The 72089-nt window shown below is 35.7% G+C and overlaps 2 protein-coding genes and 1 long non-coding RNA gene across 4 annotated transcripts; 1 reads left to right on the forward strand and 2 right to left on the reverse strand.

The window, feature by feature from the left end:
• Positions 1-7337: 7337 nt before the first annotated feature.
• LOC124895824 lies at positions 7338-8380 on the reverse strand. Its single transcript, XM_047406235.1, has 3 exons — positions 8231-8380; positions 7686-8063; positions 7338-7604 (listed from the first exon to the last, which is right to left on the reverse strand). The coding sequence occupies exons 1-3, from the start codon at positions 8378-8380 to the stop codon at positions 7338-7340; spliced, it is 795 nt and encodes a 264-aa protein (XP_047262191.1).
• An 11881-nt stretch (positions 8381-20261) lies between these two features.
• LOC124895836 lies at positions 20262-25060 on the reverse strand. Of its 2 annotated transcripts, none has more exons than XR_007051899.1 (3): positions 24435-25060; positions 22000-22100; positions 20262-20703 (listed from the first exon to the last, which is right to left on the reverse strand). It is a non-coding gene; the product is annotated as an uncharacterized LOC124895836 (long non-coding RNA). The 2 variants fall into 2 exon arrangements; XR_007051900.1 differs by having other exon boundaries at positions 22000-22092; positions 24435-25029.
• Positions 25061-56293: 31233 nt separating this feature from the next.
• On the forward strand, positions 56294-58560 carry LOC124895825. The gene is made up of 3 exons (XM_047406236.1): positions 56294-56649; positions 56794-56908; positions 58495-58560. The coding sequence occupies exons 1-3, from the start codon at positions 56294-56296 to the stop codon at positions 58558-58560; spliced, it is 537 nt and encodes a 178-aa protein (XP_047262192.1).
• Positions 58561-72089: the final 13529 nt, after the last annotated feature.

Raw genomic sequence — 72089 nt, forward strand, 5'->3', positions numbered from 1 at the left:
CCTTCCGAACTCATTCGGACTTTGTTTTTCGCAAACAAACTATGTAACCCCACTAAATTCAACATTTCAAACGCATTGGTGAAGTTGTATTTTTCATACGAGGTCATTTTGATCACTTGAGGGTCCCACACCCCTATATTTTGATATTTGACTTTTCGACTAATTAGTTGAAATGAGCTCGGGTGCTATGGGATCTGAACCAAGGGTCTATCTATCCTAAAATCGATCTTACATAGATGTTGGCACAGTCAATATTTGCATGCAAAATTATTTTACTGAAATTTCGTTCGGCGGCCATTTGGAATCGACGAAGACTTCAAATTGGAAAAGTGGTTATAAAAATCAAACAAACCGTCAGGTAACCGAACTATCAATTCCAGCAAGTCACTAATGACTTGGATGGCTATGGAGGAGCTCTATCAGCAAAATAAGCAAGAATACGGCTAATGACCTGAAGGGTCATTACACAAACTCCAAGTTCCCACTTCCCTTGGGTCTCCTATGACATGAGGGAGATCAAGTACAAAGCACTTCATCAGAGGAAATGTTTTAGCTATGGCGATTGCTTGTGCAAGTGCCACCTCCAACCTCCATCAATGACGTCAAGTCTTCAAAAACATGTTTACACTTGTTAATAAGCACGTCTACAATCAATCTTGAGTCACTAGCCATTGCATTATTGAAACTATCACCCACTCTTGGTTCCTCCATATAATATTCCAACAAAGATTTTCCATGAACAGTATATGAAAAAGTAGTGGATAAATCATTTTGGAACCAATTACTTAACTCAAACCTTGCTAAACCATGGTTAATGAAGAAGCGGATCATGGATGATCAGAAAATATGACCTCATACTTAAGAGATTGTCTTTCACTAGAAGACGACTAGCCAGGGGTAAGAGAATAGTATTCTTTTTGGTTTAGAAAGCCAAATTGAACTGAAGAGCACATTAGAATTGGCAGGAAGGCAGCTTTTGAAGGATTGAGGGGAAGGGCTGCTACGAGATCGGAAAGACACATGGGCTTACCGTATTTGCGGAGAATATCAGGAATTCATAGTTGAATTGCACATTTTACGGCGGAAGAGCTTATGAAATTTAACATATGATTCCAAGTTTGAGCTGGAGAAGATCAGTGGAGGAACAATTCTCGTTCATTGACATTTTTGTGTTACCTTGTCTTGATTATTTGGCATCTAAAGCCACCATTGCTATATATAGAATGAATTAACGTATAACCATAATAATTGTTTTGCTATAATTTAGTCAATTATTATATGTTAGCAGATACCAAATGTTTATATTTCAAAATCTTGTTAGTAAACACTTACTATAATTATTTTTTAAAGAGACTAATTTTATACCTCGAAATCCCTATACTTTCTTGATGTAGTATAATATCTTTTCGACCACTTTGCAAAAAAAAATGTTTTCTTACTAGTGCATTTGCGACGTATTTGTGATAGGTTTGGAGAAGATATTTTCTCCAGCCATAATATATTCAGCTCAAATACGATAAAGATTTGATCTCCTTCTATTTGATTTTTGATTGGTTCCACAAGTTTACTGAAAACCAAGTAATTGCTTTCTTATCACATGGTTGGAAAAGTTTCCAGCGAATGATCTTGCCTAAAATCTGTAGTCCATTCCTAATGAATCACTAAGCATTTGAAAGCCATTGGTTATCATGTTTTCAGACATTAAGCTACATGAACAGTTCAAGCTATTTTAATTAGTACTAAAAAAAATTGTCAATAAGGTATTTCCTGAAACATGTTTTGCCACCTTATCTAAGCCTCCTAAAATGACCTTTCAACTAAAACCTTATAAAATATGAAAATAATATCCGTCCCCTTGTCCATTTGATTGGATACGTCTTTAAGTTATGGTAGATGTTTTCTACTCAATATCTCTGACTATAATTACATTACAATCTACAAAAGGTCCTACTTTGTTGAGCTACATGATAAGACCATAGCTATTAGGGGAGTGGGCTAGTCCATAGTATTTATGTATATATTTTTGTATGATGGCCCGTACGGTGTATAAGGCCCAATGTTCGGTTTTATTACTTCATTTCGGGTCATGTATATATATTATTTGACCCACATTATGTGGAACACAGATTCATAATTGAAGAGATCAGTTACAAGCATTAGATATTTTCCTCTCTTCTTTCTTCTCGAAGATTCATTTCTCACCGAAGTTTTGCTCCGAATCTGGTATATTCTTGCTTCTAACATGGTATGAAAGCTTAGATCCTTGTAGATATGCTCCTTGGCTTTCTTCCGATCCCACCCTTGTGGTTTATCGTTGAGATTTTTGTGAGTTTTCCGATCCGGCCAACTTCGGTAACCTCTGGTTTACCTTAAAGGTTTTGGTTTCATCCGATTTTTGGTGTTTTCTGTGCGTTGCTACAATGGGTTAGTCGAAATCTTCATGGATTTACCACCACTGTCTCTCGGTGCTTCCGTTGACGTTTTGCTTGGATTTTGTGTTTTTTTCGCGGTTTTGTTGGCATTCAAGACCATCTCATTCCAGTTGCCTTGGGCATGCTCCTTTTTCTAAAATGAAGTGCATTCCTAGTGCTTTATCCTTTTCAAATTTCTTTTGGCGAGAAAATGATTTTGACCTTCTTAAAACTATTTCAAAAGATTTGAAAAGTTTTTGAAATAATTTTAAGAAAATTCACAGTCGCCACTTGATTTTTTTAGAAAAATCAAGTAAACTTAAAAGAGTTTCAAAGGTCCAAAAACAGAAATAAACTTTAGAAACTAGAGATTATGAGTAAGGGTTCAATTAAGGCCCTAAGAAGGTTTTTAAGGCACTTAGGAGCGTCCGTTTAAAACGGTTTACCAAAACAACTAACTTGACTAACTAAACGTGACTAATGTTCCCAAAGACATGATTTCATAAAAAAATGTAAAAATTATTTATTTAAACGTTTAAAAAATACATTTATTTATTCTAAGGAAAAACATTTCACTTGAATTAAGCTAAGTTGTGATTCTTCGAATTTAAGAGAAAAATGATTTTGCTTTCGTGGAGAAAGAAAAGATTACAAAATTATCAATCAAATTGATAAATTAATTGGTTAATTGCATTGCAATTATGACCAAATCAATTTCAATTATGGTTAATTCAATAAATTGACTAAATTGAATCGAAATTCGAAATGAATTTACAACCAACTTAGTCCCGAGCTTCTTAAACAAACAAACAAATATATTTTCTTAAATAAATTATTTTGAGACTAAATTGTGGTTAAATAAAATCTTTAACTATTTGAATCAATTTTCGAAATAATGCTTGATTAAAATCTATTTTTTGTAAATTGATTATTTAAGTAACGAAATTATACAATCTCGTATATATGGATACGAAAATGTAATCGCTACTTAAAATGACAAAGTCACCTAGATAGATACTTGATTTTTTTTATCCGAAAAATAAATATTGTAATTTTATTTAAAAGCAAAGACACTCAGGATTAAACTTAGTTGTGGAGGGCAAAAATTAGGTGTCAATAACTGCCCCCTCCTTTTGGGTAGGGTGCATGCAAGTAACCCTGGGCAAAGGGAGTTTGACGTTTCTAATTTTGTCCGACCACAAATTCATTTCTGAAAGAGGTTGGTTTTCGCAAGAGTTTTTAGAGAGTTATGGTCGGGCCTCGGTATTGGGTTTCCTACAAATCTCAGGTTACATGAGAATTCAGGTCACTTGTAGTTCATAAAGCTTGATTTTAAAGAACGATTTTCAAAGAAATCACGAGCTATTTCAAGTTTCAAATTTTGGTAAAATCAAAAAGCTATGGAATAAGAGGATTGGGGGGAGTTTGGATGCAATCGAGTTTTTCACATGGTGCTCCGCCTACATATCCTTATGATTCAGGAAATCAGAATGCTTGTAGTTCGACTCAATCGGTGGAAAAGATAGTCTTTTGTTTTAGACGATCTTTGGCTCAGGATGAGTGATAATTTATTTAAGCTTATGAAAAAGAAGCTTGTAACCTCTTAACTATGAATGTGAGATCCTGCATATCCATAGGAAAGAATTTACCTAAACATAATTTCCAAAACTCTGAGTGCGTTATCACTCGAACTTAAAGGAAAGAGAGGGTTACTTCCGGTATGAGTTTAGAAGTATCCTAAAAGTGAAACTAAAACTAGAATATCTCAAAATATCCCACATGCCTTAGAATAGGGGTGTGGTTTGATGATGGTGGAAGTCATTCTTTAGCTTGCGTCCAAAGAATTTGAAATTCCTCTTTGGACTATGTCCCAGTTCGCTGCTAAGAAAAAATTCCACATTGTACTGCATTATTTTTTGGAGTCATCCACACCTGTGGTTTCGAATTGAGAATTTCATCCTTTTGGATGATCTCGTCCAAACCTAAATTGGTGTAAACCTATTTGAACACTGGATGCTGAGATAGTCGAATCTGTTCTGAAAATATTATGTCACTTTGAAAGAGGTGACATTCCAACATGCACCAACAAAAAGAAAATGATTAATCTTGAATGTAACATGCCACTTTGAACGGATTGATGATCCCACGTGTCTCGTTGAAGGATGGACGGCCTATTTAAAACAAAACATGCCACTTTTAAACGAAGTGATGGTCCAATATGTCTCATTGAAGGGCAGACGACCCATTTTGAATATAACATGCCACTTTGAACGGAGTGACGGTCCAACGTGTCTCATTGAAGGACGGACGACCCATTTAAAATGTAACATTCCACTTTGAACGGAGTGATGATCCAACATGTCTTATTGAAGGACAGACGACCCATTTTGAATATAATATGCCACTTTGAACAGAGTGACGATCTAACGTGTCTCATTGAAGCGCGGACGACCCATTTAAAATGTAATATGCCACTTCAAATGGAGTGACATTCCAACATGTCTCATTGAAGGGCAAACGACCCATTCAAAATATAATATGCCACTTTGAATGGAGTGACGGTCCATTGTGTCTCATTGAAGGACAGACGACCCATTTAAAATGTAACATCCCACTTGGAATGGATTGACGGTCCAACATGTCTCATTGAAGGACGGATGACCCATTCTGAATATAACTTAACACTTTGAATGGGGTGACGGCCCAACGTGTCTCATTGAAAGGCGAACGACCTATCTTTAATGTAATGTGCCACTTGAATGGGGGTGATGACCCAATGTGTCTCATTGAAAGAAGGACGACCAATATTGAATATAACTTGTCACTTTGAATAGGGTGACGATCCAAATATTTCTTCTTAAAGGGTGAAAACCTAAATATAAGATGTGTTCTTTTGAAAGGGTGGATGGACCAAATAAGATATGATTCGTTAAACTGCATCCTTTGAATCAAGAGTCCTTTGAAGGGTTTGTGCATGTCCTGAGCTTCTAGTTTAGATCCTTAAACTTTGAGAGGATACTTTGCATTTTTTTGAGAGGTGATTCTGCATAACGTCACCTGTACAACTTGAACAACACTCATTAGTAATACAATAATTTGTTATGAGTGTAGCAAATGGGTAAAGTTTAAAGATAAAGAAGAAGTTGTTTGACTCATGATGATTTATAGATAGTAGTTCGAATAATATCTCCACATCTTCGTTGTTATGTCTGATCATTTTCCTATAAAATCAAAGAAAGTGTTATCGATCATAACAAAGTAATAGAAACATAAATCAAGAGAAAAATGAGGGAAAAAAGTTGTCTGAATTATTATGGCAAGGTCACAGTGGGTCTGATAATGCCCTGTGCCATGCTTAATGTTGTCAACTTTGTGACTGCACTATTTCTTCATCCAAAGAAAAATTCCTAGTTTTTGAGAGACTGACTGTGTTGGTATTGTCTTGCTCTCCTAATGCACTTTGTTGATCATAGATTTGCAAACTTTTCTGATCTTGCAATACCACTTCTGTAAAATTTGTGAGGTTCCTCCTTAAAAATTCTGTCATGGTCTATAACATGACTCCCAAACTTTCTTATAACTTATGTAGTATGGAATTTTTGAGATCTTCTCAAAATTCTACCCTAGTACAAAATGCAAAACACTTGAATTGTTTCTGATATAGAGTACTTTAAGTATAGAGAACTTCAAAAGTTATGCTCCAATTTCAGCTTCAGCAACATCTGATTTTTAACTTTGTAGAAGGTGTCAAGTTTTGTGACATCTTTTGAGACCTTCTAAAAAATTCCTGCCCCAGTTACATACTTCAATGTCATCTTCATTTAACTTGGGAAAAGACCCTTTGATGAATTTTTGATATCTTTCTAAAAAATTTGCCATAATTTCTCTAAAAAAATTTTAAAAAATATGATCGATCCAGTGTGGCGCCTACGTTTTTCATTTAGGTAGGAAATTTAGTTTCAATATAAAACAGAAAGATAAATCTTTCAAGGGGTTGACCGAAGCCGACATAGGCCGCCTACGTATCCCTTTCTTAGGAATTCTGGTCAAACATAGTTCATACAAATAAAAGGGATATTTGATACTTTTGATAATGTGACCGAAGCCAATATAGGCCGCCCACATATTCCACAAGAGAAATTTAATCAAACATATTTCATTACAGCTAAAAGGGTGCAATTACAAGGAAATCAAATCATAAAGTGTGATTACAAGGAAATAAAGAAACTGGATACAATTACAAGGAAATGAAATGAGTAAGTACGATTACAAGAAAAGAAAACAATAACTTCCAAATGCAGGATAGAAGGACGCCAAAAGTACGCCTTTTGCTTGATGGTGTCAACGACTACTTCTTGTGATTGGGCAATGGATTGTTGTTAACAATAGCTGGAGCTTCTTTAAGAGTTATCACCTTGTTGTCAATGAAATCTTGAATTTTGTGCTTAAGAGTGATAAATTTTTCTGTATCATTTCTAACAGCTCCAGAGTGGTAAGAACATCGTTTGTTTGGACCATACCAATTAGCAGAGGTGTTCACAGGCTTTGCTTTCACCAGATGAAGTAGTTTTGCGTCTTTCAACCTTTCAAAAAGCTGAGTAAGAGATTCTGCTAGCGGCGTGAACATTCTGGGAGGTTTTCTTTTAGGATTGGCACGAGGAGCATTATTTTAATAGTTTTGTGGTGGAGCTTGAGCATGATATGTCTCTTGTGCATTGAAGACCGATAGTGAGCATGTCAAGTATTTGGTTGATATCGAGGAGGCTTCTTGTAATTGGAAGAATTTTCTTGAGTCATTACTCCCATTACTTCCTTCTCTTTTTCCTTTCCATTTTCGAAAGAGACAGTCTGGAAGCCTTTGTGAGTGGACTGCAGCTCTATCAAATTTATTATCCTTCCTCTCTTGAGGCCATCTTCAATCATTTCTCAAGTCTTGACAATTTCAATAAATGTTTTTCCAGCCATTGTTATCATGCGGTCAAAATATTCGAGATTTAGTGCATGGATGAAGTAACTGATCATCTCAGTTTCTTCCATTGGGGGATGTACCCTAGTCGCTTTTTCTCTCCAGTGTATGGAATATTCATAAAAATTCTCATTTGACCTCTGTCTTAGCTTTGTGATAGAGATTCTATCAGGAATAATGTCGACATGAAACTTGTAGTGATCCACAAAAGCATTTGCCAGGTCATCCTAAGTGCGCCAATTAGTCACATCTTACTTGGCATAACATTTTAGAGCCTTTCCACTCAAACTTTGACTAAATAGTTTGACCCGTATTCCTTCATTCTTGCCCACACCAATTAACTTTTCACAATAAGTTTTCAAGTGAAAGAAAGAATTTTCGAACCCATCAAATTTTTCAAACTTTGGGATCTTATAACCAGGAGGCAACTCAATCTCGGGAAATGCACACAAATCTTCATACCTCACACTTTGGTTATTCCCAAGCCCCCGAAGACTCCTTATTGCATCTTCTAAGTCCTTGAGCTTTCTATTCACTGTATCATCAGTGTACATTCTTAGATCATTCTCCATTTTAACATAATGATTAGCATCTATGTGGTATAACCCTTGAGTTTGTGTTACCGGTGGGGTGGTAGCATAGGTGTACACTGGTGGAGCACAGTGTGGCAAGGGTGTGTTCTGAACCTTTGGACGATCAAATGTGTACACAAAAGTGCATTCTGAGAAACATAAGCAAAATGACCTTTCTGATCAACTTCTTCTGACGTTAGAAGCATAGATCCCTTTTGTCGAGCATCAGGAGGCAGAGTCATATTTGGAGGAGTCTAATAAGGTGTTTTTCTTTGCATCACCATGAGCCTTAGCTCGGCAGTTTGTTGCTCCAAACCGGCAATGAGCTCTGGGGTTATTTCCCTTCCTATCGAGACACTCATGTCCATTGCCACAGAAAAGGTGGTAACTGACTCAGAAGAAGTATTTGTGTTAATCAGACTAGGATCCATAGTTGAATGAGTCCTTCGATTATCCCAAGAAAGAGCTAATGAATCTATAGTTGCTTTCCTAACCTTAGACCGTGTAAAATACTGATATTCTGGCAGCAATTACTTTGCCTTTGTGTAACAAGCAAGTTTTGAGTATCAACACAAATCAGTCTCTCTCTAAAAGGAAAGAAAAACACTCAAAAACTAAAAAGTTAGTTCATGATAGTGATGATTGACCAAAGTAATATACGAAACAAATGACATATAGTTGATTTGAAATAGACTAAGTTCAGAATTTGAAGAATATGACACTTGAGAAACTATCCGAATGATTAGAACTTTGATCATTTAACGGATCTTGAATTTGATGGGAAAAATAAGACTTTGAACAAGATGAACTAAGTGATTTAAATAAACATACAAAAAGGCTTATTTGAAAGCTTTAAAGACAACATAGTCTTTTTATTAATAGAATGTCTGGATAGTTTTGACTATAATTAAATACGGGAAAAGCGAATTGTGAGGACAACGTGATCAATGTGAATTAGATAATAACCTAATGAAATTGAAAATGATTGGGTAAATTGGAAGGAATTCTATCAATGAACTTCTAAAGGTATTTTGGTAGGTTCCGATTTTAAGTCTTATATGCTTATTAACGCTCTAGTACTTCGAAATAGGAATAATGGACTAGTATCGTTTCAAGCCAAACATATGTTCTTTAAACACACACATATACAAACATAGACAAAGCAAAACAATAAAACACTTTAGTACATAAACAATTATTACATGTCCTAGCATGTGTGGGATCTTTCAAGCCAAAGGTAAGCCTAGCATTAAATATCAATTGAGATTCTGATAAATTGATTCAAGCTTTAATTAATGACATTACTTGAGTTTGGAGTTAGATTTCCAAACTCAATTTTCTTAAATTTTGACTTGGATTAATTTATCATTATCTCTGCACATAATATGATGATCGTCTTTGGGTCGTGAACCCATTTGACATAAGGGTGTTTCCTAAATTTGTGGGATGACACATTGGGTCAAACCACCTAAGGCTTATACATGCATGGCCTAAATCAAGGGTGGCAACGTTCTCTCTTAAGTTTGTTAAGATTTGGGGAGACACGGACTTGGATTTCTTATATGAGAAGGCACGTGGTCCCACGACAGTAAAACTCCCGCTTACTCCATATATGTACCGACTCTCTAAAATGGGTGATTTGAAAGAATTTTGGGAAAGTACAATATACAATCTGTGTGTACAATGTGTGGGAGTGTCAGTTTTTCAAAGTGGAGGAAATATGAATGGAATGTCAGTTTATATGAAATTTAAACAAATAAACACATAATAATAATCCACAACAAGTTAGAAAGTTTCTTTTTGGTTAGAACCTAGATAAATTTTCAGCGGAGTCACCATTTTTGTTTTATCCTTTTCAGATTTCTTTTGGCGAGAAAATGATTTTGACCTTCTTAAAACTATTATAAAATATTTGAATTAATTTTAAGAAAATTCACAAAGTCGCCACTTGATTTGTATAGAAAAATCAAGAAAACTTAAAAGAGTTTCAAAAGTCCAAAAACAGAAATAAACCTTTGAAACTAGAGATTCTGAATAAGGGTTCAATTAACACCCTAAGAAGGTTTTTAAGGCACTTAGGAGTGTCCGTTTAAAATGGTTTACCATAAGAACTAACTTGACTAACTAAATGTGACTAACTTTCGCAAAGACTTGATTTCATAGAAAAATATAAAAATTATTTATTTAAACGTTTAAAAAGACATTTTTTTATTCTAAGGAAAAATATTTCACTTGAATTGAGCTAAGTTGTGATTCTTCGAATTTAAGAGAAAAATGATTTTGCTTTTGTGGAGAAAGAAAAGATTATGAAATTATTTTCTTATTATTAATTATTATAGAAAAAATCGATTATGTAGAGATAAAATATTAAGAGAATATTTGATTAAAAGTGCTTTGCTAATCTTTTGAAAAAGGTTGATTTTCAAAATAAATTAGTTTCTTAGATTTTGGAGAAAATTTCTTTAATCTAAAATAAACCATTAATTATATGAACAAAACAAACAAAATACTTAATCTTTAAAAGATGTTTTAAGGGGAAAATTGAAGGAATTAATTTAATCCATTTTAGATGATATAAATTAAGTGAAAAAAATTAAAAAAAATTAAAAATTTATGACGTAAATAAAGAAAACTAAGATAAAAAGGAAAAATTACATATACACAAATTAACTATTAGTTATTACAAAATATCCCTATTTTGAAAAGTAATTACAAATATCTCATATTAATTACACAAATTCCTTCCTTTTAAACTTTTCTCTCTTTTCCTTCTCATACATCCCAAACCACCATATTTTCCTCCAACATTGTACTCCATATTTTTCGCCTAAAACCTTGCTAACATGATTTGGGGGTTTTAATTTTTTTTTCAATTATCAAGCATTAACTGATCTAATTAACTTTATCACTTTCTTCATTTAAATAAAAAATTATTTCGATTTTTTTCTCAAATCTCCCCCTCTTCTTTCTCACCCCCCCCCCCCCCCCCCCCCCCCCCCCCCCCCCGAATTACCAGACGTACACCAAAGAAATGAGACAACGTCCTCCCACCAAAGAAAGGAGACAACGTCCTCCTAAACCAGGAAATTGCACGGTATCGATCATATAGTTTATGTGTATATCTTGTACAAATCTCCAGTACACAACTTTCTTCATACTTGAATATATAAAAAGAGATCGTGTGAACATAATTTCTTGTGTATATGTCGAACACAAGTAATTACTGTGTATATTTATTTTTCAATATTTATTGTGTATATCCTGTACAAATCTCCAGTAGTTTATTGCTGTGTCAAATTATTATGATTTATGGGCTTGTTTTCGCATGATTTAAGGAAAGCATTATACATTAGAAAGGTAAATTTTTTATACTAATTTATTTATTTCAGTAAATAGTTTCTTGTACGTTAATATATTTTTATAATATTTTACACGTATGTAATATATTTTTATAATATTTTACACGTTTCTTATACGTTAATATTTTTTATAATACATTATATTGATATATTTTGATATACATTGGGTACATTATATTTTACAATTATAACCTTAGACGTATGTTATAATATGTATAGTATTACATTATACATTTAGAAAGTTTATGTTTTACATTTGTTTTATTGATAACATTATACATAGATATACTATGTATAAGGTTGCATTACATATTTAGAAATCTTATGTTTTACATTAATTTTCATGATAACATTATACATAAATATACAAAGTATAAGGTGGACACATACATATTTAACTATTGTATAAGGTTTTTTTTTTTGTTTTTGACAGTCTGCTGTAAAACGAAAGAATACAAATGTTTTTGGCTTTTTTTTTTCAAATTGAATTTCAAATCGCAATTTCAAAAAAAAAAAAAATTATGGTGATGTTTGAATATTTTTGAATTTGAATTACAGTTACTATTTTTAAGCCTCCACAAAATTAGTGCATTAATTACAGCTCTTAATTAGGAAAGAGAATATTGGTTTCTAATTTTATTTTCATAATTTTAGGCATAGCAGTTTCATCATACATTACAGATACGTATGAGGTACAACGACATGTATAAGTATTTTTTCAAATCTGGGAGAGAGAAAGTCAATCCGGGATCTTATGTAATTAGTTCCATTAAGGATGGGATTTATGTTGCTTATCCAAAATAAAATGACAACACTATAGGGGTTTATCTAGGTTAATTGATTAAAAAGTTAGTCAACACAAATAGCTACAAAAATAATATAAGAATTAAAATTGGACCCTAAGTTAGCCCATCAATAAAGTTGTCCAGCTTTTGGGCCATCCTATATGGACTTTTGGTCCATTTCTGCAGTGTATACCCAGCTGTATACTGACTGTATATCACAGTCCTTCACCCTTGCGTTTTTGTGTATATTTCAACGTATATACTGTATATCAACGTAGAAATCAGCATATTCCCTCTCCATATTTCATTTCACACTGTATGATGGTATGCAGCTACGACTTTCAGTGTATACACATTGTATATCAGCATATACCAGCCTGTATATGTGTGCTATCCTGTGTATATCAGTCCAAATTTGGACTTCAATGAGGCTCGACTCGACGGACATCAAAAGCGAAGGAATGGGGAGTCGGATCGGACATGTTCAAGATGGATTCATGCAAAAGATAGAAAAGGTAAAGATTAGGTACGTATTTATATATGAAATAAAATTTAACTTGAAATGATTTCCAATGGTTCAATGAATTTTCCAGGAAAAGGAAAAAAAAAGTGCAAGAATGCATGCATACATCCAAACATTTTTAGAAAAGAAAAGCCAAAATTCTGAATTTTTAACACTTTTTCACACAAATAAAAATAGTAACACCCAAGAGCATGAAGAGATAGTTGGGAAGACATTATTATTACTATTATTTATTATTATTATTATTTCTAACGAAAGAAGGAAAGCGACCAACAAAGTGATGGTTCGCCTAATACTTAAAACTATACATTCAAACTAGTAGAAATGAAGTCATAGATTAAACTATTTGAAGGCGGTTCAATATTTGATCCAAAATAGGGAGGTACTTGATTTTAAACCCACAAAGGAATATAAGTCCTAACTTGATATACACAACAAATAGTCATTGCAAAAAATGAAATAAAATCTCAATTTATTACCACACATGGCCAAAAAGGACGGACTATACTATAGATTCAACTAGCTGTCAAACAAGTTGGCTTTTAACCCTTTACGATAAATCAGTTAAATAAATAACCTCACGTGTCCAGACATCAATCAGAATTCAAAAAAAAAAAAAACAAAGCATTAAAAGGCTCAAGTTTGATTTGTTCCAGCAACTAATTAAAATTTCAAGAGGTTGGATATAAAAAAAAAAAAACATACTTAAGTTATAGAGTCCATATGAAAAAAAGAGGGATGGAGAAAGAAAAATCACAACTAAATAACAAGTATACTCAACTATGCCAAATTGTTGTAATGACAAAACCTTTCACCGCCTTTGTCGAGCTTCACATCATCTTTGCAAAGAACTGTGTTTTCGGTTAATTTGATTGCAAACATTCACTAACTAATCAATAGTCTTCATGCTTTCCGAATGTGTGACCGTTTGAGTGAAAAGTTGATAAATATGAATTCACTTTCCCAAGTGTTACGTGTGAATAAATATTCTAGATATGAGCCAAAGAAAATGACCCTCACACATAACAGAGGAATTCGATCAAAATGATGCAAACATCAACTTAAGCAAACAGCCTTCAGAAACTTTGGAGGACGAAGGAAGCAATCAGAAATAAATCTTTAACCTTTTAATCTAATTTGTAACAGCAAGGAGAATACCAAAACCCAGAGAAAAATGCTCAACATTAAAAAGGAAAGAAAACTACTCTTATGCTAATCGTTAGATTTGACTACAAACAACAAAGCAATAATCGATAGGAAAGGAACCTAGACACTACCAACAACTGGAAGTAGAAACAACATCATAAACAAACATGGGATCCAAAAATAATTCAAGAAACAAAATTTAAGCACTACAAATACCAAACAAAAACAGAAAAGAAACGAAGTTTAAGCACTACAAATACCAAATGAAAACAGGAACTCATGAAAAATAAAAGAAAACAAGAAAGACCTATTTCGGAGCAGCTCACTGGGACGACGAGCTTTGACGACAAACTTCCAGCCGAGTTTAAATTTTGACCTTTCGGAGTTTAATTTTTTGTCGGAATGGAGTTTTTTCTTAGTTTGTTTCTTGTAGAATTTTTGGTTCCGTAAGACTAGAAGCATACGCCTCCCGAATCTTCAAATTTTTCCCCAGAAATCCTCTACCCCCTTGCCTTCTTCCCCTCAATCCCTATTTATAGTGGAAGACACTGATTTTTCTATTTAAAAATAGAGAAGACATATCTCTAAAATTCGAATTCCGAACTGGCCCTTCTAATTTGGATTGGATTTTGGATTTTGGATTTTGTAACACACAATCTTGAGCAAGAAAGTCAAAAAGATGGCTCCTAGGCCTGCAAAATTTAAAGATAAGATGAAAAGATAGAGTTTTTTATGATTTTTGGATCTTTGTTGGTTGAGTTTCAGTGTTGGGTCGGGTATCAGTCATTGTTGGCCAAAGTTGGGTCTGCCGATGGTATCGAGTTGATTTATGGGTCGGAGCGGTTGGTGATTTTGTCATTATTTGTTGGGTGGTCGTCGATGTTGATGTTGACATCGCTATTGTGTGTTGTTGTTGAATACATTGGGACCACATGTAATTTCATCCAAACTCCACACTAGTATGATATTGTCCGCTTTGGGTCAAGTCCTCACGGATTTGTTTTTGGGCACCTCCCAAAAGGCCTCATACTAGTGGAGTTGGGTGAGACTCTTAAATATTGGACATGTATCCTCTATTTCTCCGATGTGGGATTGATTTTATTCCCAATAATCCTCCCCTCAAACCAAGACCACAACACTCGTGACCTCTCTTTCAGTGATAATCCATTTGATCTGGCTAGCCATCTTTTACCGCCACTACCAACCAGTGGGACACGCCGCTTGACCACTACTTGTCAAGAAGACTTTCGACACAAGGCATCAACCATAAATCTCAGCTACTGGGTCACTTCATATGATCTGCCAAATATCTTGTACCGCCGTTATCACCAAATGGGACACGCTGCCTGACCACCACTCCCTAGAAAGACTTTCAACACAAGGCACCACCAACAGATCTCCAATCTTGTCATCACACTAGGAATTTCTCACCAACCGCAGTCCACTACTCCGACACACCCAAACCTGGGCTCTAATACTACTTGTTGGGTCCGCGTGTAACTCCGCACTAGTATGATTTGTCCGCTTTGAGCCAAGCCCTCACAGATTTATTTTTGGGCACACCCCAAAAAGCCTCATACTAATAGAGTTGCATAGAGTTGCATGAAACTTTAAATATTGTACATGTTTCCTCTATTTCTCCGATGTAGGGTTGATTTGCTTCCCAACAATCCTCCCCCCAAACCAAGACCACACCACTTATGACCTCTCCTTCAGCGATAATCAATTTAATCGCACTAACTATCTAATATCACCATAACCAACTAGTGGGACACGCCGCTTGACCACTACTTGTCAAGAAGACTTTCGACATAAGGCATCAACAGTAGATCTCAACTACTAGGTCACTTCATATGATCTGCCAAACATCTTGTACCACCATTATCACCCAATAGGACACACTGCTTGACTACCACTCGTCAGGAAGACTTTTGATACAAGGCACCACCTGCAGATCTCCAGTCTTGTTGTTACACTGATAACTTCTCACCAAATACAGTCCACTACTCTGATACACCCGGTCCACTACTTCGACATACCCGAACCTGGGCTTTGATACCATTTGCTGGGACAACGTGTAACTTCACCCAAACTCCGTACTAGTATGATAATATCCGCTATGGGCCTAGCCCTCATGAATTTATTTTTGGGCACATCCCAAAAGGCCTCATACTAGTGGAGTTGGGTGAGACTCTTAAATATTGGACATGTATCCTCTATTTCTCCGATGTGGGATTGATTTGCTTCCTAATAGAATATTGTCCTTGAATGGGTTTTTTCCGTGGTTGTGTTGTTATCGTGTATTGCTGTTGATGTTACTCGTTTGTGGTAATGGAATAAAGAGGAAAGATGAGGATTTGGGTCGAGTTGTATGGAATGGGCTGGGGTAATTCTATAAAATAAAAAGGGGTTCTTGGGCCATTTAAAATATAGCCAAATGGTAGGATTAAATTATTTATTGAATAGCCAATATTTTAGATCCTTAGTCAATTAATTTAAATTTCAACCAAATTGATAAATTAATTGGTTAATTACATTGCAATTATGACCAAATCAATTTCAATTATGGTTAATTCAATAAATTGACTAAATTGAATCGAAATTCGAAATGATTTTACATCGAACTTAGTCCCGAGCTTCTTAAAAAACCAAACAAATAAATTTTCTTAAATAAATTATTTTGAGACTAAATTGTGGTTAAATAAAATCTCTAACTATTTGAATCAATTTTCAAAATAATGCTTGGTTAAAATCTATTTTTTGTAAATTGATTATTTAAGTAATGAAATTATACAATCTCGTATGTATGAATATGCAAAATATAATCGCTACTTGAAATGACAAAGTCACCTAGATAAATAATTGATTTTTTTATCTGAAAATTAAATATTATAATTTTATTTAAAATCAAAGACACTCAGGATTAAACTTAATCATGGAGGGAAAAATTAGGTATCAATACCTAGTCTTACTGGCAGTCTCTTCAACTAGCAGTCTTTCACCTACTCTATTTGTCCCTTAGCTAGACAACCTCATTTACCTTTTATTGATAACACTTTCTCTTTATCTTCCCCTTTTGAGTTGATCTATATTGATACTTGGGGGCCTTATCACTCCACTACTTATGATGGTTTTCGTTATATCCTCACCATTGTTGATGACTATTCCCGTGCTACCTGAACACATCTAATGGGTTCCAAAATTAATGCATTTGATCTTCTTAAGGCTTTTCTCACTTTGGTGGAAACTCAGTTCAATGCTTATGTTAAGGTAGTTCGTAGTGATAATGCTTTAGAACTTGGATCTTCTTTGTCTGGTTCTCAGTTCTTTTCCTCCAAAGGCATCATTCACCAAACTTCTTGTCTCTACACTCCTCAACAAAATGGAGTTGTTGAGAGAAAGCATAAATTTCTCTTAGAAACTGCTAGGGCTTTGCTTTTTCAGTCCCATCTTCCTATTAGGTTTTGGGGGGATTGTCTTTTAACAGCCACTTACCTTTTTAATCGGTTTCGTTCCCCTACTTTGCATCACAAGAGCCCTTTTGAATTACTTCATCATAAATCACCCTCCTATTCCCACCTCAAGGCTTTTGGGTGCTTGTGTTACTCAACTATCCCTATTCTTTATAGAAATAAATTATCCCCTTCTAATTCTTTGTGTTTTTGTTGGATATCTTTTTGCTAAAAGGGGTTACAAGCTTTATAACTTTCTCTCCAAGACTTGTTTCATTTCTAGGGATGTTGCCTTTTATGAAACCACCTTTCCTTTACATTCACTCTCTTCCCATACCCTACTTTCTTATCTATTTCATATTTCTTTCTTTGATGACCCTGCTTCTCCTCCAACTGCTTCTGTCTCTACACATGAGTCTACTGTATCCCCTGCTTTAGTACCCCTTATTCCAGCTTTTGTTCCCCCTTCTAGAAAGTCTTCTAGGGTGTCCCATCCTCCTGTTAAATCTTCAAGATTATATGTGTCATTCTTTCTTTCTTCCTTACTCCACCTATTCTCCTTCTTGGGCTTCTTTACATGGTTAACTATCTATTTGTAAGCCTCACAGTTACTCTCAGAAAGCTGTATTTCCTTAGTGGCAAGATACAATGAGACAAGAGTTTTATGCTTTGGAGTCCACTAATACTTGGTCTGTTGCCCCACTTCCCTATAGAAAGAAACCTATTGGTTGTAAGTGGGTTTACAAGATCAAGTATAGGGCTGATGATTCTTTGGAAAGATATAAGGCTCGATTAGTGGTCCAGGGGGTACTCAGGTTGAAGGTGTTGATTTTTATGAAATATTTTCCCAATGATCAAAATTTCCACTATCAAGACCCTTGTGACTGTGGCTATTAAGCATCGTTGGTCTCTCTTTCAACTTGATGTTAACAACGCTTTTCTCCATGGGGATTTGGATGAAGAAGTTTACATGAAACGGCCTCCTGGACTTACTGTTTTTGATTCTTCTTTTTCTATGATTTGCAAAATCAATAAATCATTATATGGGCTTCGGCAAGCCTCTCGTTAATGGTACGCCAAGTTGACTCATGCCCTTCAATTGAGGGGTTATGCCCATTTTCTTAATGATTACTCTCTCTTCACTAAAGGTTCGGGGGATTCTCTTGTCATCTTAGCTGTCTATGTTGATGATATTATTTTGACTGGCACTGATCTCAAAGAAATTACTGATCTCAAGTTGTTCCTCCATGAATAATTTAAGATAAAAAAAAAAAATTAGGTTTGTTGCATTATTTCCTTGGTATTGAAGTATTATATTGTGACACTGGTGTTCTCTTGCATCAAAGTGAATTTGTTCATGATCTGCTTATTGATTATCATTGTGATGTTTCATCTCCTGTGGTTTACCCTTTGGAACTAAATTGTAAGTTGTCTGTTGACATGGGTGATCCTTTGGAGCAGCCTAAGGTTTACCGTAGCCTGGATGGCAAGTTGAATTTTTTAACTCATACTCGGTCGGACCTCTTTTTTGTTCTCCAATATTTGAGTCAGTATTTGTAGTGCCCTTGTGTGCCTCACATGCAGGCTGCCTTACATCTTTTATGTTACCTGAAGGGTTCCCCTGGGTTTGGTTTATTTTTTAATAATTCTACTGACTTCTCTTTACAAGTTTTTTGTGACAGTGATTGGGTTTCTTGCCCGAATAGTCATCGTTTTGTCACTGGGTTTTGCATTTTAATTAGAGGCAGTTTGATTATCTGGAAGTCCAAAAAAATCCAGTGGTGTCCCTTTCATCTGCTGAATCTGAGTATCGCTCGTTGAATAAGGCTATGGGTGAACTCACTTGGCTTTTCCATCTCCTTTCTGACTTTGGTCTGCACTCTTCTCTACCAGTTCTAGTGTTTTGTGACAGCAAGTCTGCTATTCATATCGCCAAGAATACTATATTCCATGAGTGAACGAAGCACATCGAGTTGGATTGCCACTTTGTCCGGGCTAAACTAGGTGTTGTCTTGATCACTTTGCATCACACTCCGAGTGCTTCTCAAATGGTTGACATTTTCACGAAGGCCTTACTTGGTGCTGCTCATCACTTTCATCTTTGTAAGTTGGGAGTTATCTCACCCTCCAACTTGAGGGGGTGTTAAGCTACATGATAATATCATAGCTATTGGTGGAGTGGGCTAGTCCATTGTATTTGTGTATATATTTTTGTATGATGCCCATATGGTGTATAAGGCTCAATATCTTATTTATTATCTGGTTTTATTACTTTATTTCAGGTCATGTATATATATTATGTAACCCGCATTATGTGGAACACAGATTCATAATTGAAGAGATCAGTTACAAGCATTAGATATTTTCCTCTCTCTTCTTTCTTCTTAAAGCTTCATTTCTCACATAAGTTTTGCTCTGAATATGGTATATTCTTATTTCTAATATACTTTAATATATGATAGAATTAAAAATGAGGTTAAATCTGTGTAGGAGCTAATACATCACCAGCCGTAATTTTGATCCTCAAATCAAGTAATTAGATTAGTCACTTACAATGAGAAAACTAAAATGATTTTCTTTAACTATTAAAGTTTGTTTCTATTCATGGTGTTGGTAAAAGGGATAGATTAAAAAGTCTTAATGTAATGATCATTGAACAATTGGGGAAAGTGTATCAGTTTATAAAAATAAGGAAAGTGAAAGGGATAAGATGTGTTGTACAACTATAAATAAAGTCACATGTGTGGTGGGTGAGCTCTTAAGGGAATAGGCCAGTTAACGGGTCAGAGAATAAAAATGGCCCAATTGTAGAATCAGGCCCAATTCGTAGATATGAGTCCAATAGTTGAGGAGTCTATAAAGTCACCTATTAAGAGCGTGAAACGTATGCAAATTCTGGTAAATTCAGTTACAATTCCCTAACTACTTTTCCCTTCTTCGATCCTCTTCTTCTCCTTACCTAAATCATTTTTCTTCTTTCTTTCTTATGTTCAAGTTCACCAATGGAGTTAGTTAGTGATCAATGTTGTAATAGTATTTCTACACGATTAATAAAAGAACTCCTGTTTCTATTATTGTTTTGTTATCAAATTTTATTTTCAATTCTTAATACATAATAAAGTGGTATCAGAGCCTTTTCTTGGCACCATAACTATAACCGAAACTCATGCAAAATCTATGGAGGAAAGTGTCAAAAAATTGGAGAATCAATTTCAAAACTACATGACAGAAACTAATAAAAAATTGGAGTCAAATATCTCAAAAATGGACGAATTGCATTGCAAATTGAATATGATGATGGAGAAATTCTTCGCGAACAAGGATGGCATTCTGGGTAGTGGAACAGTAGAGAGGCATCCTTCAAAAACTTTGGGTAGTAGAGTTCGAATGATGGATTCCCAGGATAATTCTAATGGAAGGTCGTACAACCACTTCACGAGGTCCAAGGTAGAATGTCCTTACTCTGAGGAGGGTGAACCTCAGTCGTGGCTGCAAAAATGTGAAAGGTATTTCAGATATCACCACATAGTTGATGCTAAAAAAAATTAGAAACTGTCGTGCTGCATTTGAATGGGAGGGCCGAGTCTTGGTTTTTATCTTACCAGTTGAGTAAGGGTATAGTCAGGTGGAAGAATTATGTAGAGAAAATCTGTAAAAGCTTTAATGATTCTTATAATAGCAATCTTAACCTACTGGGGAAAACTAAGCGAGTAGAACAAAAAGGGACATTGACGGAGTATTTAGAAAAACTTGAAGATTTGAAGGCTTGGGTTTTTATCAAATATCCCACCATCTCTATAGATTTTTTGTTGTGATTTTTCATTAAAGGATTGAAAGAAGAAATTAGACATATTGTGAAAATATTAAACCCATACATTTTTAGTCAAGTTATAAAGAAGTCTAGACACAAGGAAGAGTGTTTAGATGCCATGAATAAGAGGAGTAGAATAACTATCAGGAAACAGTCAAGCCACTATAATACAGGCACTGGTGTTACAGGTCAAAATCTTCTAGTTATATGCCAATAGAGGGCAATTATAACTCAACATTATCAGGGTCCAAGTTGTTCGAGGCTAGAAAAGCAAGAAGGGAGTATTATAGGTGTGGGAAGAAGTATTTCATAGGGCATCAGTGTAAAGATAAGCAATTAAATACTCTAAGTGGAATCACTGGACAAGAAGAGAAACTTGAAGATTCAGTAGAAAAAGTTATGAGAGACCTTCAGATATTCAAGAAGTGATTCTGGATGAATCTATCAGTTTACATGCACTATCAGGTACTATTGCTTCAACCACTATCAAGTTGAAGGGGTGGTATAGGAAGCAGGGTCTTATAATTTTGGTAGACAGTGGTAGTACCCACAGTTTTATTGATGGTAGCAATGCTAAGCAACTTGGGTGTGTAGTACAAAAAAACTTTCCTATGAGGACGACTGTATCAAATAAGAGTCATTTGATGAGTTACCATTCTTCCCCTTACTTCAAATGAAAGATACATGGAGTAGATTTTGAATTTAAAGTTAGATTACTGGAGATTGGTGGATGCGATAAGGTATTGGGGGTAGACAGGATGAGGTAATATAATCCAATCTTATTTGATTTCATTGCTTGTAAATTGCAGGTTAGTATGAAGGGAAAAGGGTAGAATTAAATGGATATTCTGAAGAAAGAAAGTTACAGTCCTTGTCAACATCTGGGGTCAACAAGTTGCTGAAGAAGGGTTAACTTTTATGGGCTCACATGTTCACACTGGAAGCTATTGCAGTTGAGTCTAAGACAGTCATACCTGATGAGATCAATAGAGTCTTACAAGACTTTCTAGAGTTTTTCTCTAAACCAAAATCCTTGCCACCAAATAGAGGTCATGACCACTCCATCCCTATCAAACTTGATGTAAATCCAGTCAGTATTAGACCCTACAGGTATAATTATTTTCAAAAACATAAAATAGAGAAACAGGTTAACGAAATGTTACATAATGGTATCATACAACCCAGCCATTCCCCTTTCTCATCCCTAGTTTTATTGGTTAAAAAAATGGTACTTGGAGGTTTTGCATTGATTATAGGAAACTTAGTAAGATGACAATCAAGGATAAATTCCTTATACCATTAGTGGATGATTTAATGGATGAACTGAGTGGCTCTTGTATTTACTTTAAGATCGATCTTAGAGCAGGGTACCACCAAATAAGGATGACGGAAACTGATGTCTATAAAACTGCATTTAGGACATTATAAGTTCAAAGTAATGCCCTTTAGCTTGACTAATGCCCCTGCCACTTTTCAAGGGATTATGAACTATGTTTTTCAACCCTATTTAAGGAAATTTGTGTTGGTTTTATTTGATGATATATTAGTGTATAGTTCATCTGTACAAATGCATGCTTTACATTTAAGGAAAGTGATAGAAATATTGCAAAAAGAACAGTTGTATGCAAAAATGTCTAAATGTTATTTTGGACAAAACAAGGTGGAATACTTGGGTCATATAATCTCAGGTCAAGGTGTAGCCACAAACCCCACAAAGATTGAGGCCATGGTCACTTGGCCTGTTCCTAAGTCTATTAAGGAACTAAGGGGTTTCCTAGGACTCACAAGTTATTATAGGAGGTTTGTCTAGTCCTATGGCATAATTAGCAAGCCATTAACTAATTTTCTCAAGAAGAATTTATTTAAGAGGACTAAGGAGGCAGAATTAACATTTCAACAGATGAAACATACTATATCCACTGTACCAGTACTTGCCATGGTTGATTTTACAAAGCCCTTTATTGTAGAAACTGATGCTTGTTCTACTGGCATGAGGGTTGTCTTAATGCAGAAAGGCAGACCTATTGCTTATTTCAGCAAAGATTTAGCTCTCAAACACAGGGGTCTATCCACATATAAGAAAAATATATGTCTGTTTTATCTGCTGTAGACAAATGGAGGCATTACCTTTAAGGAGGACATTTTATAGTGATAACAGATTATCAAAGCCTAAAATACCTATTGGAGCAAAAGGTTACCACTGCTTTACAACAAAAAGGTCTTACTAAGCTTTTAGGTTTGGATTATGAGGTATAATACAAGAAAGGGGTCGAGAATAAGGTGGTTGATACTCTTTCTAAGAGGGAAGGGGAAGATTCTACTCTCATGGCCTTGTCTACCACTCAGACTACTTGGTTATAGGAAGTAGAAGACAATTATTCAGCTGATCCTATTGCATCTCAGTTATTTATCACATTAATTATCTCTCCTACCAGTATTCCTGACTATTCCTTATCCCAACGTATCATCAGGTTCAAGAATAAAATCTACATTAGGAGAAATATTACTTTGAGATAGAAGATTTTGGAGGCCTTGCATCAGTCTTCCTTAGGAGGTCACTCAGGTCAACAAGCTACTTACAGAAAAGTCACTTCTATATTTTATTATCCTAATTTAAAATTGGAAGTGTGTAAGTGGGTTAGTGAATGTGATGTTTGCCAACTGGTGAAGAATAACAGACCCGCCACTATGGGTTGTTACAACCCCTGCCTATTCCTCAACAGGCTTGGCAAGACATTTATCTAGATTTTATGGAAGGACTACCTTGTTCCCACAGTAAAAATATAGTTTTGGTGGTCATCAATTGATTTACTAAGTATGGACATTTTTTAGCAATCAAACATCCTTTTACTGCCCAAGATATGGCTGACTTATTCATGCGGGAGATACACAGATTACATGGTCTTAGGAAGACCATTGTCTTGGATCGGGACACTTGTTTCACTGGTCATTTTTGGCAGCACCTTTTTAAGACACTGGGGACTAAAGACACTGGGGACTAAACTTACTATGATTATAACCTATCATCCTCAAATGGATGGCCAAATTGAACAACTGAATCATTGTATGGAGGCTTACTTACATGCTATGGTCTTTGGATATCCTAAATCCTGGGTGAAGTGGCTTCATTTGGCAGAACTAAGGTACAACACTAATTACCATACTTCTCTTAAAACCACTCATTTTCAAGCCTTATACGACTACCCCCTCCCCCCTTCCTCCCCCCACTCAATTACCCGTAGGGTCTTTGCCCCTTTATAACCACGACCCTGCCAAAGTAAGTGTAGCTCAATGACAATAGGTGATTCAAAAATTTTGATATAACTTGACACAAGCACAAGCACGTATGAAGTTCTATGCAAACCATTTCAGAACTAAAAGATCTTTAGAAGTGGGAGATCTAGCTTACCTAAAATTACAGCCTTATTGTCAATCTCCAATTGATGTGCACAAGAATATCAATTTGTGCGCGCATTACTTTTGGCCTCAAAAGGTGTTATAGAGGGTCGGCGAAGTAGCTTATCGCCGTGAACTACCGCCAGGTTCACAGCTACATTCGGTTTTTCATATTTCCTAGTTAAAGTGATCAGTTGGTCCAGTTATATCTCCTCAATCTCAACCTCCGGCATGTGATGACTCCGAACACGTTTTGATTCAACCCATTACTATCTTAAGTAGAAAAATAGTTAAGGTTAAAGATGGTGTTGGTAAGAAAGTTTTAATTGAATGGGCAAACCTTGGCGTGGACAACGCTACTTGGAATGACTGGGGATATATCAAGCATCGATTTCCCAAATTTTTTGCTGCACAATAACATTGAGGACAAGGTCATTCATCGTAGGGAAAGAGATTATAATGTTCACTGATTAATTGGGGAAAGTGTATCAGTTTATGGAAATTAGAAAAGTAAAAGGGATAAGATGAATATGTTGTACAACTGTAGATAATGTCACCTGTATGGTAGGTGATCTCTTAATGAAATAGGCCAGTCAACAGGTTGGACAATAAAAATGGCCCAATTGTAGAATCAGGCCTAATTCGTAGATCTGAGTCCAATAGTTGAGGAGTCTATAAAGACACCAATTAAGAGCGTGAAATGTATGCAAATTCTGGTAAATTCAGTTACAATTCCCTAACTACTTCTCCCTTCTTCTTTGATCCTCTTCTTCTCCTCACCTAAATCATCTCTTCTCTTTTTATCAGGTTCAAGTTCACCAATGGAGTTATTTAGTGATCAATGTTGTAATAGTATTTCTATATATTGATTAATAAAAGAACTCCTGTTTCTATCATTGTTTTGTTATCAAATTTCATTTTCAATTCTTAATACATAACACTTAATGAGGATAACAGATGGCCCTTGAAATTCCAATACCAACAGAACTAAAGATTAATTTTAAGATTCCTAAACCCAAACCTATTAACATTTTTTTTTATTGTTAGAATACTAAAGTTTCTTACTGATTAGAGAATCTTACGATCTTACGTCTTATTTTACTGGAGATTCTTTTAACCTATTCTTCATAGTATTACTTTCTCTATTGACCATCTAGAAGCAGCAAATTACATGAGATGACCCCAACAGTGGGTGACTATATTTTTTTATCCTTCATAATTTTTTTTTAGAAATTAGCCTTTCTTTCTTTTTATGAATAGGACAAGTACCTTTTTCCCCTCTAACTTCAAATGTTTTTATACTTTTCATGTTCATTTGTCTCGCAAATTCTATTTCTTTTCTTCCTTTTTTTCTTTTCACTTTTTTTATTCTTCTTTTTTTTTAATTTATTTTTCTCATCCTTTATTTTCTTTTTTTCTTATCTTATTTTTCTCAAACATTATTTATTTTTCATTTTCTTTTTAAAAAAAAATTTACATGTATCAACCTTTATTTTTTTCTTTTCTCATTCTATTTTTTTTATTTTTCTCAAACTTTATTTTATTTTTTCCAACCCATATTTTTCTCTTCTCTTTTTTTTGTCTCGATCTTTATTTTTTTCCTCTTTCTTTTCTTCTCTTTTATCTTTTTGCTCGACTCTTATTATTCTTTGCTAATGAAAAGAAAGTTGAATAATTCACAAAGAGTATCTTCTTTCTTTGATATTGAAGTAAACTTAAGGGCGTGAAAGCTCTTAGGTTAAGTCTTGCCTCTAAGACAAGAGTTATAGAACATCTCATAATGTAAACCCCCGAGTCTGCACCCCAAATGCCACACGATGCTTACGACCCCAAAGGACCACAAGCTAACCTATGATTGAAATCTGTTGTGAGCACTGAGTAATAATACTGTAATAAATATGGAAAAATAGGCTGAAATACCATAAGGTTCAAAACCTAATATATTGATAAAGGATACCAACTGTAATAATAATTTGTACAACTGAATACTGTTTGAAAGTCTAGTTTGAAAGCCTCTATCTATCTGAATATGGAGTTGATGGAACAAGTCCCCAGCTAATTTAGACTACTGAAATTAATTGAATACTGAAATAATGAAATGATATGATAACTTTATCCTTGAATTATAAGGACTCACCACTAGGTCTGTTGCTAATAGTATGGGCTGCTAAGTTCGGTCAGGATCCCATGTGCCTGAACCTATAATATAAAACATCATAGCACAAAAGAAAAGGTATGCATTAGTACTTTGAATGTACTGGTATGATAATTGAGGGCTGATATACAAAGGTTCATATGCATGAACAATAACTAACTGAATAGCATGAATACAACTGAATGAGAGTACATGTATAACGAAAATTGATGAAATACTATTTATGCAATAATGTGCACATATCTACATACTCTATGTTTGAGATCATAGTAACACTGGATTTTGAGTTTTGATAACTGAACGACTAATACCCGAGTTTATGGATAACTATATTACTGATAGATGAGTGACTGTTTTTGATAGTCCTAATTCTGTAGAACTGAATTGAGTTATATATTGAGCTGGGTGACTGTGTCTGATAGTCCTGATTTTGTAAAACTGAACTAAGTTCTATACTGAAACTGAAACGAAAACTGTGAAAGGTAATCATATAATCGACATGCCCCTCTCTAAACTGATTGGGGTCCAATCTCTAACCCCATCTGGAAGGGTTTCAGTATTGTGCCACAAGTAAAAACAAGTGCTGAGTCACCCTCATCTAGAAGGTGCTCTGAACAAGTATGGTGGTACCCTAACTGGCAGGTAAAATACCCCCCTCAACCCTTAACTGGCAGGTTGATGTCTCAACCTACGCTGGCTACGTAGTTCTAAAATACCAGAAGTGCTTCTAAGTATCACACCCTCTCTGGCAGGTGATTCCCCAACCTTGGATTCACTCGGTGATGAATCCTACTCCCAACTGAATAGACACTAAACTAATTTCTAAACTGTTCTAGGCTAGACTGTACTGTTACTGATCGTGTTAACTAATTGAACTGGAATGAGTTCACTGAGTAGCGTAACTGATTGAGGGTTCTGAGTTTTATTTGCTGATTGGATATACTGAGTTTTGTACTGACTAAATGCTACTGTACATAACATTACTGAGACTATTCTGAAGCTACTACAGTTCTAGGTAAACAACTAGATTGTCAGGTATTAGATACCTCAGGACTCGATAACATGAAAAGTAAAGCATAGCATGATCTTGAAAAGCATTACAATGTTCATAACTCATTCATAGAGATATTTTAAAAAACACTTGTAAGATATAAGCTTGTACATATGCTAGCATTTCATGATTTTCCCATTTAATCCACACGATCAATTTATCAAACACTTGGAGAACATAATCTATGCACATAATACTAATCAACATGTAGGCATCATGATTTCCAATCCCAACTTAAAAATTCAAGGGCTTTAACATGATTCACATAATACTACACATATGTCCACTAAATTTACATGAATCTTGTAATAAATCATGAATTATAAATCCAATTTATATCATAATCATGAATACATTCAAGCCCAACATGGAATTCATGAATTCAATAAACTTGAAGTTTTAAAAGAGGTTCTTGAACTCCAAGGGTGGAAGAAAACCCTTGGATGAACTCTAACATCCTTGGTTGTTAATTCTCTAAAAGTTGTGGAGAATTTCTTGAAGCTTGAATTGGAAGCCCTAGGGTTTTGTTTCTTGAGTAATTTTGAGAATAATAAGTGTTTTAGCCCTAAAAATGACTTAATCTCGTGTTTTTGGGGCTGAATATGGGTGGAAAATGACCCAATTACTCCTCTATACATGGGCTTTTAATGAAAAAATGTGTCCAGTAATGCACAGATCGGCATGCCGCATTAATGAAATCAATGCAATGACCAACGCGCCGCATCGAGTTTGCTTTGGTTCACTAGAATTGCATTGAAAATTGGGAGAAAATTATCTGTCGACACGATGGGTGACGTGACGCTTTGAGATCGCATCGACCCACTATTTTGGTCACCTGAACATGGTTTAAATGAATCTTAAAAAATTTAAAACTCACCTGAAGTGACCTACTGACATTCCTAATCATGAATAAATCTATAAATCAGTACTTTAAGGTCATAAGGGTCATGAAATAGGATCTCTAATTTACGAAGGCTAAAATACTTCTAAGTATAAACACTTAGCTGAAATTTCTAAGTCTGGGACCTCTTTTCAAGCTTTAATGGACTAAGTTAAGCTTAGAATTTGGCGGGGTCTTACACATAAGTTTAGATATAATGTGGTAGTATCAACTCTTGCCCACAATGCGTAACTTGTTGTTTGAAAATCCTTGGACTAATTTTTCCTTTAAGGTAAGAGTTATAGAGCATCTCATAAATGAAGAAACAATGTGATAGTGTCAACTCTTGCTCATAAGGCGCAACTTGTTGTTTAAAACTTCTTGGACCGAGTTTTGCCTCTAAGAAAAGAGTTATAGAATAAAATCAAGACACAGTGTGGTAGTGTCAACTCTTTCCCATAGAGTGTAACTTCTTATTTTAAATTCTCTGTGTTAATTCTTACCTCTAAGGCAAGAGCTGTAGAACACTTCATAAATTAAGACACAATGTAATAGTGACAATTGTTGCCCGTGGGGCATAATATGTTCTTTTGGCGGGCTAATTCTTTCCTCTAAGATAAGAATTATATAACATCTCATAAATTAAGATATAATATAGTAATACCAACTCTTGTCCATGGGGCATAACTTATTATTTAAAAGTCTTTGGGCTAAGTCTTTCCTCTAATACAAGAGTATAGAGTATCTCATAAATCAAGACACAATATGATAGCCTCAACTCTTGCCCATAAGCATAACTTATTGTTTGAAAGCCCTTGTGCTAAGTCTTGGCTCTAAAGTAAATGTTTTAGAGCATCTCATAAATCAAAATACAATCTGGTTGTATCAATTCTTATCCATGGGGCATAAATTGTTGTTTGAAAGTCTATTGGCTAAGTCTTTCTTTTAAGGGGAAAGAGTTATAGTCATTTCACAAATCAAAATACAATGTGGTAGCATCAACCATGGGGTGTAACTTTTTGTTTGAAAGCCTTTGGTCTAAGTCTTGCCTCTAAGTCAAGAGTTATAGAGTATCTCATAAATTAAGACACAATGTGGTAGCTTCAACTATTGCCCACAGCATAAATTATTGTTTGAAGATCGTTAGCGTAAGTCTTTCCTCTAGGCAAGAGTTATAGCGCATCTCAGAAATCAAAACACAATGTGGTGGTGCCAGTTCTTGCTTATGGCAGCGTAACTTTTTATTTCAAAGCCCTTGGTCTAAGTCCTGCCTCTAAAACAAGAGTTGTAGAACATATCATAATCAATACACAATATGGTAGTGTCAACTTTTGTCCATGGGGCATAACTTGTTGTTTGATGGTCCTGTGGCAAAATCTTTCCTCTAAGGCAAAAATTATAAAGCATCTCATAAATCAAAACACAATGTGGTAGTATCAACTCTTTTCCATAGGAGAAAAATTATTGTTTGAAAGTCCTAGGGCTAAGTCTTGCCTATAAGACAATAATTATTGAACATATCATAAATCAAATCACAATTTGGTGGTGTCAACTCTTGCCCATGAAACGTAACTTGTTGTTTGAAAGTCCTTGGGTTAAGTCATACCTCTAACACAAGATTTATAAAATATCTCATAAATTAAAATAAAATATGGTATAATGTTAATTTTTTTTCACGGGGCATAACTTGTTTTTGGAAGGAATTAAAGAAAACAAAATAAAAATAATAAAAGTTGAAGAAAAAATATTTGTAAAAGAAGAATCAAAGAAAAAAAATATAAAAGAAAAAGATAGAAGTTTAGAGGAGAAAAGAAAAAAACTAAAAGAAAATAGGTTGAGAAAAAAGAAAAAAAAACAAAACAAAAATTAAGGTAGAGAAAGACAAAAGAGAAAAGAAAAAATAAAAATCAAACAAAAATAAAAAATAAAAAAATAAATAGAAGTTGAGAAGAGGGAAAAATAGTAAAGGTTGTATTTTTTTTAAGAAGAAAAAAAGAGGAAAGAAAAAATAAAATCAAAGTAAAAAATAAATAAAAAATTAGAAACTGAAAGATAAATAAGCGTATGTGGTTGTTTAAAGTTATTTGAGGTATAAATGGGAAAATAGGTAAAAGTCCTACACACAAAAAAAAAAAGGAAAAATTAATTTTATAGGATTTTTTTATGAGGGACAAAAAGCAAAGTCACCTACTATAGAGGCTATTTATGTAGTTTACCCGTGTAGAAGTAAGTGTTTGTTTTCCTTCAATTAGTCAATCAACAATATGTCTTGAATTGGTCCAATGTATAGATTGGATTTTGATCTGTAGATTCAGCCCAAAAGACATAACATTATTAAGGCCCAACAAAGCATCAGGGCTAATGCCACAATACCAATGAAAATGAAACTAACAGAATTTGTAATAATGATTTGCTTACATAGGCCATCTATGATCAAGATTTTGAGGATTAGATAAAAAAAAAAGGAATTTAAGTTGAATTTAGATGACTCTTGTTAATAAAGCTAGGGGTGTGAATCGGCCAATTCGGTTCAGCTTTGGACATTATCGGTTTGGTTAATTGATTTTTGATTTGCAAACACACTAAACGAATAACCAAATTAATAAAATATTTGTTATAGATTTCCAATTTATCGATTTTTGATCCTTCATGATTCGATTTTTAGTTTAACCCATAAGAAGATGCTCCTCTTATTTTATTTTTTTTGCTTTCTTTTCTTGTTTACATTTATACATATATATATATATATACACACACACACACACATGCATACACTACCTCCATTCATAAAAGTCTACAAAAATTAGAAGTAGAAGCAAATTCAGATACATTATTATTAAAATAAATTTATTTTTAATTTGGTTAAGTAGCAAACTTAAATGCAGTATCAATGATAGCAATCTCTCAAAAAGAAAAATAATGTCGGTATATAATTTACACTAATGTGTAGAGTCTCATTAAACCAACGACTTTAAAAAGAAAAAAACAACACTAAAATAATTATAAAAAATAGGATATGTATTTAATATCTAAAGCCACTGTTATATAACTAAGGATAAAAGTATAATTTTTATATATTCGTATTGGTTATCGGTTCAACCATTAACTAAAATCTTAAAATAAAAAATCAAACCGATAGCCCAATAAAAACACTACAAAATCATTATAAATCGTTAATCCAATAATTAGATACCGATAAATTAATAATATTTTTTTCAATTTGATTTATCAATTAAATTAATTTTTGCACACCCCTAAATAAATCGCATGAGAGAAATACATCTTCACACATTTGTGACTTGACTAAAGAACTACTATAATGATAGTATAAATTGTTATTTCGTTTGTACTTCGGGTACACAGAATCTGTACATTACAACACCAACTTCAACTTGAGTTCAAGTATAAACAAGAACACAATGAAGTATATCAAATACCCTTAACACAATATCAAAATGACCTTTTCAAGAGGTGTATTATATTTTTCAAAAATTAAGATGAAATAAAAAATAGCCAAGTCGTTCGAATTCACAAATTTTTCTTAAGGAGATAATCCCCCTCACTATGCCCAAGATTGTGAAATTTTTTCTCCCTGGATAAAATGGCTAACAGGCCAATAGTAGCGGTACCTCAAACGGTTGGAATATCTTCGAACTCACAGAACATTTTAAGTGATCACACAAAATATTTTTGACACAAGAAGAGAAATTTAAATCTGAAAATTTCATACTAAACCTGTGGAAGAAACCAGGTTTATATAGCCATAACATGCCTCTTCTAAAAAGAGTCAATGGTTCACTCCAAAGGTTACACCTTTGCTGTAAGTTCATGTCTGTTCATCAAAGATTGCATCTTTTCCTGAATAGTCATCTCATTTCATGAATCAGTGTGTCACTTCATTGAAGGATTACATCCTTCTGAAGCATTATTTTGAACCATTGCAACCTTCTGTAGCCTCAGTTCAGAACAATGTATCATTTCTTAAGCACTAGTTCGAAAATAATGCATCAGTTTACTTGAAACAGTGCAACAGTTACAGCATGTATATATAAATGGAGGTCCGAAACTGCAGAAAAAATTTGACTACATTTTTTCTTGGCATTCTTCGGAATTCAAATAAAGTTTGTCCAAAAATATAGATCTCATTGATCGATCATTTTCTAAATCCAAATCCAAATCTGAAGCCAAAGCTGAGCCGAGCGAGCGACGATGACGACGGTGTGAGGCATATATTATTTCTTGCCTCACTTGTCTTGTGGAGTAAGTGTTCTTGATTATAAACACTTTCAAGTTCTCTTCTTCCACCAATGTGGCAGAAAGAGTAAACTTTCTAATTTGGGAGTACACTTTCCATTTTAGTGTCTCCTTCCCCTCCACTATTTTATTCTTCATTTTTACATTCACACTTCTTTCATATACTATGTACCCAACAATCCCCCACATGAATGGAGAATGTCTATTTTCATAAAATTTTTACGAATAAGTATGTGATCATCAATCAAAGACTGATTGCATCTGGATAAGTGGGTTTCCCTTTGAACTTTCCATAGTGAACATATATCGGATGTACTCGGTCAATTGGTAGATTTGATATCTTTGAACCGTCGAGCTTTAATGTACACCTAGACAATACATGTCACACAACCAGTCTTTTAACATTTATGGTTCTCATGGTTTTGTTCTTTTCAGCCATGAACACGTCCCGGTTTCATGAGAGCTTAGAGAATAGGTCTTTACTAACATTCTCTTTGAAGTAGCTTCCACTTCACCCTTGCATAGGTGATTTCTAAATGTTCAATCCTGTAGATTAAACAATTTGGTCAAATCTACCAAATTTAGATAATCATTAAAAGACTTTTCACCTTAAGTCTTATCCTAGTTTACTACACATTGTCTACATCATGAGAATGGGTTGGGAATTGACAATGTTGAACCTGTCAGACACAAGTTTTTTTGATCTCCATGAACCTAGATCTTGGGATCTCCAGTCTGTTAGGTAGAGTTACCACAATGCTGACTCGTCCTAGGCCTTAAACCCATTCCCTTGGATGTTCTTTCTACTCCTTCTCTAGATAGGCCTTTTGTAAGTGGATCCGACACATTATCCTTTGACTTTACATAGTCAATAGTGATAATTCCACTAGAGAGAAGTTCCCTAACGATATTATGTCTCCGTCATATGTGACAAGATTTACCCTTGTACATCATGCGTCCTACCCTACCTATTGCCTCTTGGCTATCATAGTGTATACATACTGGTGCAACTGGCTTGGGCCAATACAAAATATCTTCCAAGAAATTTTGGAGCCATTCTGCTTCTTCACCGGCTTTATCTAATGCAATAAATTCAAATTCCATTGTAGAGCGAGCGATACAAGTCTGTTTGGATGATTTCCAAGAAACTGCTCTTCCACTAATAGTAAATACATATCCATTTGTGGATTTTAATTTGTTCGATCCGGTGATCTAATTTGCATCACTATATCTTTCAAGTACCGTAGGATATTTATTTAATGCAAAGCATAGTTTTGAGTGTATTTAAGATATCCCAAAACTCTTTTCATTGCCATCCAATGAGTTTTGTTGGGATTACTCGTGTACCGACTCAATTTAATAATTACACATGCTATGTCTAGTCGTGTACAGTTCATTATATACATTAAACATCCTAATACTCTTGCGTACTCCAATTGTGAGTCACTTTCACCTTCATTCTTTCGAAGTACAAAGTTCACATCTAATGGAGTCTTGGCAATACCAAATTCCATATCCTTGAACTTTTCAAGTACTTTTTTGATATAATGAGACTGTGACAATGCTAAACCTTGTGGAGTTCAATGGATTGTTATACCAAAGATCACATCTGCCACTCCAAGGTCTTTCATATCAAACTTTCTCTCGAGCATTCATTTGGTTGCATTTATGTCACAAATATCTCTATTGATGATCAACATATCATCCACATATAAACAAACAATGACTTGGTGATTTAGTGTGTCTTTAATATATACACATTTTTCACATTCATTTATCTTGAATCCGTTTTCCAACATGGTTTGGTCAAACTTTGCATGCCATTACTTAGGTGCTTGTTTTAGTCCATAAAGTGACTTAACAAGTTTACACACCTGATTTTTTTTTCTGGAACCACAAAACCCTCAGGTTGTTCCATGTATATTTCTTCCTCCAAATCTTCATTTAGGAATATGATCTTCACATCCATTTGATGGATTTGAAGATCATATACCGCCGCCAATGCAATTAACATTTGAATCAAGGTTATCCTTGTTACTGGCGAGTATGTATCAAACTAATCAAGGCCTTCCTTCTATTTGAAGCCTTTAACTACAAGTCTTACCTTGTATTTGTCAATAGTATCATCCGCCTTCATTTTCTTTTTGAAGATCCATTTAGAACCTAACGGTTTATTTTCGGAAGGAAGGTCAACCAATTTCCATGTATGGATGCTTAAGATTGAATCTATCTCACTATTGACTACCTCTTTCTAAAAGGATGAGTCTGACGACGACATCGCTTCTTTAAATATTTGAGGCTTATTTTCTAAGAGAAATATTACAAAATCCAATACAAATGAAGTTGACATTCTTTGACGTGTACTACGTCTTGAATTTTCTTCATTATGTACATTCTCACTTGGTTCATCTCGAGGTCGTTTAGATCCTCCTCCAAACTGCTCATGTCTAATTTATACGGGTAAATGTTTTCAAAGAATTCAGCATTGTCTGATTCACTTACCGTATTTTTATTAATATCCAGATGTTCAAGTTTATGAACAAAAAATCAACATGCTTTAATACTTTTAGCATATCCTATGAACACACAGTCCACCATTTTAGGTCCTATCTTAACCTTTTTAGGTATAGGAACTTGAACCTTCGCTAGACACCCCCACACTTTGAAATATTTCAAGTTCGGTTTTCTTCCTTTCCATTTTTCGTAAGAAATTGATTGTGTCTTACTATGGGGAACTCTGTTGAGTATACGATTGGTCGTAAGGATAGCTTCCCCCCATAAGTTTTGTGGTAAACTAAAACTTATAAGTAAGTCATTCATCACTTTCTTCAAAGTTTGGTTTTTCCTTTCTACAATTCCATTAGATTAAGGTGAATATGGGGCCGTAGTTTGATGGATTATTCCATTCTCTACACATATTTTTACAAAGGGAGATTTATATTCTCCGCCCCTATCACTTCTTATCATTTTGATCTTTTTATCTAACTGATTTTCAGCTTCAGTTTTATATTGCCTAAACGTATCTATTACTTCATCTTTACTATTTAGCTAGTAGACATATCAATATCTAGTGCAATCATCAATAAAATTTATGTAATACTTTTTCCCACCACGTGATGGTGTTGGCCTCATATCACAAATGCCAGTGTGTATTAAGTCTAAGGGATTAGAATTCCTTTCAACGGACTTATAAGGATGCTTTGCATACTTCGATTCCACACACATTTGACACTTTGATTTATTGCACTCAAAGTTTAGCAAAACATCTAAGTTAATCAATTTTCGTAATGTTTTGTAATTAACATGGCCTAAACGTTCATGCCATAAATCATAAAACTCAAGCAAATAAGAAGAATTCGAACTTTTATTTATTTCAACAGTCATTACATTCATCTTATAAAGGTCTTCGGTCAGATAACCTTTTTCTACATACATTTCTCCTTTGCTAATTATAATTTTTCTAGAAACGGTTACACATTTGAATCCGTTCTTAGCTAAGAGTGAAATAGAAATTAAGTTCCTACATAACTCCGGAATATATAACACATTGTTCAGTGTCAATACCTCACCGGAAGTCATCTTTAAGTAAATTTTTCTTGTTCCCTCCACCTTAGCAGTAGCGGAATTAGCCATGTAGATCATTTCTTTTTCTTGAGTCGGAGCAAATAATGAAAACAACTCCTTGTTGGCACATAGATGGCGGGTGGCCCCAGAACCATCCATCATTCGTGAGGATTCCCCGTCAAGTTGTATTCTGAGAACATAGCACACAGATCATCGCATTCTTTGTTGGATTCAATCATATTTGCTTGATTCTTCTTCTTGCCTTTCTTTGGGTCACGACAATCTGTGGACTTGTGGCCAATCTTGCCACAGTTGAAGCATTTTCCCTTGAACTTTTTCTTGGGTTGATTGCTTTCTTGTTCAGCTTTCTTCCTTTTCTTGGAATTGTTTTGGTCATCTTCTACAATATGTGCTCCATTAATTGTAGAATTCCCCTTTGACCTTCTTTCGGCATCTTTATTATCCTCTTCAATATGAAGTCAGACAATAAGATCTTCAACAGTCATCTCCTTGCATTTATGCTTTAAGTAGTTTTTGAAGTCTTTCCACAAAGGTGGTAGCTTCTCAATTATCGCTGCTACTTGAAAAATATAATTCATAATTAAACCTTCTGCTAGGAGATCATGTATGATGACTTGTAACTCTTGTACTAGAGAGACAACAGATTTGCTATCTATCATTTTGAAGTCCAGGAACCGTGTAACAAGGAATTTCTTAATTCCTGCATCCTCCGTCTTATATTTTCGTTCAAGTGCCCCCCACAGTTCCTTTGATGTCTTGGTTCCACTATAAATATTGTAGAGGTCATCTTGGAGACCAGTCAGAATATAATTCCTACAAAGGAAGTTCGAATGTTTTCAAGCTTTTACAATAACGAAGCGGTCTTTGTCCGAGGTTCCCTCGGATACCTCAGGAGCGTCTTCGCTAGTGAACCATTGTAGAAATAAAGTGGTGAGGTAAAAGAACATCTTTTGCTGCCACCGCTTGAAGTCAATGCCCAAAAATTTTTCGGGCTTCTCAACCGGTGCCATTATTGGCGGAGCATTTGTGCGACTTGAAGTGGCAATACTAGTTTCCCCCACAGACGTCTCATCCATCATTTGACTTTCGTTAGTCATCTTTCCTGTCAACACAAGACTGAAAAATTTAGTATTTTCAGAATACTACTTATAAAGTTAAATAACTTTTCAACTTTTCTTCTTGTTTCTAATTAACAATGAAGTTTTTATAACTTCAAATCGTAAACCGAGTGAACTTTAACTTGTTATGAAGATTTTATGTCTTCTAATCACTATTTAAATTCAAGCGGAGTAGAAAGCTTAAAGCTTTAATCTCCAAAAACAAGTTATACAAATTCTATAAAATTATTTATTTTCTTAAGATTGTTATTTTGTTTGTACTTTGGGTACACAGAATCTGTATATTACAACACCTACTTCAACTTGAGTTCAATTATAAACAAGGACACAATGAAGTTTATCAAATACCCTCAACACAAGATCAAAATGACTTTTTCAAGAGGTGTATTTTATTTTGTAGAAATTAAGATGAAACAGAAAATAGCCAAGTTGTCCGAATTCATGGATTTTCCTTAAGGAAATAATTCCCCTCACTGTACCCGAGGTTATGTAATTTTTCCTCCCAAGATAAAATGGTTAAGAGACCAACAGTAGCGGTACCTCAAACAGTTGGAATATCTTCGAACTCATAGAACATTTTAAGTGATCACACAGAATATTTTTGAGACAAGAAGAGAGTTTTTAATCTGAAAATTTTGTAAACTAGGTTTATATAGCCATAACATGCCTCTTCTGAAAAGAGGCAATGGTTCACTCCAAAGGTTACACCTTTGCTGTAAGTTTATGTCTGTTCATCAAAGATTGCATCTTTTCCTGAATAGTCATCTCATTTCATGAATTAGTGTGTCACTTCATTGAAGGATTACATCCTTCTGAAGCATCATTTTGAATAATTGCAACCTTTTGTAGCCTCATTTCAGAACAATGTATCATTTCTGAAGCACTAGTTTGAAAACAATGCATCAGTTCACTTGAAACAGTGCAACTGTTATTGCATGTATATATAAATGGAGGTCCAAAACTACAGAAAAAATTTTAATGCATTTTTCCTTGGCATTCTTCGGAATTCAAATAAAGTTTGTCCAAAAATATAGATCTCATCGATCGATCATTTGCCAAATCTAAATCCAAATCCAAATCCAAATTCGAAGCCGAAGCCGAGCGAGCGACGAAGACAAAGGCATGAGGCATCTATTATTTCTTGCCTCACTTTTCATGTGGAGTAAGTGTTCTTGATTATAAACACTTTCAAGTTTTCTTCTTCCACCAATGTGGGAGAAAGAGTAAACTTTCTAATTTGGGAGTACACTTTCTATTTTAGTGTCTCCTTCCCCTCCACCATTTTATTCTCTATTTTTCCATTCACACTTCTTTCATATACTATAAACCAAACATAAATTAGTAGGGACAAAAAATAAATCATGGTAGTACGTACTATAGGTCCAAAATTTATTTGGAAATATTCAAGAGCCGATAAAAAATGTAGAAAACTTTTGGTGCTAGTAAAATTAGTTTTTATAATATTAGAGGGAGCAGAGCTTAAATAGAGTGATATGAATACTAAGACGATGAGGATTCGTCAAGTAATTTTTATAACAGTAGAGACCATCAATATCTTTTTCTGAAGAGTCAATATTCTGATAAGGTATGACAGTACTTTTCCTTGGGTGTAGGTCGTATACATGGTCTTTTTCATTCAGAATTCCTCGTTTCCTAATTAGTCAATGAGAACATACGTTGCACGTTTGTTACCCTTCATTAAAATATTTTGTAATAGATAAAATTATCTTCTTACTCTCCAATCATCATTTAATGGAATTAAAATCCGATAAAATTAAGGACTCCTGAAATATAATGTTTAACACTTCTAAATCATTTAAAATTTTACTTTAATTAAAAGAACTACTCTACAACTAATTCTATTTAAGCCAAGATTTTGGTGTTCGATTGGTACAACCATGATCCCTCTAATTTTTTTTGGATCTCTTTTCCTTATTTTGTTGGGTAAACGCAGAATAACAACAAAAGTATTTGTGAAAAAATAATAGGAAAAAATAAAAATAATGATGCCAAGAATTTCACTTGGAAACCCCCTAAATAAAAATATCAAGGACCAAGAGGAGCAACTGATATTACTATACTAAAGAATTTTACAGTGGAGTCACAAGTATAATACTCAAAGTGACTACTGCACACTCAAAAGAAATAACCGTCTTTTGACTCCCACCTTACTAAAAATATCGCTCACTCTAATTTTTTCTTCACAGATTATTTTTATCACAGTCTATGAAATACCTCATTGCTCTCTATATTATTTTTCTCTTTGTGTTTGGTATGTATAACAAATGAGATGACAAGCTCCTTTTATAGAAAAACACCTTCCTTATCGATGTCAGCATTGACATCACTAAAAACAATATTTCAAAGTATTCATAGTGAACACATTTAATGACCCATTTCTACCAACTAAAAAAATTGTTGTTTGACATTTTATCTTGACAATTATTCCACCCTTGTAGCCAATGAGGATAATTTAGACATGGGATGGGCCCCACAAATCTCCCCCCCAGGCTCCAATCCATGCATCTGAAAGAGGTATCCCCGTCTTCTTAGAGAAAACTCATTCCAACAAGTTCTTTGCACAATTCAAATTTGTATTTTGGCACCACCTTTATCAGCTTATCTGCAGAATTTTTAGTCGTATGAATTGTTTGATATGGAACGATTGTTCTCCACTTATTTATAAATCCAATAATACCTCACATCAATGTGTTTGTTCTTGCATGGTACATGGAGTTCTTGCTCAAATCTATTGCACTTTGGTTGTCACAATAGACAACGTACTCCATTTGCTTCAGTCCAAGTTCTTAAAGAAATCTCTTGACCCATATCATTTCTTTGCCTGCTTCAGTTGTACACAATGTGATACACTTCTACAAATTTGACTGTCAATATAGGCTCCCTTGAAAATGTAAAGGAAAAACTAGTAGTGTATTTTCTATTATCAAGGTCACCTGCCATATCAACATTTCTATAGCCTTTCAAGATTATATCCTTCAGTATCCATTTGGCTATCCATTTGACTACTTCCCAATTCTTCTAGCCTGGATTTTTAACAAACCTACTAACAACACCAACCGTGGGAGCAATATCAAATCTTGTACACACTATTGAGTATATTAAACTTCTGAAACACAGGAATATTGAACTTTAGTGATGCTCTTTTTCTCCTCTTTAGTTGTAGGACACATTTTCTTGCTCAACTTTATATGACCAGAGGTATGTTAACAACCATAGCATTCTTCATGTTGAAGCGCTCCAGTACACATTCAATATACTTCTCCTGTGACAAGTAAAGCTTTTTCTCATCTTTAAGACGAGTAATCCTCATGCCTAAAATCTATTGAGCATTAAACAAGTCTTTCATATAAAAGACTTACATAACTTTTTTTCAATTTGTCAATCCTGGAAGCATTCTTGAAAACAATTAATATATCATCCACATATAGCCAGAGGATGATAAAATCATCATCAGAAAAACTTTATGCAAATACATAGTGATTTGAAGAAGTCTTCTTGCAGCCTTGCTTCCCCATGACAGATTCAAACTTCTTATACCACTGTTTAGGAGCTTGCTTCAAGCCATAGATACTCTTCTTAAGTTTGTGTATGTAATTTTCTTTACTTATACCTTGAAGCCCTCAGGTTGTACTATATAAATCTCTTCTTCAAGGTTACTATGAAGGAAAGTTGTCTTCACATCCATATGCTCAATCTCTAAATAAATACTAGTAGACAAACCAAGAATTATACAAATAAAGGTCATTTTAACGATGGGAGAAAATATTTTATCAAAGTCAATACCCTTTATTTTACCAAATCCTTTGACAACAAATCTAGCTTTGTTTCTGGTTTTCAAGTTGTGTTCTTATCCTGACCCAAATCCAAAGGGTCATGATGGCACTTATCATGACGAACCTTGACAAGTAAGCCTATCACCCTAATCGATACACAAAGAGGGAAAGGACTACCCCCAAGTTAAGGCTTTTTGTAACACCCTAATTTTTTTGCCTCTAAAAATTTTTGAGTTTTGAGCTCACTATATAGAGTTGACTTAGGTGAAGAGTCGTGAAGACTCTTCGTGAGTCGTAGGGTGCCAATCATTGTCTGACCAATAGGTTTCCCAAAGTTTCTATCCTAAGTACGACAAGGACCTCACAAATTATGAAGACTCATTACGAGCCATAGGGATCAAGTCATAGGCAAACTAGTAAGCAATGACCAAGTTTCTGTTGATGTCATGATTGGACTCTTACGAGTCATAAGGTCTGGTCACGAGTTGTAGGGTGGGACTCGTGACCAAACCAGTAAAGGTACCCTGAGTTACTATCTTTACCACAAGTCATGGTGATGACTCATAACAAATTTCTATGAGTCGCAAGGTAATCATAGTCACTAGCAACAGTTTTTCCTGTGTTTTAATTGGGAGCACTTTGGTCATTTTCCTCTTTCTTCAATCATGACCCACGACCATAAAACATCTAAAGGGGGTTTTTTTTATCTCTTAAAACATTATAAACTACTCTTAAACTCTCTCTAATTCTCAAAGCAAGAACAACTAGGGTTTCCAAGGGATTAAGCATCTAGGGGTCAATTTATATTCTTAGGCATGTGTCTCATCCCTACAAACTTATATTTCATTCATGGCATGCAATTTTCATATTCATATGGTTTTAATGTTGGTTTTGGAACTTAGGTTGAGGGTTTTGAATGATTGTTGTTTGAATGGTGTTCTCATGATTTTATATGTATTGTTTATGCTTTATTGATAGTTTTTGAACTGATTGAGTGCATAGGTATGGTAATATGGTATAAGGGTCATGGCATTCCCCCAAATTGATGATTTTAGTCTGGAATTAGTTTTGAAAATTGTGTTGCCCTAAATCTATTTGCATAATTGGCTTTTAAATATGGATATATCACATAATTTGGCTTACTTCCCTAAAATATTGCATTGTATAAATGGTTAAACAGATAAAAATGGTTTTGAAAGGTCTTGTTGGTCATGCATTGAATTAATTATAAACTATGGGGGTCGAGACATTCCCCAAGTTTATTTTTATAAACTATGGGGCTTGAGGTATTCCCTCAAATATAACTTGATAAACGAGCGCCTAGATGATCGGATAGCTACACAGTCCAGGCTAATATTTTAAACCTCATGTTAAACCTTACCCCTTATCCTAGCATATTATATATATATATAATTGTGTGTATATGGTTTTAGAATGATTTTTGGATTAATTGATCATGGCATTATTTTATCCTTTCCTTGAGTTATATGTTTGCACTCATCCTACTAATCATCCCCGAATATAGTATCCCCAGATAATGCAGGGTTCAAAGACACTTTTGCTTCTTTGCACATTGGTATGTGATTTCGGGATTATCTGAGAGTCAGCTTTAAAGTGGTAAGCTTTCATTCTCCGAAAGGCCCTTATTTCATGGTCTTGTCTTTACTTATGTCTTAGACTATTTCGGTGGGTTTTTGGCTATGGTTGGGGGCATATAATTACATTGATTTATATTTGTTTCTTAGAGGCTTTTGTGGATAGGATATGAGTGGGTTTCGTATTATGGATTCTTAGATCCTTTTCAGTTGATTTATCTATCTTTTTATATGTTCGAAACTCATCCACGACTAGTTATATTATGTTCTATGTGGCTAGGCTAATGGGGGCAATCTCTATTTCTTACCAGACTTGAGATACCCATCACGACTAGGCCTGGTTCGGGCCATGACAAGCTTGATATCAAATCCTAGATTTATGTTCATTGGGTGTCCATAAAGTCATGTCAAGTAAAGTCTCTTTTATGGGTATGTAGCATGCCACAATCATAAGGGAGAGGTTATGAGGCATTTAGGAATGTTTTCCTTTCTTATGATCTATTTTTGGGGCTATAGAGTCTAAGGTCTTGAAAACTCCTCCAATCTCCATTTTCTCGCATTTCAGATCATACCTTCTTGAAGATCTAATGATTGTGAAAACCCCTCTGTCCCATTTGGGAATAATGTGGATGAAATTTTCTTTATTTTATGGAGTTTAAACCATGGTCTAAAATCCTTGCTCCTGATTACATTGCCTCTCATGGAGTTTTACCCATCCCTACCAATCCTCCTTGAGCTTCTCGAGCTGATGATGATTACGCCCCACTACCTCAGGAGATATTTCTATCTTGAGTTTTGTCGATCTATTCATCGCTGACTTAGTTGGTGATTTCTCAGTCTCATCAGCCTAATTGTGTTTGCTTTGTTGCTCCATCTTCTAAGGTCACTACAATTGTCCAATTTATGAGGTTGAATCCTCTAACCTTTACAAACTCTAAGGTTGATGAGGATCCTCAAGGTTTTGTGGAAGAAATAGAAAACATCTTTTGGGTGATTCATACTTCTGATTCTGAAGGTGTGGAATTTGTTTCATACCAAATAAAGGAGGTAGATTATTAGTGGTAAAAGGAGTGAAAGCATTTAAGGGGTGATGATGTAGATTCTAATCTATGGGATAAGTTTTTGAGTGCCTTTATTTATCTATTTCCTCAAGAGATAAGTGAGGCTAAAACTAAGGAACTTGTGAACTTGAAGTAGGAAAGGCTGACTGTGAAGGAGTATGCTTTGAAATTCCACCAGCTGTCTTATTATGCCTCGGAGATTATATTTTGTGTGACGGTAAAAATAAGGAAGTTTGCTTTGAGATTATCTCAGAAGTTGGTACTAGAGTGTAAAGTGTGATGTTAAATAATGGCATGGATATTTCTAGACTTGTGTTATATATGTAGCAGGTTGATGATGAAAAAAAGAGATAGAAAGAAATAAGAAAGAGACGGAAAAAGAAGATCAGATATTTAGAATAGGGTGGAGGCCAGCAGAATATTGGTAGAGATGGTAGGCATTGGGGCAAGAAGAGGACTTAGGAAAACTTGGGTTCATATTCTATGACTAGTGCTCCTTATCCTAAGTTGTTTGGTGATCCTCACTTTCAAACTAACAGTGGGTTTAAGGCACAAGATGACTAGTCAGCCCCACCTTATCCTCCCTGCAGATTCTTTAGACAAATGCATCGTGGTTATTTTGATGAGGAGAGGAACATATGTTTCAAATGTGGCTATCCTAGTCATATTCAAAGGAATTTTCCTTCAGCTAAGGTAGCCACTGGGGCTAATAAAGTTTTGATTGCCACTTCATTAGTTTCTACACCAAAGTTTGCTACTTTTGGTACTGACACTGGCCAAAACTGTCTTTATGCTCTTGCCACTCATCAAGAATCTGAGGCATCTCCTGATGTTAACAATGGTATGTTAAAATTATTCTCTCGTGATGTGTATTTTTTACTTTATCTGGGGTCTACCCTTTTTTATATGACCTATTATATGGTTGTTTATTTTGGTTTTAGTCCCGAGAGTATTATTGAGCCTTTCTCTACGTATACCCCAGTGGGTGATTATGTCATGGCTGGAAAAGTCTATAGGGGTTGTGTGGTGTCCATCATTCATAGAGAGACATTGGTTAATTTTTTAGAGTTAGATATGGTAGATTTTGATGTTATATTGGGGATGGATTGGCTTCATTGTGCTATGCTTCCTTGGATTGTCTGACCTGTAAGGTCAATTTCCAATTCCCTAATGAACATTAATAGAGTTGGAGGTAAGTTCTTTAGTTCCTAAGAAAAGGTTTATTTCATATCGTAGAGCCCAGAAGTTGATTTCCAAAGGGTGCCTATACAATTTAGTTCGGGTTAAGGATTCTAGTTTTGAAAGTCCTCCTTGTGGTTAATGAGTTCCTTGAGATTTTTACCGATGACCTTCCTAGTATTCTTCTCGATAGAAAAACAAACTTTGGGATTAATCTTCTATCAGATACCCATCCTATCTTTTTCCCTTCATATAAAATGGGTTCGACTGAGTTGAAAAAACTTAAGGAGTAGTTAAAGGATCTTCTTGATAATGGTTTCATCCATCAATTGTCTCTCCATGGGGTTCTCTTATGATTTTTATGTGTAAGTAGGATGGGTAACTTCAGATGTGTATAGACTATCAATAGTTGAATAAGGTAACTATGAAGAATAAGTACCTTCTCCCAAGGATTAATGACCTTTTTGGACAGGTTCAAGATGCTAGATATTTCTCTAAGATTGATCTTTGATCGAGTTATCATCAGTTGAAGATAGGGAGGGGGATATCCCTAAGACTAGTTTTTAACCGAATATAGATTTATGAGTTTTTGGTTAGGTCTTTTAGGTAAACTAATGCCCCGACTGCATTTATGGATCTCATGAATTGGTTATTTAGACATTTTTTAGATTTGTTAGTCATACTGTTTATTTAAGATATCGTGGTATATATTAAGAGTGAGAAGGATCATGTCAATCACCTCTGAGTAATGTTGCAAACTCTTAAGGATCAGCGATTGTATGCCAAGTTTTTGAAGTGTGAGTTTTAGTTGAATGATGTGACCTTTTTGGGTCATGTTGTTTCCCACAAGGGGATCATGGTAGACCCACAGAAAGTTAAGGCGGTTAAGAAGTGTCCTAGACCCATGACTCCACCTGATATTTGGAGCTTCTTGGGTTTAACCAGGTATTATAGGAGGTTTGTAGAGAGCTTCTTTTTTATTATTGGCCCGTTGACTAAGTTGACTTAGAAAAAAGTGATGTTCTCGTAATCTGATGCTTGTAAGGGTAGTTTTGAGAAGATAAAAGATAAGTTAACTTTTACGCTAGTTTTAAACCTGCCTGGAGTAATGATGGCTTTGTTGTTTATTGTAATGACATTCGTGTAGGACTTGGTGATGTGATGACGCAACATGGTAAGGTGGTGGCTTATACTTCCAGGAAACTGAAGCTCCATGAAAAGAATTATCTGACTCAAGATCTAGAGTTGGAAGCTATGGTGTTTGCTTTGAAGATTTGGCACCATTATATGTATGGGGTGCATGTTGACATTTATTCAGATCATAAGTGCTTGCAGTATGTGTTCACCTAGAAGGAGTTAAATCTCAGGCAAAGGAGATGGCTTGAGTTTCTTAAGGACTATGATATGAGTCTTCATTATTATCCAGGTAAAGCTAATATGGTTGTTGATGCTCTTAGCAGGTTTTCTATGGGTAGCTTGTCTCATATGGATGAGGAGAAGCAAGGATCGGTGAAGGATATTCATCGGTTGAATAATCTTGGAGCTTGTCTTTTCAATTCTAAAGATGGGGTTGTGATTGTTCAAGAAATGGTTAAATCATCTCTTGGTGTTGAGTGAAGGAGAAGCAGGGTTTGGATCCTATTCTTATGCAGATTAAGGCTGATATGGGTCAGTAAAAGGTTATGGCTTTTGAGATTAATGGTGATGGTATCTTGAGATACCAAGGCAGACTATGTATTTGTGATGTGGATGGGTTGCGAAAAAGGATTTTGACTGAGGCTCATGAGTCAAGGCATATAGTTCATCCTGGTTCAATGAAGATGTACCATGACTTGAGGAGATTTATTAGTGAAATAAGATAAAGAGACATATGGCTATCTTTGTGGCTAAGTGTATGGTGTGTCAGCAAGTGAAGGTTGAGCACTTGAGGCCTGGCGGTATGTCTCAAGAGATTGAGTTTCCCATGTGGAAATGGAAGATAATCCACATGGATTTTACTATTAGTCTTCCACAGACTTAGAATTAGCATGATTCCATTTAGGTCATCGTGGATAGGATGACTAAACCTGCTTACTTTTTGCCTGTGAGGACTACTTATTCTTGAAAGTATTATTCTAGGTTGTTTATTCTAGAGATTTTCAAATTGCATGGTGCTCCAATTTTTATTATTTTGAATCAATATATGCAGTTCTCTTCTCACTTTTGGTGTTTATTTCAGAAAGGCTTGAGCACACGGGTGAACCTTAGAACGACGTTCCACCCTAAGATAGATGTACAAGTGGAGAGGACCATTTAAACTTTAGAAGATATGCTAAAAGCCTGTGTAATTGATCTTGGAGGTAGTTGGGAGGATCATTTTCCTTTCATAGGGTTCAATTACAATAATAATTATCACTCTAGTGTTAGGATGACTCTTTTGAGGCTCTTTATGGTAGGAGGTGTAGATCTTCGATTGGGTGGTTTGAGGTTAGTGAGACTTGATTATTTGGTCCTGACTTGGTTCACCAAGACATGGAGAAGGTTAATGTTATTTAAAATATACTTAATAATTCTCAGAGTTGCCAAAAGTCCTTCGTGGATGTGAGGTGAAGAGCGTTAGAGTTTAAGGTTGGTGATTGGGTGTTCCTGAAGGTATCTCCCACAAAGAAAGTGATGAGGTTTGTGAAGAAGGGAAAGCTCAGTCCCTGCTATGTAGGTCTGTACCTAATTTTGAGAAGAGTGGGTAATGTCGCTTATGAATTGGATTTGCCTTTGATTTTGGGTTTCATTCACCTAATTTTCCATGTATCGATGTTGAAGAAGTACATGGGTGATCTTTCTTTTGTTGTTCCTATTGACTGTGTCGGTATTTCAGATTCTTTGTCTTATGAGGAGTTTCCAATTGAGATTTTTGATAGGTCCATTGTTTGAGGACTAAGGATATGGCTTCAGTGAAAGTCCTTTAGAGGAACAAAAAGGTGGAAGAAGCTACTTAGGAATTTGAAGAGGACATGAAGTCCAAATAATCGTTCCTGTTCCCCGGTTTGGATAATCATGATTAAGGTATGCGTCTTCCTACTCTTTTTATTTTTTGACTTTGTTAATAGTTTTGTGATTGCAATTTTATTGCATTCGTGCTAATGGATTTCATGACTCCTAATTTGGGGACGAATGATCCTTGGGGGGCAATGTAACACTTCAGATATTTTGCCTCTGAAAATTTCTGAGTTTTAAGCTCACTGTCCAGGGTACGACTTAGGTGATGAGCTGTGAAGACTTCTTAGGAGTCCTAGTGTGCCAGTCGTCTTTTGACTACTAGGTTGCCTAAAGTTTATGTCCTGAGTATGACAAAGACCTCACGAGTGGTGAAGACTCATTACGAGCTATAGGGATCAAGTCGTAGGCAAACCAGTAAGGAATGCCCTAGTTTTTTATTGATGTCACGACTGGACCCTTAAGAGTCATAATGTCTGATCACGAGTCGTGGGGTGTGACTCATGACCAAACTAGTAAAGGTACCTGGAGTTATTCTCCAGACCACGAGTCATGGAGACTACTTGTAATAAATGCCTACGAGTCGTAAGGTGTCCCGTAGTGACTGGTGACAATGTTTCTTGTGTTTTAATTGGGGGCACTTTGGTCATTTTTCTCTTTCCCCAATCATGACCCACAACCATAAAACATCTAACGGGCTTATTTTCATCACTTAGAACATCATAAACTACTCTTAAACTCTCTCTAATTCCTTAATCAATAAAAACTAGGGTTTTCAAGGAATTGAGATTCCTCGGGTCAGTTTGTGTGGGTTCTTCTCCAAATTCTTGATATTTTCAAGCATGTATCTGTTTCCTACAAACTTATGTTTTGTTCATGGCATGCAATGTTGATATTCATATGATTTTAAATGTTGGTTTTAGAGCTTGTGTTGATGGTTTTGGATGATTGTTGTTTGAATGGTGATCCCATGATTTTATATGCATTTTTTATGATTTATTGATGGTTTTAGAACTGATTGGGTGAATGGGTATGGTAATATGGGATGGGGGTTGTGGTATTCCCCCAAATTGATGATTTTGGTTTGGAATGGCTTTTGGAAATCGTGTTGCCCTTAATCCACTTGCATAATTATCTTTGAAACATTGATAATCACATGATTTAGCTTACTCTCATAAACTATTGCATTTCATAAATAGTTAAACTGATAAAATGGTTTTGGAAGGCCTTCTTGGTCATGTGTTGAATTAATTATAAACTATAAAGGTCGAGGCATTACCTCAAGTTGATTTTTATAAACTACGAGGGTCGAGGCATTCCGTCAAATTTGACTTGATAAATCACGAGGATTGGTGCATTTGCCCAAAGTGATGAATAATTGAAATGGCATAATGATATTATCTTGCAAGCATAAATAGTATGACGATAACGGTGGTATATGTCATAATGGATTATTCTTGGTTAATGAATGGGAATGTGCAAACTATTTTAATTGGGATTAATGGGGGTTGTGTAGCTTACCGTGAAGGTGTAACTCCCAGGGAGGACGAACACTAGAAACCATGTTTGCCAGCATGGAGGTCTTGATGACCGTGTGCATAGTTCATACTTATATATATGTGTGTCTATGAGTGTATCCTGGAATAACGGGGGTCGGGGTATTCCCTAGTCTTCCTTGAATATCTCTGGTTCATGCGGGTAACATGCACTAGGGCCCTTTCAGCAGAGTGAGTTAAACCCATATAGCCCGTGGGTGCCTAGATAACATGGTAGCTACACAGTCAAGGCTAATATATTAAACCTCATGCTAAACCGTGTCCCTTATACCGGCATATTATATGTATATGTATATGATTGTGAGCATATGGTTTTAGAATGATTGATCATGGCATTATTTTATCCCTTCCTTGAGGTACATGCTATCATTCACCCTGCTAATCATCCCGAACGTTGTTTCCCCACGAGATACAGGGCTCGAAGACACTTCAACTTCCTTATGCAGTGGTGATGTGTGCGCAATAGCAAACACATTTAAGGCCTTTAACCCAGAGTAATTGCGAAGTCTTAAGCAACTTTTGATGTTTTTGATTGCTTTTACTGTTGTAATGCAAACACAAGTGATCGGGGAGGAAGCCAAAGAAAGGAAGTAGAAATCAGCTGAAATCTGGTGTAAATGAGCTATAGTAAAGTTGACGGCCTTTTTGACGTGCCGTCAGAACATATGACAGACTGTCAAAGTTTCCGTCTAGTTAGACAGAACCTGAAAAATTGGGATAAAATATGACGACGTTTGGAACGAGCCGTCAATAATGGGATAAGACGTCAAAATAGCCGTCAACTGTGACAAATTATGCTGATTTCCAGTGAAGATGTGATGACATTTTTCACAGGCCATCAGATATTTGACACGTCATCAGATTCGCCATCATAAAGATCAGAAGATAGTAATTCACTGGAAACCTTGACGACAGACTACAAACGCCATCATACATATGACGCGCCGTCAAGAATGTCATCACCTATCCCGTAGAAAATCTTAAATATTAATCTTATTTCCTTATTTAGGGTTGACTATAAAAGGACCTGTGAGGAGGATTTGTTGTGAGCTATTATACATTAACCTAGGGAAGAGAGTCACGTAACATTGCTCTCTTACATCAATTATTCTTCTTGTTTTTATCAACTATTTTTGGGCTTCTACCCGGTGATTCAATCGAAGAAACTAATTGTTGTTTTCCATCTAATTGTAAGTTATCCTTATCATTATGAATTCAACTTATGAATTCGTTCATCAAATCATGAGTGGCTAATTCCATTAGCCGGGGTTGTGGGATCCATGGATTAGGGTTTGATATGATTCTACGCGATTGATGGATTCAAAGAGTAGTAGAATATCTTAAAATTCTGTTGTTTGAACTGAAATCTAGTGGTTGCAAACATTAGATTATGCTTTAGGTTTTATTTGCTTCTAATGGAGAAATAGACTAGGGGACGTGAATTATCAACAGGGACTCGGAAGCTACCAACCTTTTGTTTAATGATTAATGCCATAGCTGGATTAATCTACCTGAGATAACATCCTATTGGAAATAGATAAGTTATCTAAGTTCGAGAGAATTAGATAATAAATTGTCTGGTGAGGTCGAGAGATAATTCAGATAGTATAATCGTCAGGGATATTCTATTGTTCTACTCATTCCAAAAATCTCTAGCATTACCTAGTATCTGTCAAATCCTAAAACCCTTGGTGAACATAGCTCTGGTTTCCTATTTATCTTGATTACAAACACTGAATTATTGAAAGTGATATTTAACACACTGAGAACTTAAATCCCCATCTTTTGAAAACAATAAACTACCAGTAAAGTCTTTCGTAAACAAATTGAAGTTCACACCCTAATCCCTATGGGATTCGACCCCAACTTAGTTGGGTTTTATATTGACACCGATCGCTTACACCCATTCAAGAGTGTAATTTGAGCGTTATAAAAAATAACGCTGTTGCCAGGGAATACGGTTGTAGACTAAAAGTTTGTGTGCAAAAATTTGCTGATAGTTAAGTTTTCTAGATTTATGTTCGGTTGTTGTTTTTGTTTGTTTGTAGTATTTTATAGGTTATGCCAAGCACTACTCAATACTGAACCCCACCACATAAGCAGAATGGCAACCAACCGCTGCGGTATGAGGTTGCTGATGATGACGATGTGGATGGAGCAGGTGCAATGGGTGCGATCATTCCTCCTCCGTTAGCACCTGGAGAAAAGTTCAATATCACAAGCACAATGATCCAGCTCTTAAATCTGAAGGGGTTGTTTGGAGGCCTTCCTGGGGATGACCCCAACCTGCATCTGGTGAACTTTATCACCATTTGCAAATCCTTTGATAACCCAGGAGTGAGCCAAAGCACTATCCAGTTGAGGCTGTTTCCGCTGTCTCTGTTCGGAGAGGTAACATTGTGGTTAAATGAGTTGACGCCTGACTCTATAACCAACTAGAGGCAGTTGAGAGAAGCTTTCCTAGAAAGGTTCTTTCCACCATCCAAAAAGGTATAATTAAGGGATGATATCAACAATTTTAGACAGCTCCCAAATAAGGCTTTACATGAAACTTGGGAAAGGTTCAAGAAGAAGCTGACATAGTGTCCGAACCATAACATGACGGACATACACTTGATGGAGACTTTGTACAGAGCTTTTAACTCTGTGACAAAGCCAATGGTAGATAACGCTGTTGGTGGGTAATTTTTTGCTCTGTCATTTCAAGATGCTGCTAATATGCTAAATAGGATGACCAAACTAAGTCAGGCTTGCTATACCAGCGATTCAGTGGTTGCAAGTCCAACTATTCCTATTGAAATGAATGATGAACAACGCAGAAGAGATGAGGAGAAGGATCAAGATATAAACCATCTAAAGACTCAAATGGACCTGATCACCAAGAATTTAGAGTCAGGAAGGATAGAAAAGGTAAAAGTTGTAATGATTCAAGACTGTGTCAATCTAAAACCTGAAAAAAAAGCTAACTATGTTACTAATCGGGGGGATGGGGGGTTTCGAGGCGTTAGCCAAGGGAATCAAGGTCGGAACGGGTATGACAATCCTAATCATAGAGACAGGGAGCATGAAAACTAGAGAAGCAGAAATCACAGAAGTGGGTTGTATGTTCGTGTTGGAGATCAAAAAGCGGCTGTAATTAGTTCGGGAAAGTGGTCTATGGAGGATATAATGAAAGAACTGTTAAAAGGAGTAAAGGCTACCAACGCAGGATTAACCAGTATGAGGAGTGAATTTTCTACTATGAGTCAGTTGGTTAGTTTACATTTAACTTTGATTCGGCAGTTAGAGCAACAGATAAGTTAAATTTCATCAACACTAAAAAGGGAATAAGTGGTACTTCACTTACACAAACGGTTTAGGATCAGAAGGCAGACAGTTCATGTCTGATGATTACCACTAGGAGTGGTAAGATGTTATCTGGTCCTTCTGTGGGCAAATCTGTGAACATTGAGAAAGTTGTAGAGGAACCAGCAGAACAACATCTAGAGGAGTCTGAGAAGCTGGATAGTTCTATTGATATGTTGGACGAAGAGAAGGAAGAGGAAGTGGTGTTAAAAAACCATCCCAAGGCCACCACCTCCCTTTCCTCAACGGCTGAGAAAGAAGGCAGATGATGCAAAATTTAGCAAGTTCCTAGCAATGCTCAAGCAATTGACTATAAATGTGCCTTTGATCAAAGCACTTGCGAAAATGCCAGGATTTACAAAATTCATGAAAGACATTATTACCAAGAAACGAGTGGTGAGTTGCGAACTAAAAGCAGAAATCCATCATTGCAGTGCTATTTCCACAAGGAACTTGATGCAAAAAAATTCGAATCTAGGTGCAGTCACTATTCCCTGCACAATTGGAACCATGGAATTCACTAAAGCACTATGTGATTTGGGAGCAAGCGTCAGCCTGATGCCTTTGACTATTTATGAAAAATTGGGCCTGGGGAATCCCACACCTACTAATATGAGGTTGGTGATGGCCGACAAATCAATAAAATAACCTATCTGTATGATGTATTGGTTAAGGTCTCAAATTTCATATTTCCTGCAGACTTCGTCATTCTAGACTGTGAGGTAGACTTCGAGGTACCTATAATCTTGGGTCGACCTTTCCTTACAACTGGAAGTGTGTTGATCTATTTGAGAGCAAATGATCTCATGTTCAGGGTAAACGATGAAGAGGTACGATTTGATATGGGAAAATTAATAAAGAAACATGAGGAAATAAGTGTGTTCTCAGTAGTTGATGTGTATTTTACGGACGAACAGGATATGGTCAGAACTAAACAGCTTGTTATTGAACCCCTAGCCGCGGTTGTGATAAACTATAATAATGAAGGAATTGAGGGGTATGAAGAGACAGTTTGTGCCCTGACTATCTTGGGCTCGTATTCTATGCCCCTAAAATGCTCAACCTTGATCTAGCAAATCGACCAACACCACCAGCCAATCCATCTATTGAAGCACCTCAGGTATTGGAATTGAAGGAGCTACCTGGTCACTTACGGCATGTGTTTTTGGGAAAGGGGAACACGTTACTTGTTATTATTGCAGCTGATTTGGAAGAACAACGGGTAAATGCACTTATTTCAGTACTTTAGAGGCACAAGGGAGCAATCGGATGGACCATCGCAGACATTATTGGCATTCCCCCGGGCATTTGTACGCATAAAATCCAACTAGAAGAAGATTGAAATCCTACCATTAAGCATCAGGACCATCTTAACCCACCAATGTAAGAGGTGGTTAAAAAAGAGACTATTAAGTAGTTGGATGTAGGAGTGGTTTACCGTATTTCTAACAGCAAGTGGGTGAGTCCAGTTTAATGTGTGCCCAAGAAAAGAGGAATGACGGTGGTTGCTAATGATAAGAATGAGCTGATTCCACTCAGACCAGTGACCGGGTGGAGAGTCTGTATGGACTACCGTAAGTTAAACTCTTGGACGCTAAAGGGATATTTTCCAATGTCTTTTATGGACCAAATACTAGATCGATTGGCTGTTGGGGGTGGTATTGCTTCCTGGATGGTTATTCTGGATATAACCAAATCTGCATTGCTCCGAAAGATAAAGAGAAGATGACGTTCACATGCCCATATGGCACCTTTACATTTAAGAGGATGCCATTTGGGCTATGCAATGCACCCGCCACTTTTCAATGGTGCATGATGTCCATCTTCTCTGACATGGTAGAAGACACCATAGAGGTATTCATGGATGATTTCTCTGTGGTAGGTAATTCATTTGAAATGTGTCTGGAGAATCTAAATGTGGCCTTGCAAAGATGTGCTGAATTTAATCTAGTGCTTAACAGGGAAAAATGTCATTTTATGGTAAAGGAGGGTATTGTGCTGGGCCATAAAATTTATGAAAAAGGGATTGAAATTGATCAAGCAAAGGTGGAAGTTATTGAGAAATTACCGCCCCCATTTCAATAAAGGGAGTGCGTAGTTATCTTGATCATGCAAGGTTCTATTAGAGATTCATAAAAGACTTCTCAAAAGTTGCAAATCCACTTTGCAGGCTGTTGGAGAAGGAAGTGAAATTTCTCTTTGATGATGAATGCCTGAAGGCATTTGAGTGCCTTAAAAAGAAGCTGATTGAAGCCCCCCTTATTATTGTGCTTGATTGGAAAAAACTATTTGAAATAATGTGTGATGCAAGTGGGGTTGCACTGGGAGCTGTATTGGGACAAAAGAGGGATAAGTTATTTCACCCGATATATTATCCCAGCAAAGCCCGGAATGAAGCATAAAAGAATTACATAGTAACTAAACAGGAACTGCTAGTTGTAGTGTATACTTTCGAGAAATTCAGATCCTATCTGCTCAGGACTAAAGCGGTAGTCCATACTGACCATGTCGTATTGCGATACTTAATGGCCAAGAATAATGCTAAATCGAGGCTTATTAGATGGGTGTTGCTATAGCAAGAGTTTGACTTCGAAGTCAAAGATATGAAAGGTTGTGAAAATCAGGTTGCAGATCATTTATCTAGAATGGAAGGTGAACAGGAAGTCAATGATGAAACCAAGATAGATGATGTATTTCCTGATGAGGAGATCCTGACAACTACTGTGGGATCACTGCCCTGGTACGAGGACTATGCAAACTATGTTGTGAGTGAGATCATCCCAGACAATCTTTCATTTCACCAAAAGAAGAAGTTTTTGCATGATGTAACACACTACTTCGCAAATGAGCCTTATCTTTTTTAGCAGTGTGCAAAAAGCACCATACGGAGATGCGTACCCGAAGTAGATGTACTGTCCATACTGAAAGCATGCCATGCTTCCCCAGTTGGGGGTCACCCTACAGGTGACCCCCAACTGGGACTAAAAAGGTGTTGCAGAGTAGCTATTATTGGCTAACATTATTTAAAGATGCCCACGAGTTTGTGCAAAAATGTGATCAATGTCAAAGGCAGGGATCAATATCTAAAAGACATGAAATGCCATTGACTAAGATGCTTGAAGTGGAATTATTTGATGTCTGAGGCATTGACTTCATGGGGCCGTTTATAAGTTCTTATAGAATAGAGTATATTCTGGTTGTTGTTGACTATGTGTCTAAATGAGTTGAAGATGTTACTTTGGCTGACAATAAGGGAAAGAGAGTCATTTCTTTTCTCAAAAATAATATCTTCTCTCGCTTCGGAGTACCACGTACTATCATAAGCGATGGAGGATCTCACTTTTGCAATAAATCGAGAAGCCCTAGCAAAATATGGAGTGAAACAACACAAACTGGCTACTCCATACCACCCGCAAACCAGTTGGCAAGTGGAGGTGTCGAATCGTGAAGTTAATGCCATCCTAGCTAAGACAGTTAATGCTAGCCAAAAAGACTGGTCCCAAAAACTTGATGATGCCTTGTGGGCGTACCGAACTGCTTTTAAGACACCCATTGGCATGTCACCATTTCAGCTGGTCTATGCAAAAGTGTGTCATTTGCCAATAGAGCTGGAACACAAGGCTTTGTGGGCGTTCAAGAGGTTGAATTTGAATTGGAAGGAAGCAGCAGAGATGCGACTGGGGCAACTGAATGAAATGGATGAATTCCATCTCAGGGCATATGAACGAGTAGATTTGTATAAAGAAAAGATAAAAAAGTACCATGACTAGAAAATAGAGAAATGAGAGTTCAATAAAGGGGACTTGGTGCTTCTGTTTAATTCTAGGCTTAAATTATTCCCAGGAAAGCTGAAATCTAAGTGGTCAGGTCCTTTTAAGGTAAATCAATTACACTCATCCAGAGTGGTGGAACTTGAAAATGGAGATGGCAGTACATTCAAGGTAAATGGGCAACGGGTCAAGCTTTACATTGGCCTGGAAGAATCAGTGAAAAGCATCACCATCAGCTATCTTGATAAAGTCTGAGGTAATCGAGACACGTGAGTCATGCCGCAACATTAAATCAAGCGTTGCATGGGAGGCAACCCATGATCCCTGAAAATAAACTAGTTCATGTATACTCTAACTCTTAATCTAGTCTTTTGCCTTAGTTCTAAGTTGAGGGTGACTGGTATTCTATTGTTGTAAAATAGTTCAAAAAAAGGGAGGGCACAAAAGGCTATGACATGTTTTGCTCACCACTTAACCATCCTTCCAATGCCTTGCTTGATAAACTGTGCAGATTACATTTACTTGTGACCATTGTTACTCTTGTTGTCGCATTAATTATAGCTGTTTGATGATCATTACTGAATAATGGCATAAACTAGATAAGTGGTAATATGTGATATACTTGTGTGCCAGGTGTGTGAGCTATTACTTATTTCCCTCTGGATGCCAAAGCCAGAACTTTCCCGGTTAGTCTTGCTATGATCTTGAGATAGGAGTCAGGATAGAATCATAGGTTGTCGTTCATTAACTCACTTTTAGCCTAAATATTCTTCCCTGTATGTATAACGCCCTTTTGATCCCTGTTTAGAGCTTAGTTTGACCATTTATTTTGTATGACACCTTTCACCTTCCCATTGATATCGTAATAGACATATTTACCCCTGGGCTTCCTTGGACACTGAGCACCTTGATTTAGGCAAACAACCTAAGTTGAGGGTGGCTACCATAGAGGTGCATGGTGTAAAATGAGGATCATGAAGAATGGTGGATTAAAAGAGAATAAACTAGAGCAGGGTGCTATTAATGCTAATAAAGTAAAAAAAATAAAAAAAAAGGGTTGTTACAGCACCCAACTTGAATGTGGATAGTCAAAAAAAGAGGAGAAACGAAAGAAGATCATTAGTGAGTCCAAGAATGAAGTATAGTGACAAGGAAGCATAGTCACTCTAAATAACCTTGAGTACCATACCAGCCCCAAACCATAGTACAAGCCTACAAGAAGCCCTATAGTGATCTTGAATGGCCTATCTGAGGTCTGGTAATGAAAATAAGGGCAAGCCTATGGTACTTGGCATACTTTGAATGGAACTTTCTTATGAGAGTGAAAGACTTATGATAAACCCCAATTTGTATGGATAGACATCTCGTATGAGGAGAGGGGGATTTCATTGTTATGAGGGCACACGAGTATCGTCACTAACTACTTGCTTGTTTAGAAAATGTGGTATTGATGTATGAATGGTTATCATAGCCAAAAATTGATGATACCACTTGATTTCTTTGTGTTACAGTACTGTTTTCAATGATATGCCCAGTGGTTTGGCTTTGAAAGAATAAATTTGTTTTGAGTTATGGGTGCTGAATGTGCCATGTGCTTTCTTACTTAGATTAAGTTGCTTGAGGACAAGCAATTGCTTTAAGTTGAGGGTGTTGATGTCTGCGCAGTGGCGAACACATTTAAGGCCTTTAACCCAGAGTAATTGTGAAGTCTTAAGCAACTTTTGTTGTTTTTGATTGCTTTTACTGTTGTAATGCAGACACAAGTGATCAGGGAGGAAGCCAAAGAAAGGAAGAAGAAATTAGCTGAAATTTGGTGCAAATGATCTATAGTGAAGTTGACGCCCTTTTTGATGCGCTGTCAGAACATATGACAGACTGTCGAAGTCACCGTCAAGTTAGACAGAACTTGAAAAATTGGGATAAAATGTGACGACGTTTGGAACGCGCCGTCAACAATGGGATAGGCCATCAAAGTGGCCGTCAACTGAGGCAGATTATGCTGATTCCCAGTGAAGATGTGATGACATTTTTCATAGGCCATCACATATTTGACACGTCTTCAGATTCGCCGTCATAAAGATTAGAAGATAGTAATTCACTGGAAACCTTGACGGCAGACTGCACACGCCGTCATATGTATGATGCGCCGTCAAGAATGCCGTCACCTATCCCGCAGAAAATCTTAAATATTAATCTTATTTCCTTATTTAGGGTTGACTATAAAAAGACCTGTGAGGAGGATTTTTTGTGAGCTATCAGACATTAACCTAGGGAAGAGAGGTACATAACATTGCTCTCTTACATCAATTATTTTTGTTTTTATCAACTATTTTTGGGTTTCTACCTGGTGATTTAATCGAAGAAACTACTTGTTGTTTTTCATCTGATTGTAAGTTATCTTTATCATTATGAATTCAACTTGTGAGTTGGTTCATCAAATCATGAGCGGCTAATTCCATTAGCCAGGGTTGTGGGATCCATGGATTAGGGTTTGATATGATGCTAGGTGATTAACGGATTCAAAGAGTAGTAGAACATCTTGAAATTCTATTGTTTGAACTGAAATCTAGTGGTTGCAAACATTAGATTATGCTTAGGTTTTATTTGCTTCTAACGGAGAAATAGACTAGGGAACGTGAATTATCACAGGGACTCGGAAGCTACCAAGCTTCTGTTTAATGATTAATGTCGTAACTGGATTAATCTACCTAAGATAACATCCTATTGGAAATAGATAAGTTATCTTAGTTCGAGAGAATTAGATAATAAATTGTCTGGTGAGGTCGAGAGATAAGTCAGATAGTATAATCGTCAGGGATATTCTATTGTTCTACTCATTCCAAAAATCTCTAGCATTACCTAGTATCTGTCAATTCCCAAAACCCTTGGTGAACATAGCTCTGGTTTCCCATTTATCTTGATTACAAACACTGAATTATTGAAAGTGATATTTAACACACTGAGAACTTAAACCCCCATCTTTCAGAAATAGTAAACTACCAGTAAAGTCTTTTGTAAACAAATCGAAGTTCACACCCTATTCCCTGTGGGATTCAACCCCAACCTAGTTGGGTTTTATATTGACAATGATTGCTTACACCCATTCAAGAGTGTAATTTGAGCGTTATCAAGTGGTAGGTGATTTCTAGATTGTCTGAGAGTCAGCTTTAAATTGGTGAGCTTTCATTCTCCGGAAGGCCCTCATTTCATGGTCTTGTCTTTACTTATGTCTTAGACTATTTCTGTGGGTTTTTGGCTATGGTCGGGGGCTTGTCCCAACTTTGATTGATATTTAGTTTCTTAGAGACTTTTGTGGACATGATATGGTTGTATTTAGTATTGTGGATTCTTAGATCCTTTTCAGTTGATTTATCTATCTTGTTATATGTTTGGAACTCATCCGCTACTAGTTATATTGTGTTCGGGTTGACAAGGCTAATAGGGGTGGTCTCCAATCCTTGGCAGACTTGAGATACCCCTCACGACTAGTCCCTAGTTTAGGTCGTGACACTTCTAGAATGAAGCTGAACCATACAAGTATAATAAATGCGGAAAGAAACATAATACTGCAATCATAACTCCCAAAACTAGGTGTCAACTATATAAGAACGTAAATAGTACAACTCGAATCCAAAAAAATAAACAAGATATTCAAATACAAGAGAAACTCTGTGTCTAAAAGGAAAATAAAGATATAGTCTATAAGGAAAGGTAGTAGAATACATCTGAACGCCTAAAATCACCAACTACCTTAAAAGCTCTAACAATCGCCCAAATCAAGCAATGTAGGGCGCACTCGAACATGGATCTTCCCCAGAATGGTAAAGTAGGAGTGAGTACGGTTTACTTGTACTCAATAGGTATCATAGGCTGATCGAGAAAAATAGTAAATAAGGTACACAAAATGCACACTAAGGGCACGTCACCTATAATCAGAAAACGTCTCATAATGATAGTCTACACCGCTTGCACTAATAGTTCTAATATATATATCACAAATACAACAACAATACAACAAGTATTACACAAGTATGCATTATATCACATGCAAGTGTAAACAGAGAAGAACATGTATATACAGTATGGTCAAGTATAAGTAATGAGATATAGAGCAAGTAAACATAAAACAAGTCAACAAGTAAATTCAATCACAACATCAACCCAATAAGGTAAATGCAATGTATAAGATGATGATGACGATGATGATGCACGAGGTTGGTACATAACCTTTAGTTTAATACATATCCTTGAGTTTGGCACACAACCTTAAGTTTCTCCAGCACAATCCTTCAGAGAAGGTCCATAATATCCAATATTCGATACCAATATTCTGTATTTACAAAGCACATACATGACATAAGAACAAATAAGTACACATACATGACAACAAGTAAATATAAAGCAATAAAACAAACAAGTGAAATGATGCATATGATGAAATGAGAATGATGATGCAATGTTCACAACCATACAAAATAAGTATTTCCAAAAACAATCTACATGTTGTTTTTCCATTACCAATTATATGATGTATTTCCATAACAAACCACAATGTTACAATTCCACAACCACGTGAGCCAATATTAACTCATTGTTTCTACTATCCATGAATTTTTCACATGATTAATATGCCCACAAAGTATGAATGTATCACAATACACCAAAGGCACAACAATAGACATTTCTAAAAACACAATACAATTATTTGCATGTATTCCAGGCTTTCAACATCACATAAGACCCCGCACGGTCACACATATCACATGATATCTCAGATTTAATAATTACATCACATTTAGAGCCCCACACAAACACAACATATAGATAGCCATATTTCATGATCACTTACCACCTTTAACATGCATTTTGGAATACAAATTAACCACCTAGACCAATCTAAAGAGTTATGCCATAACCTACCTCGAAGGTCGAAACCAGTCTACAACACTTCAATCACAAAGCCATGCTTCTCACGAACGGCTCTAAAATCAAATAAAATTAAGAAATATAGAATCTATGCATCAAAATAAATATAACGATACTCATATTGCCTACTTTTGGTTTGGGTTAAAATGGACCCTCGAAATGGGTTTTCACAAAAGAAGGGCAAAATCATAGTTTCACTTCAAAAATGTGTTACCCATACTTTTAGGAATCTAATCTACAGCTAAAAACCCAAGTCAAATCAAGTAAAAAATAAGGTTCAAATCAAAAGAAAATCATTTTTAAGCTTTTATCATATAAAATCTTTGAAATCCGTGTTAAAATCATGAATCAAAGTTATTTTGAAAGTTAAACTGATGAACAACCAGTACTCCCTCCGTTCTATTTTATGTGTCGCCTTTTGACCAGGCATGGAGTTTAAGAAATGAGTGATGATTTTGTAAAGTTTACAAAATTGCCCCTCTTAAAGTTTACCTTTTAGTTATTTTTTCTTATTAAGTGGGACCTAGTAAGGACAAAATGGTGATGTTGTCATCAAATAGCTATCAAATAATGAAAGATGACTTCTTTAGGATGACCTAAAAATAAAATGATGACACATAAAATGAGACAGAGGGAGTAATTAGGAACATTATTCAAGTGAAAAGGAGTGAAATTTGGGGATGGATCAAATAAGGTTTTGGGAATTTCGAACAATTAAATCAAGAATTAAAGTAAGAAAAGGATGAAATCTCACCTTAAATCCGTAAATAAATCAAGACATAGATGTTAATCTAGCTTCTCAAGCACCCACAAGCTTCACTTTTAGGCTCTCTTACTATTTTAAGGTCTAACTCTCAAGAGGCTATATGAAAATGAACTTAAGTCCGGCAAAAGGGGCTATTTATACATCACACCAGGTTACCAGGTATTTAAAGCATAAAATGGGTTCCTCAAATGAGTTTTTCCCTTGGTTTTCCAAGTTGCACCGGATTTTTTTAAATCCAAACGGACTTTGAGGGAATGTTCGGGATTCTTTTGAAGTCTGATATACGCAAACAAACTATGCAACCACACTAAATTCGATGCTCCGGACTCAATGGCTATATCATAATTTTGAAAAAAAATATTACTTTCACAAAGGTGACCCCCGAAACCTGAAATCACAATTTTCCAAATCGAGGGTCGAAATGAGATTTAAAAGCCACAAAACTACACCAAACATGTTACCATCGTAAAATTGATATTTCGGATCTGCTAGCACAGTTCGTTCATCCATAAATCACACGAATCAAAAAATAACCACAGAAGTCCAAAATATGGCTCTTGAAGCCACCAAAACCCACAATATCACATAACTGGTACCAAAATGCTTCAAAAATTGTGTCAATCACTCCCACACCCCAAAAATACCACAGTGCAACTATGGAGAGGGATAAAATAATCAAATCACACAAAACAAATATTTTACACATTTTATCAAATTTTCACATCGTTAGATCATCCACCACTAAAAATCTAGTTCATCCTCAAACTAAGGTAAATAAATACCTGAAACAACGAAGAGCTGGGGATAAGAACTACGCATATCAGACTCGACCTACCATGTAGCCTCATCAACCGGTCCATGTCTCCATTGAACCTTCTTCACAGGAATACTTTAAAGCGCAACTGCCTATCATCCCTAGCCAAAATGGAGATCATCTCCTCAATAAAGGACAATCGCTCATCTAACTTAATCAACTCCTAGAAAATTACATGAGACTCATCAGGAATATAGCAGCAAAGCATAAAAACATGAAAAGTTGGAAAAACAACTTACAAATTTGAGGGCAAAGCCAACTCATAGGACACATCACCAATAGTCTGAAGAATCTCAAATGGATCAATATACCTGGCTAAGCTTGCCCCTCTTCCCAAAACTCATCATACTTCTTATGGGCGAAACTCGAAGAAAAACACGATCACCAATACCAAATCTCAAGGCATGAAGCCTATGATCTGTATAACACTTTTGCCTACTCTGAGCTACTTGAAGTCTATGCAAAATGATATGGACACTGTCCAAAGACTCACAAAGCAAGTCCATACCTCGAGGTCTCACCTCTGAAACATTAAACCAACCCACTAGCGAGTGACAACACATCAAAAGGAGTCATATCAATACTATAATGGTAGCTATTATCATATGGAAACTCTGCTAAAGCCAAATATCGCTCCCACGAGTCATAAAAATCCATCACACAAGTGCAAACCGTATTCTTTAAAACATGAATAGTCTGCTCGGACTGACCGTTAGTCTAGGGGTAAAATATTGTGCTGAGATCAACCTAAGTACCCAACTCATCCTAAAAATCTTCCAAAAGTGAGATGTGAGAACAAAACCTCAATCTGAAATAATGAACACCAGCATACTATACAAACGCACAACGAATGTAAATATGCTGCCTCATATTAAGTTCTCACTGGGTGAAGAAGTATTAAAGGCTATGATAATCTGAGAAGATCTCACAATGGACTCCATACAAGTAGTGCCTCCATAACTTTAAAGCAAACACAACCATGCACAACTCCAAATCATGGGTAGGATAATTCCTCTCATAAGGGATTCAACTGACGAGAGACATAAGCAATCACCTTGTCTCCTGTATCAACACAGCACCTTCAACACTTGAAGCATCATAAAAATGGTAAAGCCCATGTCTTCCTTGGGCAAAGTCAATATAGGAGATAAAGACAACAAATCCTTAAGCTAGCCTCATAAGTATCAGACCACCGAGAAGAGACCTTCGTCTAAGTGAACTTAGTCAAAGGAGATGCAATAGAAGAGAAACCCTCAACAAAATACATATAATACCTTCCAAGCCAATAAAACTTTGAATTTCGATGAGTGAATAGGTCTAATCCAATCACAAACTGCTGCAACTTAGGCTGGATTAACTATAATAACCTCCTTAGTCACCAAATGACCCAAGAAATAAATAGACTCTAACCAAAACTTGCACTAAGAGAACTTAGCATAGAACTTCTCATCCCTCAATCTCTGAAGCACAATCCATAAATGCTCCTCATGATCAGCTTCACTCTTGGATTAATCCAAGATATCATCTATAAATACAATAACAAAGAAGTTAAGATACTATCGAAACACTTGGTTCATCAACTCCATGAATGCGATAGGGTTATTCGTCAACCCAGAGGACGAGTCCAAAAAGTTGTCTTAGAAATATTCAAAGCTATAATTCTCAATTAGTGATAATTGGGCCTTAAATCAATCTCCGAAAACATCACAAAATACTAAAACTAATCAAATAAATCATCAAAGTGAGAAAGAGGATACTTAATCATCACCTTGTTCAACTGCCAAAAATCAATACACATATGAATAGATCCATCCTTTTTTTTCACATACTAGGTCAGATAAATCCTTTATCCAATAACTCCTATAACTGATTCTTTAATTCATTCAACTAGGTTGGGCTATCTTATAAGAAGGAATAGAAATGGGCTTGGTGCACAGCTTAACATCAGCAGCAAAATAAATATCACGATCCGGAGGCCTACCAAGCAAATCCATAGGAAACACATCCATAAACTCACGAACAACATGGACAGAATCTAAAAAAAGAGGTGAAACAACACTAGTATCTTGAATATAAGCCAAATAAGCTAAACATCCCCTCTCAACTAATATACGAGCCTGAATATAAGATATAACCATCTTAGGACTCGAATGAAGCGCAACCTTCCAAGCTATCCTTGGTACACCTGGCAAAGCTAAAGTCACGATCTTAGCAAAATAATCTAGGACTTTATGATAAGGAGCAAACCAATCCATACCCAAAATAACATCAAAATATCTAATTTCTAACATAAGAAAATCTACCAAGGTATCACGCCGGGCAAAAGTAACACACAAGATTAGTAGACCCGATCCACTATTATAGAATTACCTACTAGAGTAGATACACCAATAGGCATGGAAAGAGACTCACTAATAGAATCAAAACCCAAAGCAAAATACATGGACACATAGGAAAAAGTCAATCTGGGATCAAATAACACATATCCAGGTCTAAAATAAATGGAGATAATACCTATGATCATAACATCTAAAGCCTCTGCCTCAGGTTTGGATGGTATAGCATAGCACTGCCCATGACCACCAACTGCCTGAGTGGCCCCATGACCCCCCACGAGCTCTACTATCTCTTCCCCTCGCACCTCTGGTAGCACCTCTATATCTCACTGTTAAAATATGATTAGCCCTAATGACACAACGGGGATAGTCCCTGGCTAAATGGCTAATAACATTACAAACACAACAATCTCTACAACCCGCCTCAATAAGAAAAGATGCAGTTAGGCCTAAATAACCACCCTGAACTACTGGACCAAACGATCCACTACCATAACTTTGTAAGAACACCTGTATTAACCTCCTTAATATCTATGAGAACCTCTAAAATCCTACCATGAGAAGAGTGAACTTTGAACTCACCAAAATAGCTTACCTTTTTAGCGCCACCCTGAGATACTCGAAGAATACCCTTTGTCATCTTGGCATGTTCTATAATACTCTGAAAAGATGCCACAAATACAACCATCTAAGATGTAGCCAACTGAAGGAACACATCCAGACCCTTTATGAACTTCTAAATCTTCTCAGACTCAATGGAAATACTAGTATAAGAATATCTCGACAAGCCATGAAAGTGTGCCTCATACTCTGCTACAGTCATGGAACCCTACTCCAGTCGGTAAAACTCATCACGCATCCAATTCTTCAGATGTAAGGCACAAATTTCTCAAAAATGGTATCAACAAAATGATCCGATGATATCTTAGAAGAATCAATATATCTATAACTAATAACCAATCTCCATCAATCTCTAGCCACATATCTCAAATGATAGGTAGTATAAGCAACCCCATGTGACTCTAATAAACCCAAATTATATAACTTCTCTCAGCAATCAATCAAAAACTCATAAGTATCTTTGCCACAACACCACTAAATCTTAGAGGACCCAAATGAGTAAATCTCTCCAACCTATTCTGATCATCAGAAGACATCACAGTACTCACAATAGAAGAGGCATAGTGAATCTAGCAGGCTGTGATCCCATCTAAGGAGGTAACATAGTCGAAGGCTAAACTCTTGATCTCAGAACACCATGCTTAGATGTTAATGCTGAAATAGGAATAGGACTCAGGGTCTAAGGAGTACCTAAATTAGAAGTAGGTGCAATAGGAGGAACCACACTCTGAACTAGAATAACGCACGACATAACCAAAGGAGAACCCTCTAAATGGGTCAGCAAATACATCAATAATCCATCCAACACTGGGACGATGAACTCTGAAGAACTGGACTAGAACCCACACCTCAAACCTACTCAACATGAGGCTTAGGGGAGAGTTCCCTAGCACTCCTCATAGATGGGGATGAACCACGAGCCCGTCCCCTCTATCGAGTTCATCCACGACATGAGGCTTACCCTCTCGACTAAACTCTCTCTAGAAGAAAGATCTGTATCTCTAACCTTGCAGAACCAAGTCAACACTATTTGTAAAGAAAAAGTGAAAAACAACTCTAAACACAAGGTATGAAGGAACTTTGCACGATAAGGAATAAAATAAGAGAAGTTTCCTAATTACATTCTACGGCCTCTTGAAGACAGATACAGATGTCTATGTACCGATCTGCAAGACTCTATTACACCTCCTATTCTTATACCATCGAGATCAATAAAACCTAGCTACTCTGATACTAATTTGTCATGATCCAAAATCCAAAGGGTCATGATGTCACCTGTCGCGGCGAACCTTAACAAGTAAGCCTATCACCCTAACCGATACAAAAAGGTAGAAAAAACAAAATATCCCTAAGGTAAGGCTTCTAGAATGAAGACAAACTATACAAGTATAGTAAATACGAAAACAAACATAACAATGCAGTCATAACTCCCAAAACTAGGTGTCAATAGTATAAGAGTATCTAGTACAACCCAAACCCAAAATAAATACACAAGATATCAAAATACAAAAGAAATTTTATCTCTGAAAGGAAAATAAAGAAATAGTTGATACAAAAAGGTAGTAGAAAACATCTAAACACCTAAAAATCATCAACTACCTTTAAAGCTCCAACAAATCACCCAAATCAAGCAACATGGGTTGCACCCGAACCTTGGTCTACACTAGAAGGGTACAGTAGGACTGAGTACGGTCCACTTTTACTAGGTATAATTGGTTGACCGAGCAAAGTAAAAGATAAGGTATAAAAAATACACACTAAGGGAACATTACCTGCAATCATAAAATATCCCACAATGGTTGCCCACACAGCTTACTCTAATAGTTATAATATATATATATATATATATATATATATATCAAATACAATAATAATACAACAAGTATAACACAAGTATACATTATATCACGTGCATGTATAAACAGAGAAGAACATGATATACAGTAGGGTCAAGTATAAGTAACAGGATATAGAGCAAGTAGACATATAATAAGAAAATATGTAAATCCAATCATAATATTAACCCAATAAAGAAAATGCAATGTATAAGATGATGATGTTATTGTTGTTGCTGCTGATGATGATGATGCATGAGGTTGGTACATAGGCTTGAGGTTGGAACATAACCTTGAGTTTGGCACACAGCCTTGAGGTTGGCATCCAACCTTGAGTTTGGTACATAGTCTTGAGTTTGACACACAACCTTAAGTTTGACATGCAGCCTTAAGTTTGGCACACAACCTTAAGTTTCTTCGACACAATCCTTTGGAGAAGGTTCATAATATCTAATATTCGATACCAATATTCATTATTTTCAGAATACATAATATTCGATACCAATATTCATTATTTTCAGAATACATACATGACATAATACACAAATCAAGTAAACATACATGACAACAAGTAAATATAAGAAAATAAAATAAATAAGTGAAATGATGTATATGATGACATGAGAATAACGATGCAATGTTCACAATCATACAAAATGAGTATTTCCACAAATAATTTGTATGGTGTATTTCCACAAACAATCCATATAATGTATTTCTACAACCAACCACAATGTTACAATTCCACAATCATGTAAGCCAATATCCACTCACTATTTCCAATATTCATGAATTTTCCACATGATTTATATGCCCACAAATTATGAATATATCACAATACGTCACATGCACCATAATAGATATTTCTAACAACACAATACAATTACTAGCATATATTCTAAGCTATCAACATCACGTAAGACCCTATACGGTCACATATATTACATGATATATTAGAATTAATAATTATATCATATTTAGGCTCCCCCACGAGCACAACATATAGATAGCCATATTTCATTATTAGTTCTCATCCTTAATATGCATTTTGGGAAAGTAACTACCTCCCAGTCTGAAGAGTTAAGCTATAACCTACCCCGAAGGCAAAACCGGTCTACAAAACTTCATCCATAAAGCTCCACTTCTCATGAACAACCCCGAAATCAACTAAAACCAAGAAATATAGAATCTATGCATCAAATAAAGCTAATGATACTCATATTTCCTACTTTTGGTTTAGGGTCAAAACGAATCACCAAAATGGGTTTTCAAAAAAGAAGAGCAAAATTGTGACTTTACTTCAAAAATGTGTTCCCCATACTTTTAGGAATTTACACTTGAAAACCCAAATTGAGTAAAAACGAGGTTCAAACTGAACAAAAATCATTGTTAAATTTTATCGGGTAAAATCTTTAAAATTCGTGTTAAAATCAAGAATCAAAGTTGTTTTGAACGCTAAATCAATGAGAAACTAGTAATTATAGGATTAAAAACATTATTCAAGTGAAAAGGAGTGAAATTTGGAGATAAATCAAGTAATAAGATTTTTAGAATTTTGAACAATTAAATCAAGAATTAAAGTAAGAAAAGGATGAAATTTCACCTTAAATCCATAAAAGAATCAAGAAATAGATGTTAATCTAGCTTCTCAACCACCCATAAACTTCACTTTTAAGTTCTCACACTATTTTAAGATTTAACTACTAAGAGCCAAAGTAAAAAATGATCTAAAATGGGGCAGAAAGTGCTATTTATACATCACACCAGGTTACCAGGTATTTAAAGCATAAATCAGGCTCCTCAAATGAGTTTTACCCTTGGTTTTTTAGGTTGCACCAGCAACCTGGTGCACCAGATTTTTTTAAGTCCAAATGAATTTCGACGGGATGTTAGAGATTCATTTAGAATCTGATATACACAAATAAACTATACAACAACATTAAATTTGACACTTAGGACTCAATGGCTATATCAGAATTTTGAAAAATTGTCAGTCATATTGGCCTCCGAAACTCAAAATCATAGTTTTCCAAATCAAGGGTCAAAATGAGATTTAAAAGCCACGAAATCACACCAAATATGTTATCACTCTAAAATTGACGTTCTGAAACTGCTGGCATATTTCATTCATCTATCCATCACACGAATTAAAATATAACAACAAAGGTCTAAAATGAGGCTCTCAAAGCCACCAAAAATCACAATATCAAAAAAACAGTATTGAAATACATCAAAAACCGTGATAATCACCCCCACAATCCAGAAATACCACAATGCAACTATTGAGAGGGGTAAAATAGTCAAATCATGCAAAACACATATTTCACATATTTCACATATTTCATCAAATTTTTAGGACGTTATAGTTCTTTCAATTTTACTTTGAACACCCACTTATTCTTTAAAGCTTTCGTGCCTTAGGCAATTTCACAAACTCATAAGTGTGATTTTCATGCATAGATTTCATCTCATCTTGCATGGCTTCAATCCTTATGCTCATCTTCCATGGCCTCCTTATAAAATTCAGGTTCTCTCTCGTCAATGAGTAATATATACTCATTAGGAGAATAATGAGAAGAAGGAATATGTTGTCTTTTAGACCTTCTAAGTATGACATTTTACTCGTCCACAACTTTTTGAATTGGAGCATCATCAACAACAACAACTTCGTTATCATTATCAATATCAACATGCTGATTTTGGAACATGGTTATGGGCATCACCAAGATTATCAAGCCCACCAACATCTTGTGCACTTGTATGGGGAACTTGATCAAGATTAACCACACCATCAGAACTTGAAGATTCTGCTTTGTCAATATCTTTAATGGTTTGATTCTCCATGAAGAAAATGTCACGACTTCTTAAAAGCATCTTCTTAACTGGATCATACTATTTGTAACCAAACTCATCAAATCCATAACCAATGAAGATACACTACCTTGTATTGACATCTATGACCTTTCATCTTCAGGCACATATACAAAGGCTTTGCAACCAAATACTCTCAAATGATCATAGAAAACATATTTTTCATACTAAATTTTATTTGGTACATCACTTTACAAAGAAATAGCAAGAGGTAGGTTAATAATATGTTGAGTGGTCAATAAAACCTCACCCCAAAAGGAGTTCAGCAACTTTACTTCAAAAAGCAAACACCTAACTCTTTCCATCAAGGTCCTATTCATCCTTCATACTAACCTATTAAGCTGAGGAGTTTTGAGAGAAGTCTTCTAATGTCTAATACCTTATTGCTTGTAGTATTCATCAAACGGTCCACAATATTCACCACCATTATCGGTACAAATACACTTTCAATGAAAGATTGAAACTTCTTAAAGACACCCAACACTTGATCTTTAGTCTTCAAAAGATAGACTCAAAGTTTCCTTGAGCAATCATTAATAAAAGTAACAAAGTAAAATGCACCATCCAAAGTCCTTGTCTTTATTGAACCACATAAATCTGAATGCACCAGCTCAAGCAACTTTGTTTTTCTTGAAGGGGGATGTAACTTAAAAGAAACTCTATTTTATTTTCCCGCCAAAAAATGCTCACATTTTTCTAATTTAGAACTTTCAAACTCTGACAGTAATTTCTTCTTGACCAGAACATTAAGTTCTTTCCTGGTAATGTGGCTAAGACTCTTATGCCATAATGTTGAACAGTTAGTACTTTCAACTGCATTCACTATATTAGCATAAGTAGAAGTTGTAGTCCAGTATAGACCACAAATCTTGTCTCTACGAGCCACAATAAAAAAAACTTAATGAGTTTCCATTTTTGACACAACTGGGCTCCTGGGTTATGTCGTAATGGGCATCTTAAGTTTGAACCAGACCGGATACGACCCCTATTACCTAAGCCAACTCACAGCCGCCAGCCCTGCATAGGATGAATTCCGAATATTTAATAAGATAGAGTCAATGTTCTCATTTAGAATCTGGGATAGGATTACAACCGTGATCGACCCAACCAAGTCTAACTGTACCTCACCAATATCGTCTAATGATGTTAGCCTACTAGCTTATTCCAATGCCAAGGCCTACAC

The sequence above is a fragment of the Capsicum annuum genome, unplaced genomic scaffold (assembly GCF_002878395.1).
Source record: "Capsicum annuum cultivar UCD-10X-F1 unplaced genomic scaffold, UCD10Xv1.1 ctg998, whole genome shotgun sequence".
NCBI classification, from domain to species: Eukaryota; Viridiplantae; Streptophyta; class Magnoliopsida; order Solanales; family Solanaceae; genus Capsicum; species Capsicum annuum.

Coding starts and splice junctions, on each gene's coding strand:
- LOC124895824 (XM_047406235.1), bottom strand. CDS start 8,380: ATGGATCCTAGTCTGATTAACACAAATACTTCTTCTGAGTCAGTTACC. Junction 8,064..8,230: donor CTGCCGAGCTAAGGCTCATG/GTGATGCAAAGA, acceptor GATCGTCCAAAG/GTTCAGAACACACCCTTGCC. Junction 7,605..7,685: donor GCAAGAATGAAGGAATACGG/GTCAAACTATTT, acceptor TGGCGCACTTAG/GATGACCTGGCAAATGCTTT.
- LOC124895825 (XM_047406236.1), top strand. CDS start 56,294: ATGGAGGATCTCACTTTTGCAATAAATCGAGAAGCCCTAGCAAAATAT. Junction 56,650..56,793: donor GCAGCAGAGATGCGACTGGG/GCAACTGAATGA, acceptor GTTTAATTCTAG/GCTTAAATTATTCCCAGGAA. Junction 56,909..58,494: donor GAGATGGCAGTACATTCAAG/GTAAATGGGCAA, acceptor GTTGTAATGCAG/ACACAAGTGATCAGGGAGGA.